The 67,880-nt window shown below is 33.0% G+C and overlaps 1 protein-coding gene across 1 annotated transcript; it reads left to right on the top strand.

Moving 5' to 3' along the window:
• Nucleotides 1-27,862: 27,862 nt before the first annotated feature.
• Nucleotides 27,863-61,187, top strand: LOC124532910 (ras-like protein family member 10B). Its single transcript, XM_047108028.1, has 3 exons — nt 27,863-28,102; nt 50,589-50,737; nt 60,238-61,187. The coding sequence occupies exons 1-3, from the start codon at nt 28,018-28,020 to the stop codon at nt 60,859-60,861; spliced, it is 858 nt and encodes a 285-aa protein (XP_046963984.1). The 5' UTR covers nt 27,863-28,017; the 3' UTR covers nt 60,862-61,187.
• Nucleotides 61,188-67,880: the final 6,693 nt, after the last annotated feature.

The raw sequence follows: 67,880 nt of genomic DNA, 5'->3' as shown, positions 1-67,880 counted from the left end.
AAAAGTAATAAAAATAATTGCGTATTCAAAATATTTATCAGTCCTCCTAAGAAAAATAAAATGAACAGCATTAGAGTACTCAAAAGTCGATTTACGATTATATTAACGTAGTTACAATTATTGTTATTGTTGTTGCTGTTATCGAGTCAGTATATTATCGTATAAAACCAAGCCAGCCAAGAGCTGACCCCGACTCCAAATATGACGACCTCCGTGGTCGGGTGGTGTCTACACCGGTTTTCATGGGTACGCCATTCCGCTTTCCCGGGTTCGATTCCCGGCCGAGTCGATGTAGATTATCATTCGTTTTCTACGTTGTCTTGGATCTGGGTGTTTGTGGTACCGTATTTACTTCTGACTTTCCATAACACAGTGCTTTAGCTACTTACATTGGGATCAGAGTAATGCATGTGATGTTGTCTCATATTTATTTATTTAATTGACCTTAGTAAAAAAACTTTGCAAAAGAGCGTATTATTATGTCGTACATCATAAGGTCACACATCATGTTGAAATGCAGCAACGAACGTAAGCACATTAAAATTTTACTAAGGACAATAACCCACCTACCGCACCCTGAAGCTGTTTAGGAGTTGCATTGATTATCATAATCGACTATGACTTGTTGTTGTTGACTTGTATTACTTGAACACGTTACGAAAGGTAACTCAAATGTCCAAATAACCCATATAAGATTCCGCCGAGTATCGCTAACGTGTTCCTCAGAATTGAAGAGTTTCGTTACTTTGGATCCCATGCTCAGAATCTAACCAAACTTTCACCCCTTAACAGATAACAGTACCCTTGAAGTATATATTTTCTACTAAAAAAAGAATCATCAAAATTGCTTGCGTGATTTTGAGTTATTTACCTATTTATCGCGCACATTCTAATGGAAATTTAAGACTTATGTGGTTTTCATATGGATACCATCATCAGAATTGGATAAAATTAAAATGGGACCACATGGGACCACAGTTTCACTGCGTGTAATGGTTTAACATCTGCGTTTTTTTGCGACTGGAAGAAATTAGTAAATTCGAGAAATAGATGTAACGAACTCATATGTAGCTCACCGCATGAACCATGTATCATATTTTTAACGACAACGTGAAATAACTCTGGATCAAGAGTTTGATCTTGAGTTTCAGCTGATATAACGTTATCAATTTGATCCGGAGTTATTTTAAGGAACTGGCAAATTAATACATTTGCATTAGGGAATCCCCTCTTTTGCTATTCAATGGAGTACATGTGGCACCTCTCCAAATATACATAATTTTACAATTAAATCTATAAGTGCTTTCAATTTTTGCCGAAAAACACGTTCTGTTATTTCATGACGATCAGTTGTCGACTGTTCTTCAAATAAATTGTTTTTAATATCATCCCACTGCGGATTATACGATTATACGATTATGTCGACCACATAAGAAATTGCGTCTTGTGCATATTCGTTCATATGCCGTGGGCAACTAATGAACGAAGATGGCAATATAGTCAATCGCCCGTTGTTATTTACATTAGCATCATTCGCTATCGCATCTTGCAAATGAATATATTCTTCGGATCTTAATTTTGCTTTGTTAACGATTAAAATTAAAACGGTCAGTTTCTATTTTGGCATACATATCAACGATGTACTGATGATATACTTTACCACATCTCGAGATATAATTTTGTGCTAGTGGACGAACCATCAATCGATACGAATAAAAATTCATGGCACTAACCTTTTTTCTGTATATTTAGACATGAAAATAAATGCACACGCTGTACGTTTAAATGTTTATTTTTTTTTTGAAAATAATAAATTGAAATTATTCGTGGATGAATGTATGAATTTTTAATTAATAATTACTTTTAATTTAATAGCACAATTCCTCGTCTGAAAAATCTCCATTAACAAAATGACCCGCCATTTATTGAATTCATTTGTTACAAAAAATGTGATAAATGTAGAACCACTTGACCGATTTTGAGTAAACTTCACATAAACCATCTACTAAATAGTCCCAACAAACCCTGAAAATTTAGTTTGGATAGTTGAGCCCGTTCTTGATTTATAAAGTGACATCGAAAAATGCCACTTATTTTTGTAGAAATATATTCGAAAAATAGACTTAGCGATGTTTTAAATAATGCAAATTCATTTTTAAATCATCAATGTTTTATTGTCTAACATCGCCAATCATAGAAAATCAATGGTAATTCTCTAATAAATTTATTTGTAAGGAAAAACAAAGATTTTTTTTTATTATATTGCTAGCATTTTTATCATACTTTCTCACCTTCTAAACCTTCCCTGGACTTCCACCAATAATTCAAGACCAAAATTAGCCAAATCGGTCCAGCCGCTCTGGAGTTTTAGCGAGACTAACGAACAGCAACTCATTTTTATATATATAGATATAAAAAAAAGCACTGATAATTTTAGAAGTTTCTAAAGTTATGTTTTAAATAATACATATTTTTGTGCTTACATTGTAAACGCTGGAAACATACGTGATAGATCACAATACTGTGAAAACATTCTATAATACATTTTGTACCAGAGTTTCACCCGTGCGAAGCGGGGGCGAGTCACTAAAATGTTATAAGTTCAATGGCCTTTAAAATATATTTCTAAGTAATTACCACTTAATAAATAAACATCGTAATGATCAACCTGCCCGTAGATGTGTCACACCTGGGCATAGACCTGATCTCCTTTTGAGTTAAAGATTTAGAGTTAGACAACGCCACGCTGCTCCAATACGGATTGGTGATACAAAAAAATTTACATATACAATCGTATACAATGTTCGCCGATTTATACATAACTTGCGACCCGCTTGGCTTCGCACGGATGCAATGCTGATACTAAATATACTATAGGTGTGTTTTTACATCACTTTCGAAACCTCTAAAATTATTAGCATTTCTCTACTATTATACATGTATTTTACAAATAAACCTTCCTTGGAGTCGAGGTGGCCCAGTGGTTAGAACGCGTGCATCTTAACCGATGATTGCGGGTTCAAACCCAGGCAAGCACCGCTGATTCATGTGCTTAATTTGTCTTTACAATTCAGCTCGTGCTCGGCGGTGAAGGAAAACATCGTGAGGAAACCTGCTTGTGACAAATTTCATAGAAGTTCTGCCACATGTGTATTTCACCAACCCGCATTGGAACAGCGTGGTGGAATATGTTCCAAACCTTCTCCTCAAAGGGAGAGGAGGCCTTTAGCCCAGCAGTGGGAATTTACATGTTGTTGTTGTTGTTGTTGTATACATAGGGACAGACAGCGGTAAGCGACTTTGATACTATGTAATGATAATGATATGATATGAGCCTCTGTACTCCGATTCAGATTCATATAAAGATTTAATTTTTTGAATAATGTTTTATGATGAAATGTAACAAGTAAAGTCACTAAGCAAATTAAAAAATATAATTTACTCCAGGCGAACACATGCCACCGAAACGTGGTGCTGTAATTAACTTTATTAATTATTTTAAATTTTCTCTCGGGAAATATGTGTGAATTTTAGTTAATCCGGAATTTTATAATGCATGCCACATTAACATACAAATTGCTTTTTCAACGGCTTAATTAAGAAAGTCTGATTACGGATTTGTTACATTTTTTTTAATACCTGGAAGCATATGGGTCAACTGATGGCATGTGGTCCCCACTTCTTTAAATTGAAGAAATGTTAATCGATCCAGATAAAAGGTTTACAGCGTGGTAACCTTTTTTCTGTTGTCTATTTGTAGCCTTCAAACCGGATCATAACAATACTAAGTATTCCTTCTCTTTTGTAGTACAGTCAGGGTAAGAAAAGGTTCGTCACCTTAAGATTTTCGTGTCCTCATTATGAGCGATAAGCAGCTTTACCGATCGAGAATATATGACACTGACAGACATGTTTTGACAATTCAGTAGAAGATATCGTATCCAATTTAAATTTGTAATGACTAATTACGACATTAAAAATATTTCATGTTGATATAAAACTAGACGCAATCCAAAGGTGTTGCACTATTTTGAACCAAGTTATCATACTATGTAAATTGAACTTTACAGGCAGTTTAGTGCTTTAGTTTCAAAAGCTACTAAGAGTTAACGACTTGGTAAAGGAATTAATTTGATAACTAATGAAGCTTTTCTCCCTCTGACTGTACATAAGTGATGGGTACATACGAGACCTACCACCATATAGGTGACAAGTTATTTTGCACTTATTCGCTTCGCATAAGTGGACACGCGCGTTCTACTGTAACGTTGTGAGTTTTTAAAACCAGTGTTTGGTTAAATATTTATGACGAACTCCGTGGTCATTGTCGTATCCGTGGTGTATTGTATACACTGGTTTTCATGGACACGTCACCCCAAGGTCCATGTAGAAAAAGTTCATTAGTTTTCTATGTTGTCTTGAGTCTAGGTGTTTGTGGTACCGTCGTTACTTCTTGTTTCCCATAACACAAGAGCTTTAGCTCCTTAAATTGGGATCTGAGTAATGTATGTGATGTTATCCAATATTTATAATTATTTAATATCATAATAATCCTGTCGGTGTTGTGAACGAAAATATTGGAGTCATTTTTATTTTTGAGTTCGCAAAACCTCTTCGTTAAATAAACATTATAAAGGTTTTGTGGATATTGTAAAATGCGGTCGAATCCTCGGACGAATTCCTTTCGCACAGAACAACCGATATCAAGAGTGAACGGGATTTACGAATGAATGAATGGCGCAGATTTATCATTCAGGTTAATGCTCAGCACTGTTGAAAACTTCTATCGTCTATAAGTTCTATCGATTTATATTTTTATACTCTGAACCCTTAGTGGTAAGGTAAATAATCCTTTGAAAGCATCCCTTTCAACCGTCAGATTATATTTATAATAGACCGAAACATGGACGATCAATCAATACCTTACGATAATACTTTGGAGTTTTCTTTTGGGTGAAATTTGTTTAATAATAGATACTTTTCGCCGTTCACCTTTGAAAATAACATTGTTAAAACATTTTTAGGATAATGCACTCAAAATATTATGTTTTTTTATATATATATGTAGGTGGTCAAGGAAATGGGCCACTGGATGGTTAGTGGTCACAACCGCCAAAGGCAGTACTCCTTCAAAATATTGGTCGTTATTTACATCGCCAATACGCAATCGACTTTGGGAAATAAGATCTTCCACCCTTTGTGTCAATACACTGGTTAAATCCCCCTTCAAATCAGAACACAAAAATATTGAGTACAGTGCAGTTTGGTGGTTGTTTATTTGATGAATGGGTATAGCTCGCGTCATGTAAAAAGAACGCTAGCAGTCAATCTGCGCACTAGACTATTTATCGGTCTATTTGGTGGTATGAGGTGCGGCGGGTCAAGCGCCGCATGCTCGCCGGTGCGCTATTGGTTCGTCAGTCGCCCTTTGCTATCCACGCTGTGTCCACGTTACGTTTGTTCTCAAAATACCATCACGCAAAAAAGTTATTATTACGAAATGGTTTTATATAGGAAAGAAAGAAATAATATTTATGACGTAAATTGTTTATTGAAGAGAGAGGATGATATTAATGCAGTTGATAATAATTTATAACAATCTATAAAATGGTGGTCCGTTTTATAGATTGGCACAAAATGGTTCGAATCTAAATATTAAAAGGTTCAAAAGATTCGGAATTTCTTACTGTCTTTCTAACTAGCGGCAAAAATAAAAGAACTGAATAAAGGCTGCCTAGGGTGTGCCTATCAATATTTAATTTGCAAACCCGCGAGCGAGGCTACTTCAAAAATAAACAAAATGCCTAGTACTTTCTTGCTCGATAGTACCCATGCGCAAGCACACCCCCTCCGCTTTGTTCCAGCGTTCTTTTTACACGACGCGGTCTATACCATGGGAACCCATACGGGCTAAATGTTAGTTTCGTTATTATATTGAGTTTTTGGAATTATTTCCGAGATTTAATTTAAGGGGTTATTTTACAATATACTAGTGTCTTACCGTGGCTTTGCCTTTTGCTTTTTTAATTGTATGTCTATTTCATATTTCAGGGCTAAACCAGAGAACCGTCTTAGACTAAATATGGTGTAAAGTCAGTTTGAAGTCCAAGTACATAAACTACATACTTATCTTTTTACTTAACACCACTTGGTTTCCCTAGAAAAACTAGAAATACTTAATATTATTTGGGAAATTGCTTGGTCTTCATATAATTTAATTATTACGTCTACTGCCATAACTAATGTCATGGCAGAAAAATAAGTTGGCGAGACCCTGAATTTATTATCGTCGCTGTCAGTTCATTTTGCTAAAACGTTCTAAAGCTAACATACCACCTCAAACCGAAAGCTATAATATACTAAAGATTTTTTTATGTAATATTTGGTTTATTGTATTGATAAAAATAATATTGGACCAAGTGGATAGAACATTAAGATTGTACTTAAAGAACGAAAGTTTCAACAGTTCGGACAACGAATGCTGATGTTTCATCTTCTATAATTTCCAAGGTCGTGGAAAACATCATTAAACCAATTACCCGCATGAAATCAGCATTTATCTGATGATAGTCTGGAATATGTGTGTGTAATCTTAGATAATACGTCACTTATGACTAAAATATATCAATAGAAGAACGTCTTACGTCCCAGAAATACCTGACCGATTCCGATCTTCGCACATTCTGCGCACACAGATTTAGCAAAATTCAGAGCGTACCAATCATTTAATCACACAGATTTAACAACATTGAACAGCTTCCATAATTGTCGACACGATACTTAGCAGTTACTAAATACTAAAGATTTTTTTTAATATAATAATTTAATTATTTTATTGACAAAAATATTACTGGTGCTAAGTTGCTATAATATTTAGATTGTAGTTAAAGAACATTAGATTAAGAAAAAGTTTCAAAGGATAGAGTCCGGTTAACAAACACTGATGTTACATCTTCTAAAATTTCCAAGGTCAGCTGTTACGGAAACCATTATGAAAGCATTCTGTCAAATGTGTACTTCCCAGAAATACCTGAACGATTCCAATCTTCTCACATTCTGCGCTCACAGGTTTAGCAAAACTAAACAGCTTAAAGTATTGTCCATACGATACTTAGCGGTTACTAGAGGTAAACTACATTGAAGTGACCTCCTCAGACACCTGAATTGATTAATAAGTTCATAATACCTAACGCTCCATAGCCTGCACTCTCTGCGTTCTTACAGGATACAATGAACGATCAATTTACTGGGCCCTCATGTAGGTTATCAAGTCGCAGCTCTCGACACCCTAATCCGAGACCCGTGTTGCTGTCAGTAAATACCAGGCTATGTGATCTTAATTGGTTCCGGCCTCGACACTGCATGATTAATTTAATTATCACCAAATATTATGAGTTAGGAAATTGTCCTGTACAAATATTTTCATCTAAAATATGTTCTAGATGCTTGATAATAATTGATTATTATTGGTACTTATCTTCATATTTATATATTATATACACCAAGTCTTGACTTATTGATTCATCATCGCCGAGCATAAACTATTAAATATAGGACCGTGAAATTTGGTGAGTAGATTCGTTTTATTGAGTGGACACCCACCAATAATGTGGTATACAAAGAGGTCTTAAATTAATGTAATATTATAAGTCAATGTAATAATATAAGTCAATAAACATATTTAGCAGGCGAGCAAAACCGCGGGCAACTGCTAGTGTTCATATTCAAATATATCAGCTAGATTTCTAATAATAATAATTATAATAACAATATTTAATTTGCTGTAAACATTATGATGACAAATTTAAGAAATGACCAAACCAAATATATTTCGTCAATAGCTGACGTCCAATAAAGTTATATTGTAATCTTTAGTTTTCGGTGTCTATAGGAAAATAAATTGATTCGACAACAATACGCTGGAAACGTTTTCAGTTTGATTTCAGCGTGAAAAAAGGTATGCCTGGAAATAGATTGATTGAGCAGCCTTCCTTTATCCTCACGGGTTTTGTTGGGTTAATCCATTTTCATTTGCTTTGTCGTTGTTGCGAGACTTTTTTTTATCGTCGCGACTAAAAATGTTTTTCTGTTGATGGCAGGTAATTTTTTCAGCTGGAACATGTGACTTTATTTTTACAACTCGACGTTTCGAACTAGTATTTATTGTTCGTGTTTCTTGTGCGGCTTCGATGTTGTTGAATTTACTGAGGATTGCTTTAACGATACAAAAACGTTAAAAGAACTGTCTTTGTTGTTACTGAGTACGTCTTGGTGCTTAGAAGTTAAAAGTTTTTTTTCTGTGAATCATGCTTCGCGTGTCTTTGATACAGAATGATTAATCCTTTAAAAAATCTTATCATTATATTAAATATGCTGATAGTTTTTATATCAAAATCATAATATACTTTAGTCGAGAAGGATTTTACAAATATATTTAAATCACCATTTTTCAAAGCTCTATTAATCGCTAAGCTAACGGTTCGAAATGTAGATTCTTCTCAGAACATCAGAAAGTAATTAATTACTCTTTTCAGACAGTTGCTAATTTTACTGTTTATGCTAAAAGCATTAAGTAGTATTTCAACTTATCTAAATTTATTTTTATATCAAAGCAAATTAATACTGAAATGATATCCATTTATCAAGAATTTTAAGAAGTCTGGATTACAACACTTAGTGTCTGTTTATGACTTAAGGACCACTTACCATCGGGCGCCTTGTCTGATTTTCTAAATAAAAAGTAAAATTAGGTTAGCAAAACTTGAGCTATGTTCAACTTGATCTTACACATTTTTTGGTAAGTCCGTTTTACCGATTTAATTCATTTGTTTGGGGATCAGCTCATTGTTACATTCTTTGGTGTTTATTGTTGAATTCTTTCAGAGAGAGGAAGTTTTATTAGGCTTTCCACTTTACTCGAGTGACCGTAAACATCAGCCACAATCTGCTGATAAAACACGCGTCGAGTATTTGGTAAATGTTTCAATTATCTCAACCGACTTTTACTTGGCTACTAATTTTTAATGTTAGAGTTATAACAACAGGCAAAAAAGTTAAAAGTTATGTGATGAATAATTAAATCAAATCGAATCAAATCAAAATAAACTTTATTCAAGTAGGCCTTCACAAGCACTTTTGAATCGTCATTTTACAATTAAGTAAAGATACCACCGGTTCGGAAAGTAGAAGTAGGCAAGGAATTCAGTAGTTACTCTTTTGTAACATTTAAAAAATACAAAGTCATGTTAGTTAAATACAATTATTTAAATTAATATATCCTGCTTGGAAGTCAACAGGTTTTAACTCCACGCTTTTTTATCATCTATAAAATCTTGTATCGAATAATATGCTTTTTCTACCAATGTATTTTTGACAAACGATTTGAATTTACTAAACGGCAAAGTTAAAAATGTCTCCGGAATTTTACTATAGAAACGGATACCCTGTCCCAAGAAGGACTTATTGACTTTGCGGAGTCGGAAACTTGGGAGTCGGAATTAGGAAAGAGAGATTTAGTACCTGGCAACAGGATGTGTAGAATGAGTTGAGAGGTATTGGTATAACAATACCACATTATTTTCAGAGGAATACTGTCGTAGTATATCTATAATGCCGTTAATCTACCTAAACTCAATTATGGGCTATCAGCAAAAAACGCTGTAAAAATGTAAAATGTAACTTATCGATAATAAGACCATAAAATTATTTCCAAAATTAATCAAGATATCAAAAAATGGCAAATATATGACGATAGATTTTTTTCTCATATTAATATGCGATCAAAATATGGCAGTTGGAAATCGAACAGATGTCAGTTAACGGCATTTTAGTTACACCACGACGGAATATCCAATTTTAGAAATTGTCATAATATAACCTCATTTTTTTTTTGTTTTTCGAACTCGTTACTTCTGCACTGTACCGCTGTGTAGCAAAACCAGTCTCTCCATCTTATGTAACAATACTAGTAGGCTTGGTTGGAAAGCGGTAGTCCAGTTGGTGTAGTGTTTTAAATAGTTTGTTTTGTGATATTTGTAAATCTTTAAAATTAGTTTTGTGTGCAGATCCCCATACTTCTATTAAATATTCAAGTGAGGGTTTAGCTAATGAGTTATAAATAATAGTTCGAACTTTATATGGAATACATCGGACACAACTGCGTAAATCTCCAGTCAGTGATGTTATTTTAGTTTGCAAATAATCTAAATGAGGTTGCCATGATAGTTTGGAATCTAAGAGTAAACCAAGATACTTTTCTGTTTCTGATTTTTTAAGTTTAATATTTATTTTATGGCTAGGAATTCATAATTAGGGATTTTTTTATTTTGAGCAGTAAAGGTTTGAGGTTTTCGTAACATTTATACTCAATAAATTGCATTGAAACCATTCATTTAGTATATTTATACTTGTGCGTTCAATATTATCTCATGTATTGAGTCTCCAAAAAAGAACAGACATGTGTCATCTGCGTATATTGACACTTCTCCGTGTAATCCTAAATTACCAATATCGTTAATGTAGATTAAGAATAATAGAGGGCCTAGGATTGGCCCCTGAGGTATACCGCAATTGATATTACATGAACTGCTTTTGAATTTTCAATTTTTACTATTTGCTGTCTGTTCGTTCAATATGACTTAAGGACGCTAAAAGCTGATCCAAATACACCTATTTTTTGCAATTTATGAAGCAAGATATTATGTGAGACGAAATTATGTGAAATATTATGTGAAACTCTTGAGAAATATGTACTGCAAGACCACCGTTGAACTGTCAGGATTGAAAGAAATCAATAAAATCTTCCCAATCCAATTATCTCGTCCAAAAACTTGTGTTATTTTAAGTCGAAAGTAAAGACAAAGTGCTCGTATATCCACGTAACACGAACTGCACTCAAAGGACATAGGAAAATTTTAACCTTTCGTAATATAAAAGGAAATCTAAAAGCGCTTTTTAAAGGCGCAGTTAAAGCTCTTTGTTCCGGTTAAGTCAATTTTCACGTTTTACTTTCAGTACAAGCAATAATAAACCTAATGCTGTAAGCATTTGGTACTGAAATCGTATATCATACTAATTCCATTGTAAGTTATACGCGATCTTTGACATGATTATAGCATTGTACTCTTTATTTTTAGTGTGAAAAGAAATAAAGTTCTTGACAATATACCGCTTATTTCATAAACACTTAGCTTTGCTGAGGTAATTGAAAAACTAATGACTGAAAAAACTATTGTTAGTACTGCGTTTAAATGTATATAGGCCTTATATTTACATCATGTATGTATGTTATTCTGCGTTAGAAATATCTAAAACGTCGTTTTTTTGGGGTTTTTTAGAAGTGAATTGAAACATATCGCTGAATTATTCAATCGGCGAGAATAATTTAAAGAAACAATAATAAAAATAGTTTATATCTAGCATAACTAAAAAGAGACAGAAGTACCACAAAATTTTCTTGAAAAATATAGTATTAAAAATCAGACGTATGTTGAAATGAACCCTTCAGCAATCACACACACCGATTTCGCAAAGAAAAAAAACTTGAGAAAGTTGGTATTTTAAAATTTTCAATACGAAAGAATATGAATTTTTAGTTACGCCGAGAATCTGCCAATCAGCTCAACTACACACGACCAAATTGAATACAACCATGGATTATAAAACTATTCTATTGAACGAGCTTTCAATCTTTTTCGAATATAGAATTTTAAATAGAACGCTGGAGCGCGAAGCGACCCGCCACGCGTCTGCGATCTCTCCTGTGCAAACATATTTTCACATATAACTCAGTGGTGGAATATGTTCCAAACCCTCTCCTTAAAGGAAGAGGCCTTATCCCAGCAGTGGGAAATTTACAGGCTGTTACTTTACTTTACTTGATTAATTTATCTTTCTTCATAATATAATTGACTACTTAAATCTACTTTTACATTTACATTTTACTTCCAAAGTTCTGATCGTTGACATCCAAAAGATAATTTTGTCGTGCTTCTTTTATTTTAATAGCGTAGGCCGATTTTTGTCCCAGTGATTATGGGGGATAGCTGCACATAAAAACAACAATGGCCTCATTTTGAAAAGTTCAAGCAAATGTATAAAAATAAAGATGATCTTGATTCTGATTTAACAAAGGTTAAATATTAGAGAGCGGAAAAAGTTGCTTACGGTTTGAAGCTATTACTAAAAACTTAAAAATTAAAGAAAAATGTTATAAAAGAATTGAAGAGTATTCTTCAATTCTTTTGAATATCCACTAGTTCATAATGAATGTCATAGATTATTTGAGCTCTCAACCAATGAACTTATTGCGTCTATTCGATATGAAATAAAATTTGTGTAACTTTATTCCTATTGTGGCTGGAAAGGATCATACAAAAGATACATCAATTTAATTAACATTTTATATTTTAATGCAGTGTAGCATGCCTCTTTAGTAGTAGGCACAGGAGTAACAGGTTTCGAGCACAGCTGATTCAATGGACATTATCAATGAATAAAAGTAGAAAAGCGACAATTGTTTTGGTTATTATTTATATGGAAATTGATGCAATAATGACTATTATACATTCATTTTCCCTTTCAAATTAAAATTATGTCATTTGAATTATACCATTTATATGTTTGTTCGATTATGTTTTGGATTCAACCCATATTCAGTTTGCATGATAATATTGCTGGAGTCCAATATAAAAATAGGGGAACAGGCTTTTGAGAAAACCTGACGATAAAACTCTAAAACGAGATTGTAAGTCATCCTCTTTATATTGTTCATTTGTAAATGAATAACATGTTAGTGTAACCATAACGCGCATATTTTCTGAATAAAAGAATAATAAACTTAAATACTTATAAAAACTTCCTATGACAATTTCCGGCTACCGTACTTTCAAAGTTTTTAATACTTGCTTTAAAACAATAAGGAATTCTTAGATTTTTTTTATGTTTTTAAATATGACTTTGAATTTGACGACCTCCGTGGTCAAGTGGTGTGTACACCAGTTTTCATGGATGCGCCCCTCCGAGGTCCCGGGTTCGATTCCCGGCTGAGTCGATGTAGATTATCATTAGTTTTCTATATTGTCTTGGGTCTGGATGTTGGTAACGTCGTAACTTCTGATTTTCCATAACACAACTGCTTTAGCTACTTACATTGGGATCAGAATAATACATGTGATGTTGTCTCATATTTAAAAAAAATGGTTGTGGATTGAGGAAATATACTGATAACTTGAGCACTGGATGTGTGAGCAGTAATGGGCATTTTCATTTTAGAATATTTGAACAAAAATTATTATTATTTATTTTATTTCAGTCAATGGTCAATGTGTGTAATAATAAAAGGAAAAGTGATAACACAGGAAAAAATATTTATGTTTGGTTTTCATACGACGCTACCCTGCAAAATCAACAAAATCGAAAAGAGAAACGGGCGGTGTTTTCACAATAAAAGGCTATTGACCTATTAATTTGGTTTCTGTTCAATAGATTTCGTCTTTGTGCCATTCATCCATAGAAATTGGAGGTTTTCTTTTGACACATAAATCGATTACCTCGTCTTTGAAATAAAAAAAAACTTTCAATAAGTCGACAACTCTAACTAAATAACTCAATAGGTCAGTATATATATACTTGGTGGTAGGGCTTAGTGTACGCCCGTCTGGGTAGTTTAGGTTTTCCATTCATTGGATATTCTACCGCTAAACAACACAGTACTTAGCGTTGTTTTGTTCCGGTTTGAACGGTGAGTGTGCCAGTGTAACTACAGTCACAAAGGACATAACACCTTGGTTCCCAAGGTTGGTGGCGCATTGGCGATGTGAAGAATGGTTAATGTTTCTTATAGCGCAATTGTCTATGGGTAGTGGTGACCACTTCCTATCAGATGATCGATATGCTCGTCCACCAACCTATAGCATAAAAAAACACGAGAACGTCCGTGCAGACAATTGGCTGAAATACCAGTATTTGAGTTAGAAGTCCGCTGCAGAGATAAATTACGTTATATAATCTAATCAAACTATTAAAACATACAGCGCTGGATCGCTTATAGAGAATAGTTTGCTCGTGATCATTACATCCTCAGCGCCGGTAATTGTTAATGTTCCTTAACTTTCCGATCAACATAATATCTTTGAACATTTGTTCCTATTTTGATATTACAATAGTATTGACTAGGCATTTAAAATAAATTAAACCACCCTAATTTTAGGTAGCAGTGTGCAGTTCAGTTCAGCTGAGGAGGTTGTTTATTGGGAATGTCATATTTAGTAAACATATTTATTATATTGTAAGGAGCATTAGTGTGACTTTCCGAACGTTATACGTTAAGCTATCAAATGTTTTTTATATTCACTTTTTTTTGGTGGGACGCAGCGCTAAATACGGTCAGGTCAGAAATTGATTGAAGTAGTTTTTTTATGAATGATTATTATTTAATATTATTGTGATAACTTTAGAAGTAATTTTGTTTTGTAATAATATGGTAAGCAAGTAAGTATAAAATAATCTTTATTAGGTAGTCGTGGAAAGTCTGAAATGTTAGTAAGAAATATTTATTCACTGACTTCAAAACTTTTTAAATTGTGTAGGCAAAGATAAGGTTTCTTCATTGCGGTTGAAGATTCTGTAGTAAAGTAATATCTTGTGCAGGAAATGCTTTAGTTGCGGAGCGAGAGAGATAGTTAATATAAATAACTACTAGTTAGACTGGGATGGATTGATAATTCGATAAAAATCGTTCCTAGCTTACAGAAATTCATCAGATAAAATACTTAAATCTCAAAAGCTCTTGACTGAGGTGTCTTGATACTTGATTCGATAACCTCTTAACATGAGAGCTTATTATATTCATAATCCACCTCTAGAAACATGGGAGAGATGTTTTTGTCCAAGGTAGATAAAGGTTGGTTAAAGCCGAGATGGCCCAGTGGTTAGAACGCGTGCATCTTAACCGATCATTACGGTTTCAAACCCAGGCATGTAACACTGAATATTCATGTGCTTAATTTGTGTTTATAATTCATCTCGTGCTCACCGTTGAAGAAAAATTCAGACAAATGTGCATTTCACCAACCCGCATTGGAACATATTCCAAACCTTCTATACAAAGGGCAAAATTTATAGCCTGCTGTGGTCGTTGTTAGATAAAGGCTGTATCGACATTGACTATTAAAGTTTGGACCTTATTAGGTATTATTCAGCTAAGATACTCTGTATGCGTAAATGAATTTCAAATGTAATCAATTTACGGCTTCGAGGCGTTGCCGAGAACATATTTTTCAGACGCGTTCAATAATTAATCCCTTCAACAATATTAATTAATACATGTCTGTCGACCGATCTATCAGTCTCTCGTACAGACATTAGCCACATTCCGAATCATTTGTTTCATTAACAAAATAACATTTCGAATTATTCTGTACAACCTTAAATATAAGCTGTAGAGCTTGAAACAGAATCAAATAATCTGTTTCAAGTATTGTTTTGCTGTTTTGGAATTATTCTGTATTGTTATTGTGATTTTGGAGGTGAAATACTCGGTTACACTTAAAATGTAAGCAGGTCGAGATGTCGGAGTTTTTCTTAAGTTTTTTCCTAAGCAGCTTGGATTAAGAAAAAACTAAGATTCCTTTACGCATCACTACATAGTATAAAACAAAGTAGCTTTCTCTGTCCCTATGTCCCTTTGTATGCTTAAATCTTTAAAACTACGTAACGGATTTTGATGCGGTTTTTTTAATAGATAGAGTGATTCGAGAGGAAGGTTTTTGTATATATTATATGGACAATATAGTAAAGAAACACTAATAACTTTAGATGTTTATACTGTAATGTCGTAAATAAACAAATTCGGTAGTATATTTAGTATGAGTATTGCACCCGTGCGAAGCCGGTGCGGATCGCTTGTTTGTATATATTGTATAGTCTGTGTTGAAAGGGTTAATAAATAACAAGAACTAAAAGCTTGATAGCATAAAACGGCTTTCATTTCGAATTTAAAATAAAGATTTGTATACAGTCCGTAGCCTTATTTATAAGCTTCCTTTAAATCAGTGTAATTCATCCCTCTCAAATTTTGTTGTCCCCTGCCAAAAACGTTTAATAACTTCGGTTTATAAGTCCTTCGTTAGTTGGAGACGTATTGGACCCGTGCCAAGATGGAAGGTGTCTGGAGGCGACTCGGAAATTTTGTTTCGTCCAATTTCGCCGATTCCATTGTATATTTTCTTAATAAATTTCACAAGCAAATTCATTACGAAACGGTCCATTGTGAAGGATAGTAATTGAATATGAATGGCCTTAATGAATTTGTGCAGATACTCCAAGATTACAATAATTATTCTAATATTTATTTGATAAATATTAATCGACTCTATAAGACTTTAGTTACATAACAAAGTAAAATAATCAGTCTTCGCTTCTATTGACTTTGGTAACTATGCTCGAAAGATCTAACGATTGTTGTATTGTCGCGTTTCGGTTTAAAGGGCGAAAGGGTCAGTCTAACTACAGGCAAAAGGGACATACCTACTTAGTTTCCAAGACATTGATTACTTTGATAGAAATGGTATTAATCATTGTATGTATATGATAAGTAATGATAAGCTTTGCTGAAACGGAAACTTTGCATTACAGCAGCCAATAAATATTTCCTCGTAATTCCACAAATATTTTTAAGTTTGCCTATTCATAAATTCAGTAGGATTCATGGTCATTGGTATTTCTGACAAGATATCTAAATTAGCCAAAAGTTTAAAATTTGTCAATTTTTGCCATCCCATGCATCAATAGATTAGCTATTTTTCTTGCACCTGACTCTTTCTACAACGATAGAGTACCTGTGTTTGAACAAATCAATCAGAATAATATAATGTATTCATCATGACTCTAGGACATTCCGCTGAAACTCTGAATTTGTAGTTTCTTATTAATAACGTGAAGATAGAACTGTTAAACGTTCTCTTTGCATTTCCGAGCGCGGTATCAAAAATTCAACCAACTAGTTCTGTGTTTTGATAAAGTTTGCCGCTCAACTTATGTCGTGAAGTTTATCTCTCGTCGTGATGAATTTCAACATGCTATTTTTAAGTGAGGAGTTATGAATTTATAATGCGCTGTTATGCATGTATGAGTAGCATATGTAATGAATGCTCACCAAGATTATTAACTATGTATCAGAATTACAAAATGCCTGCATTTATTCTCATATATTGATAGTGTATGCCGATTTTTATCCCAGTGATTGTGGGACGATAGCTTTACATAGATTTTCAAAATAATAAAATTATTTATTGCGTTTTACTAAATTGTTATGATTAATGAATATTAAAGAGCGGGAAAGTTACTGATTAGAGAGCGGTACTATAGCCGTATAAGAAAGAAATGGAAAAACGTAAAAATGAAAGAATTTTTTTATCGACAAACTCCAATTCTTTTGAATAAACGCGAAGTTTTGCGGGATAACCAATAGTCCATAATGAATGTCATACATTACTCAAGCTCTCCACCGATGCTATCAATTTGATGTCAAATATTGTGTATGTATCTGAATTTCTCTTGAAGCTGGAACAGATTAGCAGATATATCGATTTAAGCAACATTTGAAATTTTAATGCAGTGTAATATGCCCCTTTAGCAGTAGTATCTTGGCGGTAGGGCCACCCAGACGGGCCCTACCAATCACTCATCAGTTATTCTACCGCCAAACAGCAGTACTCGGTATTGTTGTGTTCCGGTTTGAAGATTGAGTGAGCCAGTGTAACGACGTGTACAAGGGACATAACATAGTTAACATACAAAAAACTAAGATAACATCTTTGTTCCCAAGGTTGGTAACGCATGTCTAGTTAATATTGCTTAGACCGTCTTTGTCTATGGGTGATGGTGACCCTGGGTGGGATGCGAGTAGCCGAAGATCGATCACAGTGGCGTGCTATTGGAGAGGCGTATGTCGAGCAGTGGACGAAAAAAGGCTGTTGTTGATAATGATGATGGTGACCACTTACCATCAAGTAGCCCATGCTTGTTCGCCAACCGATACAATAAAAAAGGCACTTTTTACCGTTACGAATTTACAGGTTACGAGCACAGATTTAAATTTCATTAGCACTAAATTTTTAAATACTTGTTCTTTACTTATAAAAAAAAAATACAAAACATATTCTACAGGTCACGATTTTGCCTTTAAATCGGCGATTCATACTTTCCAAAGGTGCTTTATTGTGTATTTCTTGCACAATCATCAACAAAGCTACACCTTATTACTAGAATAGAAAAGCGAAAAATAGAGATTTTATTTGCAATTTGCGTAATCTTCGTTTGAGATTTACTTGTTAATCTCTCTTCAGACGGTTAAAATTTTAATTAATCCGTTAAACGACTCAAATCGATCGGTGTGAACTGGCTTTAATAAATTCAAATGTCGAGATGAAATAACGGAACTAAGTAAATTGATTATAAATAGATCTAAGGATAAACGAATCAACATAAAGGATTATTACACTAGGATTGAGTGGCTCAAATGTCTAGTCACATGGCCAATATTACCAACTATTGGATCAAATTGTTTTTTTTTTGTTTCATGGATTCCATTATATCGAAGAATAAACGAATCCACATAATGTATTGTTAAAGTTTACTATTGGCTAAAATATCTAGTCACATGGCCAATATTACCAACTATTGGATCAAATTGATTTTTTGTGTCATTGTTTCAATTAGATCGAAGAATAAACGAATCCAACTAATGTACTGTTATATTCTAGGATTGGGTCAAATGTCTAGTCACATGGCCAATATTACCAACTATTGGATCAAATTGATTTTTTGTGTCATTGTTTCAATTAGATCGAAGAATAAACGAATCCAAATAATGTACTGTTATATTCTAGGATTGGCTCAAATGTCTAGTCACATGGCCAATGTTACCAACTATTGGTTCAATTTCTTTTTCTATTTTTGTTTCAATTAGATCGAAGAATAAACTAATCAATATAATGTACTGTCAAGGATTGGTTCAAATGTCTAGTCGCATGGCCAATATTACGAACTATTGGATCAAATTCCTTTTATATTTTTTAACATTGTTACACTTTTTTTATCGTAATCATATTTGTTATTTCGGTATGTTGTTGAGTGAAATACAAAACCGTGCATGATTTATGCTACGTCATACTTCATTAAATGAAGGTTGTTTTTTTGGGATATTTTCATAAGCGTCGAATGAAAATTGATGAATGTTTCTGTATTGTACATTTTTGTTTGCACTTTTATTTTATTTTTAATTGTATATTTGTTGATTAATCTTATCCATCGGAACGGGGTTTATTATTTACGAAAAAATCGCTGATACTACAATTTGTCTTTAACATTCCATCTAGACACATATATACATTTGTCTTTTTGACAAAAAATATATATATTTTAGATCAATGTAATAATAACCTCACAACTTTATTTTCGTTTATAATTGGTGGTAGGGCTTTGTGCAAGCCCGTCTGGGTAGGTACCAACCACTCATCAGTTATTCTACCGCCAAATAACAGTACTCAGTATTGTTGTGTTCCGGTTTGAAGGGTGAGTGAGCCAGTGTAACTACAGGCACAAGGAACATAACATCTTAGTTCCCAAGGTAGTTCGCACATTGAGGATGTAAGGAATAGTTAATATTTCTTAAAGCATCAATGTCTATGGGTGTTGGTGACCACTTAACATTAGGTGGCCCATATGCTCTTCCGCCAACCTTTACTATAAAAAAAGTTTGTCATTGGTGTTTAAACTTTAGATATATTTAGAAGTATACAGATAATGTAATAATGAACAATAAAACCAACGGTATCTTTCTTTTTTATATAGAGATATAGATAAAAGGAAGACAGATTCAAACAGAAATAAATCGTAATAACAGAGATGTAATCTCGATCCTCATAAAGCCTTTTATATTAATCCCCAACGGCCTCTCGAAAGGCTCATAATCACAGAAAGAAGAAACTACGTAGACAAAGATAAAAGAAATATTCCAAGGACGCCATTAATATTATTTTTTCGTTATTTTTGACAAGCAAACCATAAATACACGAATTTTCTCGGATAAATTTTTGTGTAACAATTGGCCTGATTACAGAAGAAGTAGATTTTGGTGACAATTATGATTAAATTGTTTTTAACTATGGACTTAATTTTGGACTAGTTATGTATAAATACACTAGTCAGCAAATCTTCTTCTTAGCAGCGTTATTCCAGAAGTTATTTTCAATAAGATTTGTGGATAGACGTGTCATTATTTTATCATTTATGGTGATTTATTCACCTGTTCTCCGGCGTAGCACGAAGTGAATTGGAATCACAAATTACACCTGAAAAATTCAGTGCAAGCGTCTGAGACGGTGACTTGCTCTAGTTCTGGTGCTTGTACCCAGCATTAAATATATTTAATTACTGTATTAAATTACTAGTGCTTTTAGCATTTTTAAATCGTCTAAAAGTGAAGCTTGCTTGACTTTGAATCCGAAGAACGCCTATTCAGTCATCATGTACTGCTGAATATAAATATTTATGTCATAATCAAAAAACGCCTGTATGTTAGCTGCGCTTCTTAACAGTTTCCGGTTGCCTCTTTGGGCGAATTAGCAAAAAACGCCTATAAGTTAACTGCGCTTCTTAATACTTTCCGGTTGTATCTTTAGGCGAAGCAAGTTTGACATAACCTATTCTTTTCTCTCTTCTTCTCTGTATCTTTGGTATTTGTGCGGTTTCATGATGACTGGTTTGGTCTTCGTATCAAAAAAATAAACCCATTTTCGCACTTATAATATTAGCTACGATATCAATAACTTACTGCCTTATTCATCTCTAACCTCCAGTCAGGTTAATGACAGTTTTTGAATTTCAAAATTCAACCAATCTCGAGTTCTCTCACAACGCTATGCACGCAAAACGAGTCAATACTGGATAAATCTTCAGTCATGTCGCGAGACAGTAGAGAGTACTCTCTCTACGTTGGTTTGCGTAATATTTAAGTGCAAACGTATGTATTGTTTGCACTTGAATATTTGCTACGAAGGGTTGGCTTTGAAGTTGGATTCCGTGGCCTAAATTAGGACAGGAAGGAAATAATAGGAAATAATGAATTATCGCGTTAGTAAATTGAGCAAAAACATCATTTGATCGTCATCTCTTTTACGGTTATTGCACGGATGCAATACATATACTAAATATTCTACAGGATATGTTTATATACGAAATCACATTAGAAACTTAAAATTATCAGTGTTTCATTACTTTATTATCCATGTATTATATACAAAAACCTTCCTCTCGAATAACTCTATTAATAAAAAATGGATTAGAATTTTGCGTCATTTTAAAGATCTAAGCATACATAGATAGCAGGAAGCGACTTTGTTTTATACTATGTCATGATGATGTATTATAACTATCTGTTATTTAAAACACACACACACACAAACACTCACAGTCGTCTTTTTTAAGAAATAAGTAACTATTTTGGTTATTTTCAATATATGTCTATATTTTTTCCTTTTTTGGCGCGTGTCCAATAAATATTGTTATGAAAATTCACGCGATGCTCCGGTAATTATATGTCAGGTTTTTTAAAGCGAATGACAGGTGAGATGGGCGATATTTATTGTGGCGAATTTCGTGTAGTAAATATTACGAACGGGTTTTCGAAAAGTGAAATTATTATTTTTGAGCAATTTTATTTTATTTATATAGAACACGATAGTGAATTAATGAAGTAAAGTGTAAATAATAATAATAGTTCAAAATCAAAATGACGTTCGACTTTAGTCAGTTTGAACATTTCACATGTCAGATACAAATTGAATCGTTACAGAACACTGACTGACAGCAATACGACGCAGACGTATAGAACGACACAACTTAGATGTAGCGTCGGCAGTAATCGATTTTATTGAATTATAAAATCGATTACTGCCGATTTACACAACCAATGGAAACAGCTCTCTATCGCGCCATTCGACGCTATTCGTCGCTATAGATTCTCGCGTCAGTTCAAGTGCAAGTAAATCGACGTGTCAAATTGACGAGTATATTAGTTCATATGATATTAGTTCATATGTTATTACGTTTGCGTAAATATCATATTCACATAAGAAATAAATATTGAAGATTTGGGATAGCGTACTTAATTCGGATGTGATCGGTTTTACGAATTTTGCCGATGCTACATCTGAGTTGTGTCGTACATACCTAATTCAATGGCAGGAGGAGTAAGGATACCCAACCTCAGATCTACAAGTGCACATATTCCTAACGATTTCTAACTAGCTCTGTCATATTACGCACTAAAAATAGTTCTTAATAATAAATATTGGATAACACCACCTACATTACTCTGATCACAATGTAAGCAGCTAAAGTATGTGTGTTATGGAAAATAACGATGGTACCACAAACATCCAGACCCTAGACAACATAGAAAACTAATGAGCTTTCTATATTGACTCAGCTGGAGATAGAGCCTGGAACCTCGGAGTGGCGTACCCATGAAATCCGTTGTACACACTAGTCGAGGTCATCTGAATTGATAATTAATAATATATATATATATATCTTTATTTATAATACAATACTATTCTAATGGATTGCTTTATGTGTACCAGATTTCCCTTGGAAATTTCATTGAAATCCAAAACATTTATTTCACGAACCCATAGTGAATACGATAGTTATTTTAGATCGTTAACAATTTCTAGTTAAATCAAGGCTGTGTTTCATAAATTTAATAATAATAATAATGCCATTTTCAAAATATATACATAGTAACAGTAACAGCCTGTAAATTTACCACTGCTGGGTTAAGGCCTCGTCTCTTTTTGAGGAAAAGGTTTGGAATATATTCGACCATATCAAGTTGGATACATATGTGAAAGAATTTCTTTAAATTTTGACACATGCAGGTTTTACCATGATGTTTTCCTTCACCGTTGAGTACGAGATGAATCATAAACACAAATTAAGCACATGAAAATTCAGTGGTGCTTGCCTGGGTTTGAATCCGCAGTCATCAGTTATAATGCAAGCGTTCTAACTATTGGACCATCTCTGCTCCATTTCAATAAAATGTCACATTCAACTATATCTATATTTTGGACGCCATGTTCTAAATAAAGATATAATTAAATTTGGCCTTATTTATCTGCGATGCTAATACTACCTGCCCTAATTACATTTAATATTTCCATAAACGAGTTTGTAGTTCAAAATTAACTACTAAAATAGCTGAAATATGCAAAGCACTTAATTAGTTACCGCGATTTATATTAGACGAACCACCGGTTTAAATATGTTGCCTTTGAAATGTGGCAAACGGATTTCGAAACTTAAATTAGTGTTAATAATTTCCTAATGAACATTTTTTTTCAATAAAATGTTAAATTAAACTATATCTATATTTTGGACGCCATGTTCTAAATAAAGATATAATTAAATTCGGCCTTATATATTGCGATGCTAATACTACCTGCCCTAATTACATTTAATATTTCCATAAACGAGTTCGCAGTTCAAAATTAACTACTAAAATAGCTGAAATATGCAAAGCACTTATTTAGTTACCGCGATTTATATTAGACGAACCACCGGTTTAAATATGTTGCCTTTGAAATGTGGCAAACGGATTTCGAAACTTAAATTAGTGTTAATAATTTCCTAATGAACATTTTTTTTTTGTTTACAATGAATTGCAGTTTTTAATTTGGCGCCAAATGATGAAACCTAATTTTAAAAAACTTTTTTTAATTTCAAATAGTAGGTGTACTAGTTCAGTTAAAATTGGAGTTTTTCGAAAATGTTTTGCTTTAATGAATTGTGACTATTGTACTTATTTTATCTAAAATTAATTATTTGTTAGTTTCTAATGTTTTTTTTTTACATTTTAGGTTGGCGGACGAACATATGGGCCACCTGATAGTAAGTGGTCACCATCACCCATAGACAATGAAGCTGTAAGAAATATTAACTATTCCTTACGTCGACAATGTGCCACCTACCTTGGGAACTAAGATGTTATGTCCCTTGTGCCTGTAGTTACACTGGCTCACTCACCCTTCAAACCGGAACACAACAATACTGAGTATTATTATTTGGCGGTAGAATATTGCTATATAAGGACTCTTTTCTATCAAATATTTAAAAATTAAAAATGTCTGATGCTGATAAAATATCAGTACTAAAACAATACAAATATTGTATAATATAATGTAAAGTATTTTTCTCGTTAAATTTTTGTATGTTTTTGGTTTTTTAACATTAATTACCAACGTTATTCCAAAGTATGTTGAGTATGTGAAAAATGGATTTGAGAAATTTAATATTTATCGCGTAACTATGGTAAAGTAACTGTTGTTCATTAATACTCAATTAAATTATAGGACAATAAATTTGAATTGAATAGTTATTGCATAATAATTACCTTTTGTATCATATGGAAACTATAAATAAACAAACGCATGCATGCATGTCGCATTGATTTAAATATTAATGTACAGTGACCATACCGACGCCATGATGTATGAAACTTTTAGAACAACAGCCTGTAAATTTCCCACTGCTGGGTTAATGCCACCTCTACTTTTTAAGGAAAAAATTCGGAACATATTCCACCACGCTGTTCCTAAGCGGGTTGCATATGTGGCAGAATTTCTATGAATTTAGACGATGGTTTCCTCACGATGTTTTTAAGATGTACGCGATCTGACCACTAGGCCATCACGAAATAAAACTTTTATATATTTCAATTATTTTTAAAGAATTTGTGTTTACGAATACGACTCTAGAAGAGGTCACCTGTGCGAGCTGAAACACGGTCCAGTATACGCTGGGGACGTGCTTAGTTTGAAATACTGAAAGGTTAGACGAGATATCTCTCAACGGAGTATGTTCCGACGTGGAAGGTCGTAGCCCTCTTTTTATGTGACCTTAAAGTTAAAGAAGAAATCCGCCGAGCGGTAACAGGTTGAATCGTCGGAAATAATGTATACGTCGACTCAGTCCTTTCAGAATCTTGACGCCCGGGTTTTAAAAAACAGAGATTAACTCGTAGGGTTATATCCTATTGCAGATGGCTCTCAGGAAGATAGAGCTAGGATTCTGTTGTAGCATCGTAGGTACTAGCGAGTGTAGGGAGTTAGGTCACCCTCATCCTTAGAGAAGAGCTAACAACAACAAGAACAGCCTGTAAATTCCCACTGCTGAAGGCTTCCTCTCCCTTTGAGGAGAAGGTTTGGAACATATTCCACCACACTGTTCCAATGCGGATTTGTGGATTACACATATGGCACAATTTCTATGAATTTAAATAAAACTAGTTATACAGGATTTGAATCGCGTATATTAATTATTTTTGGCATCCCGACGTTTCGAGCACTTTACAGCGTTCGTGGTCACGGGTAGACTAAGGTGGCATTTGTCTGTTTGAGGAACAAAGAAATATTATTTACAACTACGGCTTCTGCGTTGCTGGCGAGGCACGGGCAGCTTGTTTTGGTGGAGTGCAAGCTTGACCTGACGTAGCTCGTCCTCTAGGTGTTCAGCATCGCAGAGATGGTGGGCTCTCTGAAACAAAGATTTGCCAACGGTAGCTAACTGACTAGGGTGGTGGTGCGAGTCACCATTGAGGTATTTGTTGGTGTGTGTGGGTTTCCTATAAACTGTGTGACTTAATGTATTGTCAGGATTCTTGATAATAAGGATGTCAAGGAAAGCTAAAGAATTATTTGCCTCTAATTCCATAGTAAATTGAATGTTTTTATTTATAGAATTAAGATGTACTAAAAATGCAGATGATGCAAGACCTAAAGATACAGTCAGTGCCTTCTGCGTGCAACCGGAACGTTATTCAAGATACCAATTGAGAAATCGTTGGCGGTAGTTGTAAATAATATTTCTTTGTTCCTCAAATAGACAAATGCCACCTTAGTCTACCCGTGACCACGAACGCTGTAAAGTGCTCGAAACGTCGGGATGCCAAAAATAATTAATATACGCGATTCAAATCCGGTATAACTAGTTTTATTTAAATGTGTAATAATCGCGAAAATTTAAGACAACACTAATTTCTATGAAATTTGTCACATGCAGGTTTCATCACGATGTTTTCCTTATGATTAAGTACATGAATCAGCGGTGCTCGCCGGGGTTTGAACCCGCAATAATCAGTTAAGATGCACGCGTTCTAACCAGTGGGCCATCTCGACTCAAGAAGTTCAAGAAGTGACTCGAGAAGAGCTAAGCTGAGTCACAATTGATTCATAGCACAGTAGAGGTTGAGGATGCATTACATCAACACGATTCCGCAGCCGCTCCGATCCATTCCAGTGGTCAATAATTCCTTATAAACACGTGTTAATTTTCTTTCTGCCCAAATCACAAATTTAACGCATATTTCGTGTAATAATACCAATGTATTTATTAAATAGACATATTTATGCCTCGAAATCAATGTTTTCTTCGAAAGCCAAATCTATTTCCAATTAAAAGCAAATATCAAGTACTTGTTAGGTTTTTTCTTGAATAAGTTTTTAATAAATAATTCATATCATGATATCTAATTAGTATTCCTATTTAATATTTAAAATATTTTATTACATTACTTTTTAAGTATGGATTACTTTAAATGGTTATTTATATTTCATTTTATGTTTTGTCAGTTTAGGAAGAAGATTGACAAATTTTAAATACGATTTAGAACTATTAGAAGACATAGTTATTGCTGATGTTTATCAATTCCAAATAATTTTGTGGTACCATATTGAAATTATTTATAGTATTACTATTATTTTGTTAGTTGGGTACAAGTAACAAATACTAAATCCAAGTTTTTCATCAGTTAATAAGATTTATTCGTATTTTGCTTGTATCATGAAGTAAACACATTACGTACATAATGGATAGGTTGCGTATTTCTTTCCTATGGACTCATGAAATCACCAAAAAGCTCAGAATTTATGTTTCTTTATAATTCGTTATGTATGTGTGTTGACTCGTGTAACATTATATCTAAGATCAGACGAAAATCTACACACTTTTATGCACGATTAAGTAAATAGAAACCATTTTATGTTCATATAAGGCAAAATGAATCTGAACAAAACGCCCATGAAACTAATTTTGAAAAACTACCACGTAATCTTACATAAGTAACTTGACACTGATACATTTTCTCCAAGAAAGATTAAAAAAAAACGTGTTTCTTTTAATCATTAAACTAAGTGTACGTAGATACTAATAATACCCTAGACATATTATTATAACCTAAATAAATTGTTTTATATTATTTTAGTAATTAAATTTTGTTTATAAGAATATTATTAAAATATATACAAGAAAAAAATTGATCGCTTTTCTATATTAATAAAGTAGCAAATTGATAAATTTCTTTCATATTTGAAGTTTAATCAAAAAGAACAAAAAATATGTACTTGATATTATCACCCTGCGTATAAAATATAGTATTCTATACGCTTCTACAATCCGCAATATAAGTGGAAGATAGATTGCTCCCACCTCAATGTATATATCTTAATACGTATGCCATAAAGGCGAATATCGAATGTAATATTTATACCGAACTTCCCTTATCCCGTGAGATGTCCAATTTGGTACAGGCACGTTAGTAGATGAACTCTTCTCTCAGAGGACGGACGTAGTTTCCACGATGAAATTTGCCGCCAAATTTACGTGAACAAATGTAAAATATTTTAATAATTTAAGTGCGATTTTGATATAACTCAAGTGTGATACCAGCTTTGTTGTTTAATATAAATAATCATTAATAAAAAAAAAAACGATACACAGTGGTATTTCGAAAAAAAAAAACATGCAAGTACTATATCTGGAAATTATTCATATGGATTACAGTGTTAAAGGATTTGGATTAAATTTATGAATTAATGATAAACGAAACGTAAATCATTAATTAATTATGTTTATTTATAAATACGTGTGTAGTGAAGATTTATCGGATCTCTTGAAATGAATAAATTGGAAAGTTCGTCGAAGCAAGATAAAGATGACGACACTGTTCGGGGGAATTGCACGAAACAAAATAAAGTACTGGGTATGTTATTTACGCATTATAAAATTACCTATAAAATAAAACCAACGCCATCCAAATCTCTACAGTAAAATTTAAGGAGTATATGACCATTACATTATCTTCTACTAGTGACCCGTCTCGGCTTCGCACGGGTACAATACTGACAGTATATATACTACAGAATGTTAAGACATTATGCCTATATTATTAACCTCTCCTCTCCAATCACTCCATCTAATAAAAAAAACTAATTTTAAAGATCTAATATACATAGGGACAGACAGAGAGCAACTTTTGTTTTACTGTAATCATGTTACGAGGCGAAATTAAAATAGACAGTACTATTTCTCTTCTGTTTGTCAACTAGTAGATTACACGGGATTAGTGTTACCGATAAAAAATAATAATTGAAAATAAAATTTCATTAAATAAAATAAAATAAACTATGAATAATTATGTTCGCATTTCAAGTACTGGGCGTCACTTCTACTTTTCGCCTAGATTTATTATGTGCCAATACAAATTTCTTCTGGGTGAAATAAAATTTACTTCCCAGTCGCACCACTATACATCAGATCCAACTAAAACTTCAAAGAGACTTAAGTACACCCAAAAAATCAATGAAATCCTTTCAAACGTTTGAGCATTAAAGACAGCAAAAACGGTATTTATAATGCTAGTTAGAAGACAATACAAAATAAAATGATGTTGTAAGCATAAAATGAATAAATAAAGTTCAGTTACATAAACACATACTAGAGATTGATATATTTTTTTATACATTTATATACATATATAAAAATCAAAATAAACTTTATTCAAGTGAGTTTTTACAAGCACTTTTGAATCGTCAATTAACAATTAAGTGAAGCTACCACCGGTTCGGAAAGTAGATTCTACCGAGAAGAACGGCCAAGAAACTCAGTAGTTACTCTTTTTCAACATTTAAAAAATACAGAGTCATGTCAGATAATACAATTATTTAAATTAATATATCCTGACTGGAAGTCGACAGGTATTAATTCCGCGCTTTTTGATCATCTACAAAATCTTGTATCGAATAATACGCCTTTTTTTACCAATGTATTTTTTATAAACGATTTGAATTTACGAAACGGCAAAGTTAAAAATGTTTATGCGTATGTTTATGTTTATATATATATAAGTACATATTAATCCATACGTACTTATATATGTGTACGTACTAGTAGTAGTAGCCCGCGGATTCTTTCATGTTTAAGGGGGTTGGTTGTCAAGCAAAAAACATAGCCTATATTCTTCCTTGGAGTTCAAGTGTTTTTCTCAAATATTTTCATCGAATTCGGTTCATTGGTTTGCTTGTGAAAGAACAAAAGACAGACAAACAGACAGAGCTACTTTCACATTTATAATATTGGTATATATAATGTATAGGCGGATAATGTGCAGTTTTGACGCTCTTTAGGAGAGATCTTAAGCGTTTGAGTATAAACTTCTAAATTGACTCTGGGTTACCCTTGAAAAGTTTTCAATTAAATAACTTTGTATTGACCTGACCTGAGTCTTGAACTCAGGACCTCGAGATCTGCAGCCATATATCTACGGCTATATGTAAGTGCGATCGAATTTATTGATTCCGGGTTATCAAACGAAATAATATATATAAATACTCCGGCCTCACCTACCCTTTTAACGAGGTACGCTCGATGTGCTCAGGTAAATGTTATAACCAAATCAAATTAAAATTTGTACAAGCACTTTTGAATCGTTTACATATTACAATTAAATTAATGCAAATTTTTGGAAGTCCGGAATGTAGAACTGACGAGAGTAATTACTCTTTCATTCACATATTTGTATATTTAATTTAAGTAAAGCCTAATCATCATTACATAGTATTAAACAAATTCACTTACCTGTGTGTGTCTATGTATGCTTAGATATTTAAAATATGAACGGATTTTGATGCGGTTATTTTTTAAATATATAGAGTGGTTCGAGAAGAAGGTTTTTGTATATAATACAAGGACAATATTGTAAATAAAGACTGATAATTTTTGAAGTGTCAATGTTGTGTCGTAATTAAACAAATTCTGTTCTATATTTAGTATCAGCATTGCACCCGTGGGAAGTCGGGTACTAAATATAGTCGCTAGTAATTTAATAATTCATATGTTGGTAAATATATAAATACTAACCAGTGGTTAGAACGCGTGCATCTTAACCGATGATTGCGGGTTCAAGCCCAGGCAAGCACCGCTGATTCATGTGCTTAATTTGTCTTTAAAATTCATCTCGTGCTCAGCGATGAAGGAAAACATCGAGAGGAAATCTGCATGTGAAAAATTTGAAATTGTGCCACATGTGTATTCCACCAACTCGCATTGGAACACAGGCTGTTGTTGTAATTAGTATAATACATGATGATAAATTTATAAAGCCGAGATATGTTTATTAGGTAGCATATAAGACCATCAGCCTATTTATATTATTAAAAAAAAAACCGTATTATCGGTTCTTCTCAGTAAGTATATGCAAAACACTGTAAAGATAATTATATGACTTTTATGGAAAAGGCTTTAATTATTTATATATCAAAATAGATTCTCATAGCGAAGAACGCGTTGTACATTGCATACACGCACACTAGTACAGTACTATGACATTTTTGTCGATGTGTTAAGCGTAGCTGTCACGCACACTAACATAATAAAGATAGCTATTGTGATTTTGTCTTTTGTAGTGTTACAATCAATGATAATACGAACTCAATAATTATTATCTCTTTTTTAATAATAAGATAATGTATTAGAAAACCTCTGTGGCCGAGTGGGTGGTACACCGGTTTTCATGGGTATGCCACTTCGAAGTTCGCGCGTATGTTTCCCAGCCGAGTCGATGTCGAAAAGTTCATTAGTTTTCTATGTTGTCTTGAATCTGGTGTTTGGGGTACCGTCATTACTTCTGATTATCCATAACACAAGTGCTTTAGCTACTTACATTGGGATCAGAGTAATGTATGTTATGTTGTCCAATATTTATTTATTTATGATTATATTTATATTTATGGTCAATTTTGGTTTGTAAATAATATAATTTCGTCATCGTTCGGAATCATTCGATTTTGTGTTTATGACACCTGACAAGTCCACCAGTCTGCCATTGGGAAATCATGTCAAATTATTATTGAATGAAAAATTACAGTTCCCTGGGGAATGTCACGTAGTGACTCAATTTATTTAAGTATTGCAGCGTCAATTCTGTACTAAATATCAATGATTCGATTTTATTGGTATACCAGTTTATGCCTAGTTTTAGAGTCAAGGATTTTTGTACTGTAATTGTAAGCTTAGGTGTTCAATGAGATATGAAAAATAAATTAAATTGTTATAATTATGATTAAATTCTTATCAATTACACTATAAACAACAAAATTTATTAGATATTAATATCAGAAATGGCTTTTTTCATTATGATTAGATACAGGTTATAAACTACACTCGAAAATTCAACTCGATCAAGCTGTCCGCCATTTTGTGTTACGTATCATAGACTACACAACCGATTCATATTTCCCGCCAAAATATGACGTTTGAACTCGAGGACTATCCTCGACTCTGAATGGTCATCACAAGTGATGCAATAATGTTTGTTACTTTGAATGTACAGTCAGATTAAGAAAACCTTCGTCAGTTTTCAAATTCATTCATTTATCAAGCCCCCAACTCTTAGTACCTTTTGAATCTAAACATCAAATCATTGCGACGCAATATGTCACTCTCTATCGATAAAGCAGATTATCGCTCACACTGAGCACACGAAAATAGATCTTAAGGTGACGAACCTTTTCTTACTCTGACTGTACTTATTAGTAAGATTTAACTTGTTTTGTATTTAAAATGTGGAAAATTAAGTATTCATACAAATGACATCATGACATCTCATTTTTAAAAAAGATTCTTAGCTTTCAAACCGTTTGAAAAGCTATCGAAAAATAATCGGCATATACATCATTTTTTTTTCATAAAGGTTTTTTACACTATCAATTTTATTGCAATACATCACTAAATTGCATGTCAGCAAACTTTTATAACTTTCAACCGATCGTTTTTACGATTGGTGTATAATTTAAAGCAGCTTAAATCGTAGCAATCGAATTTATGTACGTTTTTTTTAAATTGATAAAAAATATATATTTAAAATTTATATCTATGCTATTCTGTTAAAACTATGCTATCAAAACAAATCAAATCAATTTTATTCAAGTATTATATAATTCACAATGAATAATTTTTCAACCGTCAATATTTTAACAATACCACTAAACACTAACTATCACTATTATTTTAAAAGTACTCGTAAGTAAGTAGGTAAGTAGTAAGTAGTTCAGCTAGATAAATAACACAGCAGAGGGGACATCAGTATAGATAGGTAATTACATAACACAAAATAGTTAGAAATTGTAAAATGCAAAATAATCGCAAGTAATATAACAACAACAACAACATCCTGTAAATTCCCACTGCTGGGCTAAAGGCCTCCTCTCTCTTTGAGGAGAAGGTTTGGAACATATTCCACCACGCTGTTCCAATGCGGGTTGGTGGAATACACATGTGGCAGAATTTCTATGCAATTTGTCACATGCAGGTTTCCTCACGATGTTTTCCTTCACCGCTGAGCACGAGATGAATTATAAAGACAAATTAAACACATGAATCAGCGGTGCTTGCCTGGGTTTAAACCCGCAATCATCGGTTAAGATGCGCGCGTTCTTACCACTGGGCCATCTCACAGTAATATAGCAGCTAACGTATTGTGTTCTATTTTATTTTCACGTCTGCTGTCTGTGCAATATGTGTTAACATTTTATAATCACAAAAGTACCGCTAACGAGACTCAAGGCAGTAAGTAATCAGAAAACTGACGCCAAAAATTGCAACTTCTTCAAATAATAATCTAGAAGCTATACTGAACCTACGAACAAAGAATGGTTCTCCAACAAAAAACCCCAATATTTTGGGACCTACCCGAGCTTTAACCCAAAATCTAGGAGCTATGCTCTGATATTAAGCTACTAGACCAAATATATATCATATTAATAATTATCATTGACTAGTAATTCGCACGCGAAACTTCGCGTTTAGTCAACTGACTATTACAAATTTCGAATTGACACTTTTTTTTAATTTAATTGTAAACTGACGATGACTATTCGCTCGTTGTTCATTTTTTTATGTACAGCCATAGCTGCTCTCTACCATACCCCTAATCTTTTATCTATTTTTAAAAATAATTATTTATCAAGTAAAAATTAAGTAAATTACAAATAAAAATCGTCTTTAATTTTCTGCACATCTAAGACTTCAAAATGAGACCATAACCGATCTTGTAGCTATCGTCAGATAATCACTGGGACAAAATAGCTTTCCCTATAAATATACAAGATGTGCCTTTAAAAATGTCTGTTGTACTAAATATTGATTACACTTTGTTCGTTCTAATTTCATTGGTCAATGTTTTTATTTAATAAACGTGACGAAACTCACAATTGTGTTAAACTTTTTTTTCTTGATGTCTATATCAGGATTATTATTAGCTTTATTGATAATCTCGACGTCTTATCGCTTTCATGCTGTAATCTAATTACTAACGGGGACCTACGTAAGTGCTTTTTAACGTACCCTAGAGTAGGGCCATTTAAGGCATCATAATTAGCATTAGGCCATCATGTGTATATGTTCTTCTCTGTATACAAGATAGCACTTAAAATAATAACACTTGATTTTATATTGTTTTTTTTTTATTGTAACCGAAAGCAATTAATTTATATTTTTTAATTGATTATTTTTATTTGTTGTCAATACGGTTTGCATCCAGTCAATTCTGACGCAGAACTTCTTACAAATAACATGAATAAATTGGAATTCATATTAAGTATGTACTCATGTTTTGTATTATTGAATTCGTATAAATGTATATTTTGTATTATCATGTATTATGAAATATCTGAAAATATAGACATTGAAACTCACATAACCCGAACGTTACACAAACAGGATATATAGTAAGTATTCTTTACAAAATAGCGCTGCAATGCGTGTTCTATTATATACCTATATTATGTTAATTTATGTTAATTCAAACTGGAATAAAAATGTTACTACTGTTTCTTGCCGGTACTTCTCGGTAGAATTTGCGTTTCAAACCGGTGGTAGCTTCATTTAATATAGTTGTTAAATGACGATTCAAAAGTGTTTGTAAAAGCTTAATTGAATAAAGTATATTTTTGAAGAAATCAGATGGAGGTAAGAGTTAAATAAACTCACATCCAAAATTGCAACTTCCAATAACCTTACAATTCTTACAATCTTCCAATATTTACTTGGTGGTAGGGCTTTGTGCAAGCCCGCCCTGGTATGTACCACCCACTAATCATATATTCTACCGCTAAAGAACAGTACGCAGTATGGTTGTGTTCCGGTTTGAAGGGTGAATGAGCCAATTTACTACAGGCACAAGGGACATAGCATCTTAGTTCCCAAGGCTGGTGACGCATTGACGATGTAGGGAATAGTTAATATTTCTTACAGCATCATTGTCTATTGGTGATGGTGATCATTTACCATCAGGTGGCCCATATGCGCATCTGCTAACCTATTCCATAAAAAATAAATAATAATATTCAATCCTGAAGGTATACTCAACCTTCGAAACAACAACCATTAACATTGACAAATAACCATTAACATTGCTTAATACATAAAAAACTTAAATTCGAAATACACACATACATATATATTACCAACACACAGACGGATTGAGATTTCGAATGAAAACAAACGGCAGTAAGCTTACATATTTTCCCGATAACAGACGCCTGTCAATTGTTCTTTTCGAGTTTCATGAATATTTTATTTAACTCAAAAATTTCATAAGCAGTACATTCGCTTGTGATGAGTTTCTGTTGATTATGATTAAAGCTGTCAATCCCTAAATAATACGTATTTTGTGAAAAACCTCAAGCTGTTTGCACTAAGGATTCATTTTGAGACACGTCGAGAGGCATAAGCGGCCTCTGAAGACCTCTGAAGACTGTCTGAAATGGCGGTAATCTTCATGTGTACTAAAAGATGCCATAAATACATATTGTTTCGAAAGGAATTGTCATTTTATTCGCTGAATCGAACGAACGAATCACTGAATGCGAACGTGTTTTTTTTTTGTTTATCTGTTATATTTTCTCGTTTTAATTTCTCAACTGATAATCATGATATTTGCCATACGACGTATCAGGGTATAGAAAAGAATGGCACCGTTTATCGGACAGAACCGTGAGAGAAAGCTAGTTTAATATAGTTATATAACACAAATAATGTGGCTTTATATAGAGTCAATTTGATGACCCATAAGGAAGTTTGTAGTCGAGTAATGTGTGCACTGTTTTTCATGGGATACCAGTCCGAGGTCCCGGGCTTTATTCCCGGCCGAGTCAAAGTAGAAAAAGTTCATTAGTTTTCTATGTTGTCTAGGGTGTGGCTGTTTGTGGTTACTTCTGATTTCAAACCCAAGTGCTTAGTTTCATTTATTTATTATTTAATATACATCTAATTTATAATATATATAGTGTTGGAGATTCGTCAAGTTAAGAGTGGGATTATGGTGACGACTGCTACATAAGCGGCTGAATACCAGCGCCTTTTTCTATTCGGTTTGCATCTGTCGGGCGAGATAGACGTGTGTTGTAATTTATGTTTTGTCATATCTTTATCAATTGTTATTTCTTTTAATTTAAAAAAAAATGTCTCATTTAAATTCTAAATAATTGTTTGTATTGTAATTAAAAATTTTAGTTTTTAGATAATAAATATATCCAACAAATATTAAGTATTTTTTTTTATTTAAACCGCTTCTGATTTCTGATAATAGTATATACATATACATATATCTATATGTTAAATAACAGGTACGTATATGATCAATGATATAGATTTATAATACTCCCGGGGCAATGTTTTCATTTTAATAAAAAACCCCCGAGCGCTGTGATAAATTTGTTGGTTGAGCATAAAATGATATCAATTTTGTACCTGCGTATATTTACAGTCACGGTGTTGTGTTACACACAGCCTAAGGGATAACAATATTTTACGTAGTGCGATTTTGAGCTCGACCCTTCGGGATGTTTCTAATAGAAAGGGTTTAGTATCCTTCACGATGTTTACAACAGTGTATACAACATTGATATATATTCACTGTAATATATATCTTATCTGGAGGAGGCTTTCACATAAAGGGGTACTTACAAATAAAAAATATATAATGCTAAATACAAGTTTTTATATTACTACTGTAAATAAATTATAGATTAAAATAAGAAATTCTAATTTAAAATCCACTGTAATAATATAAAGTAAAGAAACAACCTGTAAACTTCCCACTGCTGGGCTAAGGCCTCCTCTCCCATTAAGGAAAGTGTTTGGAACATATTCCACCTTGCTGTTCCAATGCGGGTTGATGGAATGCTCATGTGGCAGAATATCAACGAAATTAGAAACATGCAGGTTTCCTCACTATGTTTTCCTACACTGCCGAGCACGAGATAAGTTATAAATAGAAATTAAGCACAGATAAGTATTAGTGGTGTTTGCCTAGCTTTAAACCCAAAATCATCGGTTAAGATGCACGTGTTCAAACCACCGGGCCATCTCCGCTCAATGCATCGGTGGTTCAGTGTAATAATATAATTAATAAAGTTTATTTAAATTAATATAATTTAATAATATAAAGATTAATTCATTTCATTTAATTAATTGTTAAATATATATAATTTATTGACTTGGTGAAAAAAAGGCTTTTTATTTTTTGTTTTTATTGTGTTATAGATCTTTTTGAAATGGTGACAATCATTGTATACATACGAGGAAAGGTAAGAATAGTTACCTAGTTTCCAAATTATTTTCAGCGCACGTCAAAAAATATCGATACATAAAGCATTGCTATATAAGATTATATTAATGATAAAAATGCTTGGATTTAATATTTGTTGGATATACGTAAATGTCGAAGCATCAAAAAGTTTAATTAGGATTTATTTATGTTTTTATCGTATATGACGTAAATATGACGTAGAACACAGGACAGCCAAAAAGTCATTAACGTTTAGATTTATATTTTGAATATCATCATGTCTGATAACGAGTTGATTCCTAACTCCTCGTGATATATATAAATATAATTGTAGTTTATTGACATAGTCTATAACTATGACGAGTGTAACGAGAAAATTCTTTTTACGGTATAGGTTGGCGGATGAGCATATGGGCTACCTGATGGTAAGTGGTCACCATCACCCATAGACAATGACGCTGTAAGAAATATTAACTATTCTTTACATCGTCAATGTGCCACCAATCTTGGGAACTAAGATGTTATGTCCCTTGTGCCTGTTGCTACACTGGCTCACTCACCCTTCAAACCGGAACACAACAATACTGAGCACTGTTGTTTGGAGGTAGAATTACTGATGATTGGGTGGTACCTACCCAGACGGGCTTGCACAAAGCCCTACTACCAAGTAAAGATGTTAAGAAATAAGCAGTTTTCTATATAATTTACGATATACGTTCCTTTTTTTAATAAGTACACTTGCAAATGAGCCATTTAATCTAATGTTGGCATCACTTTGCAGACATCGGTGCTGTAAAAAATAATAACTCGTACAGTGAAACCTGGTGAAGCGAGACGTCAAGGTACCTGCAATGTTATTTCACTTATAGAGTATTCCATTTACCCCGTGTCTCAGGCTACCCAGATATAAATAAATATCTGTCTCAGTTAAAGAGGCACGATCATTAAATAATAAATTCTGGGTTGGCTAGCAGAAAATGCTGTAATAGCGTTGAATCCGCCCTTTGTACATGTTTGATCTGTGCAATAAAGAATAATAAAAAAAAAAAAATAATGTTAGTTTTGAAATATATATTAAGAAAAGTAATAAGTTCGTAATCTCAGTTACAGTGGTTTATACATATAAAAATCACTTGATGGCTCATTTATAGAAGTGACCGTGGTCAACAAAATAACTAATTTTAAATAAAACTAATTATAACGGATGAATCGCGTATATTAATTATTTTTAAACATCCCGACGTTTCAAGCACTTTGCAGTGTTCGTGGTCACGGGTAGACTAAGGTGACATTTGTCTATTTGAAGAACAAAGGAAATATTATTAAACACTGAACTTGCTCTGAACTGAACTGAACTGAACATGCTCTGGATTAACCTAACCATTTTATCCGATTTGATAAACCACAGATCCTCGCTAGAGAACACAGATTCATTCCTAGAATGATACGCGAGGCTATTGAAATTCAAAAACATCCGAACTTCAATAGAGAAGATGGTTGGAGACTTTCTAACACCTGGGATCCACTTATTAAAAATTTAAAATCCCAAATCCAACAGACTGCAAGACCTAAAGATACAGTTAGTGCCTTCTGCGTGCAACCGGAACGTTACTCAAGATATCAATTGAGAAATCGTTGGCGGTAGTTGTTAATAATATTTCCTTTGTTCTTCAAATAGACAAATGTCACCTTAGTCTACCCGTGACCACGAACACTGCAAAGTGCTCGAAACGTCGGGATGTTTAAAAATAATTAATATACGCGATTCATCAGTTATAATTAGTTTTATTAAAAAGGTGTAATAATCGCGAAAATTTAAGACAACATTAAAATAACTAATTCCAGTTATAGAGGTTTGCTTCGTCCACTAGCAGAGGTGGTTTAACGTCGAAGTAATGGGACCGCAGCATGAGTTCCAGTTGTGGAGATTGGAAGTATTTCACTTATTCAGATCCCACTTAACTAAATTTCACTGTATTTACATCGCCACCACCTCTTACTTAGGAACTAAGATGTCTCTTGTAACTATTATATACAGGATTCCCTTACCAACCAGAACAACAATACTAAGTTCTCCTGTTTAAACCACAGAATATCCTATGAGACTACACAAAGGCTACGAAATAAAAGTCAAAGCTTAATTAAAATTTTTAGTTCATTCAACCCAGACGATTAACGCGGTACAAATTTTAACTAGAGATAGTTCCCAAGACTCTTAAGAGCGGAGTTCCTTTACAAATTTAATTACACAGGATGCTTAAAACCAGGGATTTGATAAAAAGGACGTTTAAAATTAAAGTAAGCCTGTAAATTTCCCACTGCTGGCCTAAGGCCTCTTCCATTAAGGACACGGTTTGGAACATATTCGACCACGCTGTTCCAATGCGGATTGATGGAATGCACATGTGGCAGAATTTCGATGAAATTAGGCACATGCAGGTTTCCCCGCGATGTTTTCCTTCACTGCCGAGTACGAGATGACAAACACAAAATATATATAGTCGTGCTTACCTGAGCTTGAACCCGAAATCATCGGTTAAAATGCACGCATTCTAACCACTGGACCATCTCGGCTCAGATAGAAGAAGACGTTTGATGACCCTGAATTGATTCACATATTAATTGCAAATATATATTTCATTGATGTATATTAATAATTATTATCATAGATATAGTTATAATAAAAAATGATTTCTATAAGTATTATAACTGCGAAAGTAAATTGCTTAAATTGCTTAACCGATTAAGACCTTGGTTTTGATCTTCTTTTTCACCTTTGGAGGTAAAATTGGTGTGAAAGTTTATAAAAGTAGTACATATGTCTTCAGTGTGACAGCGCTTAACAGATAAACTAATCTATGAAGTAGAGCAACACAGTCTAAAAATATCCTCTAAGAGAAAGTGGAACAAAGTGTCAAGCAAAGTGGCAGAATTTAATGTCATGCAACATTGATCTCGGGAACAGAAACGAAGTCAGTCATGTCTGACCGTAATCTGTAATCTTCTTCTAAGATTCGCTCTTTTTTTCCCTCAGCGCATGCGAAGCTCTTTTTGTTCTTATTGCAAACATATATTACTATTATTATGAGTAATTTACTTTCGACTTTGATTCAAAGCTACTACAATACTCACTCACAAATGAAAACAATGAAAATGAAATTTGCAATGAAATAGACTATGTTAAAGAAGAAAAGGTGTGAAGTCTACTTCGAGCGACTTGACACTTAATAGGCAGGTTAACGAACGACTTACCGAGTAGTTTTCATTTCAAACGGTACACCCACATCATAATCAACGACCTCCATGGCCGAGTAGTGTGTACACCGGTTTTCATGGTTACGCCACTCCTAGATCCCGGGTTCGATTCCCGAGACAATGTAGAAAAACTTCATAGGTTTTCTATGTTGTCTTGGGTCTGGGTGTTGGTGGTATCGTCGTCATTTCTTATTACATAACACAAGTGCTTTTGCTACTTACATTGGGTTCCGAGTAATGTGATGTTGTCTAAAATTAATTTATTAAAAATTCACATTCGGCATTTTTAATAACACGCCTAAAGGAAGCATTTGAACGCATGCCAGTCATTAGTTCTAATAAATTATAGTCATATAAAACTTTAGTCGTTAATTGTTATATTTTCATGGTTAAATTGAAACTTTAATATACATACTTGGCAAGTCTCTGGCCGTTACGGGATTGGATGTCGTGACGGCCATTCCTTGCAGACATTTATACGTGTCATCTATCAAACGGATTTTTCATCAATTGATTTAAAGACAAAATACTCAATGTCATTTCAACATTGAATTTCGAAATATTTAAAATTATTTAGGTATTATTATAGTTTAAATACATTATTAAACGGGATAAAAATTACGAATGAATTATAGTAGCAAAAATAAAATTTAACGTAACTAAATTGAAAGCAAAACTTTTTTTCGTGTAATTAAAATATTTCAAAACTAACATTATTTTTAATAACAATGTGAGACTAGGCTTGATACTCATTACAACATTAAGCTAATTATAAGTAAAGTCTTTGTAAATAGGTCAAAAATACATAGTATTTGTTCTAGCCTTTTCGATGTGGTCAGGTCCCGAGGGATTCCAGACTTATTGAGTACGCATTGCTGCGGGCTACCTTTGTTTATGTGTAATAGACGCCCATAGGGGCTATTAACTTTATTTAAAAAATCCCAAAAATCATAATAATGTAATCATTACACCATCATCCTCTGCACTGAATGAAATCCTAAGGCAAGACCGAAACTCGCAAGAAACATACAACATAGTCTAAGCCGTTATATATAAACCTTTTTTTTATCGCTGGAAAAACGCTTTACGCGCTTCCCCCACGTGATGGAAGGTGGGGGGACATGTGGGACTCCACGATTTCCACCACCCGATGTGTCCACCGGGTTTACCCACTAAAAAACCAGCGGTACCCTCTCCGTCCTTCGGCGGGTGCCACGGGATCGCTTACGCATGCTACCGTGACACCCTGACGGTCGGCCCGCCTATACGGGCCTACAACACCTAGGGGGAATTCCCGGGGTACTGGGACCCCCCTGGTCCTTACGGCGCCTATTGAGGCGGGGGGAGAAGGTGCGCGTAGCGCTGTTATATATAAACCTACCTTGATCCTGACTAGGTTATGTTATGTATAAATCCTCATAAAAATAGTGCGTTGATTCTCATTACTTCCAACCTACTTTAGTCATTCGAATATTTCATAATAATATAATATTCGGTTCAATAGTTCAGATTTGACGTTTGCATTTATAACAGTAGTGATTTAACTGGATCTCCCAAAAAAATGAGACCAATTTTACGATCGCTGCCAATAAAGGAAAGAATTCTACGTCTGTCTACGTTCTATTAGGAAAGGAAATTACTATTCCAATGAATTTCTCCTTGCTTAACTTAGAAATATATTTATGCAACAAAAACCACAGTCTTAATGGGCTCATCAGGTATTCTACCGCCAAGAGCAAAACTTAGAATTGTTGTATTCCAGCTTAAAATATGAGTGGCCCAGTATAACTACAGGCACAATGGACATAACATCTTAGCTGCCAAGGTTGCTGGAGCATTGGTGTGATGTAAGGTATTTCTTGCAGCGAAATTTTCTATAAGTGACCACTTATCATAAGGTGGTCAATTTGCCTGACCGCCTAGCTATTACATAAAATAGAATAAGGATATATATAAATTACTGTACATAGAGATACAATTCTCATAGACCGATATGGAAGCTACCCAAATTTTCTTTTTGGAAAACATTTTTCGACGTTTTATGAGTATTGTTTATAGTTATTGCAATAATATGGTTGGGAGCGGAATTGGCCAGTTCGTTCGAATAATAAATAATTTAATGAAGATCGACGATAAGAACCATTCGATTTATACAACTTGGTGGTAGGGCTTTGTGCTAGCCCGCGTGGGTATACCCACTCATCAGATATTCTACCGTTAAACAACACTACGCAGTATTGTTGTGTTCCGGTTTGAAGGGTGAGTGAAACAGTGTAACTACAGGCACAAGGGATATAGCATCTTAGTTCCCAAAGTTGGTGGCGCATTGACGATGTAAGGAATAGTTAATATTTCTTACATTTTATATAATTTTCATTACACATAAATTATAATAACAGTATTATCAGGAGGTTTACAAACACACCAAACCGTACTTAATATCAATTAAAATTCACGTTGACGGACTGACATACGTTTCGACTTAATGGACGAAAAGCGTGAATTATATGATTATAATTATATTATTACATAATATGTCTCTTCGATTTATTTTTCAAAATCACAATCAAAATAAACTTTATTCAAGTGGGCTTTTACAAGCACTTTTGAATTCATTTAACAATTAAGTGAAGCTACCACCGGTTCGGAAAGTAAATTCTACCGAGGAGAACCGGCAAGAAACTCAGTAGTTACTCTTTTTCAACATTTAAAAATAAATACAGTCACGCTTTTATATCACCTACAAAATCTTGTATCGAGTGATACGCCTTTTTTACCGATGTATTTTTTATAAACGATTTGAATTTACTACAACAACAGTCTGTAAACTTCCCACTGCTGGGCTAAGGCCCCATCTCCCTTCGAGAAGAAGATTTGGGACATATTCCATTTCGGATTGCATTGTTTATCATAAATAATTGTTGAATAAGAAAATTGGAAGCTGGCAGGTCATTTCACTTAATATTAACTCCCTTTGGGATATGCCTGAGGGATTGGAATTTTGTAATTATATTTTAAGTCACTCCCTGATGAGTTAAGGACTTGAAACTTGTAAGATATTCCATGATTGAAATACAATATTTAAATCTTACTTAAATATATATATGACGTGGAGCTTCAAGATTGATTGGTTCGGAGTCTTGGGCATACATTACGTATTCGCAAAATAATACAACAAATCAATAGGTGTTTTAAAATAATTGTATATATATGTGCTTGATTTACTTTACTTTTTACTTATTTGATGGTAGGATGACAATGGTAGGGCTTTGTGCAAGCCCGTCTGGGTAGGTACCACCCACTTATCCGTTATTCTACCTCCAAATAACGGTACTCAGTATTGTTGTGTTCCGGTTTGAAGGGTGAGTAAGCCAATGTAACTACAGGCACAAGGGACGTAACATCTTAGTTCCCAAAGTTGGTGGCACATTGACGATGTTAGGAATAGTTAAGATTACTTACAGCGTGATGGTAACCGCTTACCATCAGATGACATATCTTATTAATTCATATTTTATTAAAATACTTTAGAAAGAAGCCTTCAAAGTTATCGAATAAAAAAAACTTATTATTCACTTAAATATTCCAAGCGGAAAAACGTTATAAAAAACAACTGCTAATTTATATATAAAACTTTCCTTACCGTCTGAAGAGATATATTTCTTCCTGTTTGTTGTGTGCCAAAACAAGTCGATAAATTACAGATTTAGTGATGTGAGAGTGTTTTTGTTTTGTTTTCGACCCAAATACGTTTCCTTTACGTTCGTGCTTTCGTTAAGATGTAGCATCGGCAAAATTCGTAAAACTGATAATATCAGAATTAAGTACCCTATTTATCAATATTGATTTCTTATGTGAATATGATCTTTACACGAAAATAAAATTGTAATGTCATATGACCTAATATATTCGTCAATTTGACACGTCGATTTACATGCACTTGCTTTCTCTTACGCGAGAATCTATAGCGACGAATAGCGTCGGATGGAGAGGTAGAAAGCTAGTTCTATTGGTTGTGTGAGTCGGCAGTAATCAGTTTTACTGGATTTGCCGATGCTACGTCTAAGTTGTGTCGTACTACGTCGTATATAAAGTAATATTAAGAATTACCAAACATACATTTTATTCAACAGTGTAACCTGATTCTTTTATGAGCCTATTTGAATATAGAATATTTTTATTTGATATGTAAACATCTAAAGCGATCAATTATATAAAGTACAAACAAATTTGTCTGAATATAATAAAATACTTATTTTAAGTGCCTTTCAGAAATGTAGATATTTATGATTTTGAAAATATTTCACACAGCAGAAATTTATAACGAAGCGTAGTTCGATCACATACCTTATCAGTAACATATTTAAGTTACTTTTTCTTTTTTATATTGCCTAATTAGCTTTAATATATCTCGTGGTACTTTACGGTACGGTATTTTATACTTGTGTATGTCTTTATTTCAATGATTACAAAATTTAGGTAAAATTTTAAACTGTTTTTGGTAATCTTATGTGATACGACATATATAATGCTGAGTGTACTTCGACTCTCATTAGACTAGTGGCCACAGTACTCATGTTCCCGGTTTCGAAAGTCTGGGAACAATTTTGCTCCTTCTTTGAATTAGGTATAGAGGCGATCAGGAACAATTTTAAGCGTAGTAGCAATAATTCCTCCCGTGAGTCAGAACGTAAAGCCATCGTTCCTCTACCTGGAATCTTTCCAGTTGTGTCGGACGTGGAATTCAAGTGAATTATAAGAACTAGACAATGTATTGTGTTTGTGTAAACACTTGTGTTCTATATTTGCGTAGTTGCTACAGTTGCATACACAACTGAATTTTCATGTGTTTAATTTGTATTTATAATTCATTTCGTGCTCGGTGGTGTTGTTATCGCCAACTACACATTATATGTCTTTGTCCTAAATATTATTATTGATAATATATTCATAAAAGGAAAAAAAAACATATATAATAACAAATAAATAAATCTATAATTTTTCTGATATAAAATGGAATGTGTTTAAATATCTCTGGGCCTAAAATTATTATTGAAACCACAAATATAAATTACTTTTTTACTGAATACTATGGCAATTAAAATGTATATAATTATGCAAATATATATAAGTATAATTAACGTATATCATGATAAAAGATTTGAGTTGAAGCAGCCAGCACTTATGGAACAACTTCCAAAACCCCATATCCTCCTATGGATATGGGGCTTCGGTTTACAATTGAATATTTAGAGGCAGCTTCGTTATCGTATAAATCAATATTCATTTATACTTCAATCGACTTCGATTGGAAAGTTATCGTATGAACGGATCAAATAACGACCAAGGTATTCCGAACTACCGCTAAAATTAAATAAAAAAAACAACATCAAAATATATTTTATTCAGATAGGCTTTTATAAGCACTTTTGAAGAGGCAATTTAACAAACTATATCAATTGAACCACCAGTTCGAAAAGTAGATTCTTTGATCCGGCAGGGAACTAGTAGTTACTACTGACTACTTTCCCAACATTTTAATTACAGAGAATTAAAGTAAGTAAAAAAGTAAAGCAACAGCCTGTAAATTTTCCACTGCTGGGATGAAGCCTCCTCTTCTATTAAGGAGAGGGTTAGGAACGTATTCCACCACGCTGTTCCAATGCAGGTTGTTGGAATGCACATGTGGCAGAATTTCTTATGAAATTTTTTTTTTTTTTAATTTCAGATGAAATTAGACATATACAGGTTTCCTCACAATGTTTTCTTTCACCGCCGAGCACGGGATGAATTATAAACACAAATTAAGCACATATATATAGTGGTGCTTGCCTGGGTTTGAACTCGCAATCATCGGTTAAGATGCACGCGTTTTAACCATTGGGCCATCTCAGCTCTAATTACAGAGAATCAATAAAGTCCAATGAGATTTATATAATATCCTATTTAGAAATCAACGTAGCGTACGTACTCTTTCCTTAAAGACCTGCAACGCACTTGCAAGTCCCCCGGTATTGCAGATGTCCATGGGCAGTGGTCACCTTCCATCAAGGGAGTCACCTCTTCCTTTGCCACCTATCACATGAAAAAAAAATTATAAGGATCTAACTACAGGCACAAAGGACATAAAATCTTAGTTCCCAAGGTTGTTGGCCTATTGGCGATATTTAGCAGTGATGACTGCATCAAGTTGCCCATTTATCGTAAAATATAACAAATGAAGCCTAGATTATTTGTACGCAAGGAGCACGATGAATTTTGGTGGCTTATTAAAGTTACTATTATTTCTCTTGTTAGCGTATTAAAAAATTGCACGTCCAATGCCAAGTTTTATTCATCATTTGAAAACTGTAAACAACAACAACAACAGCCTGTAAATTCGTACTGCTGGGCTAAAGGCCTCCTCTCCCTTTGAGGAGAAGATTTGGAACATATTCCACCACGCTGTTCCAATGCGGGTTGGTTGAATACACACGTGGCAGAATTTCTAAGAAATTTGTCACATGCAGGTTTCCTCACGATGTTTTCCTTCACCGCTGAGCACAAGATGAATATAAAGACAAATTAAGCACATGAATCAGTGGTGCTTGCCTGGGTTTGAACCCGAAATCAATGCACGCGTTCTAACCACCGGGCCATCTCGACTCATACTCATACAAAACTGTAAAGAACCACTTTAACCTCAAATAATAACGTTATTCAAAAATAGTTTCATAACACCGAAGGAGCGGCATCGTTAAGCTAATTGCTTTCAATTATCACCTCTGTAGGTTCTAGGCTAATGATACAGATATCTCATTTCTTTTAATCGTCTAAATGACGACCTTCTATACAAACTTTCATTCACTTAAGCGATTAATATTCCAAAAAGATTTGATATTGACAGCTTTGGTCGACCTTCATGGTCGAGTGGTGTGTTCACTGGTTTTCATGGATACGCCACTCTGAGGTCCTGGGTTCTTTTCCCGGCCGAGTCGATGTAGATTCCATTAGTTTTCTATGTTGTCTTGGGTCTGGGTTTTTGTGGTACCGTCGTTACTTCTGATTTCCATAACACAAGTGCTTCAGCTACTTACATTGGGATCAGAGTAATGTATGTGATGTTGTCTCATATTTATATATTTAACTCATTAGCATAATGCTCAAAACCATTACCGAATTTCTAAGACCAGCAATAATTAATTCATTTCTAATTAAAAAAAAATCTCCATTTCAATCACATCAGAAGTCGTATACGGAAGGATACTTTCCCAGTGTTAAATTACGTTCCGTAGCAAACTTCAGTGCAAATTTTTAACCTATCAATCCAGGTAAGGCTGTATAGTACATCAGTCGATATTTAAAAATGTTTATCAATGATATGTCATCAAATTTCTTTTTAAAAATGGAATATAAAAAGAATCGATTCGAAATTTAAAACACCAGACATTGGTAATATTGAAAAAAGTTATTTTAAATATTGTAACTCAAGTCTAGTGAAGCCACATAAATAGCTAGTTATCGTTATATTGAAAACTGTTAGTATAACATAATATGGCATTAATTTCGCTCCACTGGAGTTTTACGAGTTCTGTAATATTAATTAATATTAGAAATTTAGGTCACGTTGGATTCATTTCAGATGAACATTAATTATTTGTTATAATATCGCCATTAAGGTTATCAATGTCGTAGATAATTAATAAAAAAATAATAATTTTATTTAATATAAAAAATTACGTTGTGTTATTAATGTTGGTACCTCACTAATATCAGTTAATGTGCTCCAAAATATAGGGTTGGCAACTAAGTGCTTGCTGATTTTGTGGATAGGTGGACTTTAAGCTTTCTTTTGTTTTGTGAAAGTGGGCAATGCACCTAACCTATATATTTTTCTAAGAATTTAGACTTCTCACGTTTATTTAGTAAAAAATATGTATCGATTAGTGCCTTAGTTTTTATGCCAATTAAGAAATAAAAGAACAGGACGTGCACTTCAAACATATTTTATTGTATTACTTCCGATAAGACAAGAATGCCTTGCAAGCACAAAGTTAGCAACATAGTTAGTTGTTTTGCAAGAATAAACTAACTCTTTTATTCGATTTGTAGTCATTTAAATTATTCAATAATTTATTTTTTATTTTTATGGAATTTTGTTAAACTACATTCAATACATACATATATAATTTTTTTTTTACTAGTAGTATGTAGTTAAAGTACATACGCACCGGTGAATTGCTGAACTCTTACTTATATAGCAATCTATCGTCGTAGAGCGTCCATAAAATACTCACGCGGATGCTCGTGAGTCTGTGTAAAAGAAAAAAAATAGTAAAATATGTAATGTTCCACTTGTGCGAGCCGAGATGGCCCAGTGGTTAGAACACGTGCATCTTAACCGATGATTTCGGGTTCAAATCCAGGCAGGCACCATCATATATATGTGCTTAATTTGTGTTTATAATTCATCTCGTACTCGGCGGTGAAGAAAACCATCGTGAGGAAGCCTGCATGTTTCTAATTTCATTGAAACTGAAAACAGACAGAAATAAATATGATAAGCATAGATTATTGAAACTACAAAGACCTTCACTATACCAAAAAAAAAACAGAATTAATAATTTTTGAAATTCGAATAACGTAATAAAAATACTTTTGAATCGTCATTTTACAGTGTTGACATAAATGTAAAACTACCAACGGCTCGGAAAGTAGATTCTTCGAGATGATCCAGCAAGAATCTTATGAATAAAGATGATTCTACTGAAGTATTAAAACCACATTTGAGCCTCTCAATTTCCCACTGATGGGTAAAGGCTAATGTACCAACAACCTTGAGAACTACGATGTTATGTCCTTTGTGCCTGTAGTTACACTGGCCCAATCACCCTTCAAACCGGAACACAACAATACTGAGTACTGTTATTTGGCGGTAGAATCCTCTTCTCCTTTTAAGGAAAAATTTGGGATCATATTCCACCACGCTGCTCCAATGCTATTTGTTAGATTCACATGTGGCAGAATTTCGTTGATATTATACACAAGCAGGTTTCTTTACGATGTTTTCCTTCACCATCGACCTCGAGATGAATTATAAATACAAATTAAGCTCATGAAAATTCATTGACCTGGGTTTGAGCCCCCATTTATCCGTTAAGACGTACGCGTTCTATTCACTGGTCCATAACGGGTCTACTACTCATTAAACTTTGATAAATTATTATTTTCAATAGTGATTAAAATAAATGTTCCAACCTTAGTTTGCGATGGTACGATAGTCATTACACTGTCAGTAATGAATATCGTATCGACTAAGCTATTAATAATGCTTTCGGGAAATATGGGGGGATAAAAGTGAGGGAAATAGGTCACAGGGCAGATCAATCATATTTGTTGATTATTTACTAACAATATACTGACATTTATAAATATATCTTAGAATATAACCAATATACATGTCGATAGTGTCAACAATATGGGAGTTAATTTGACCACCTCATCTAACATATAGAATGACCAGAAATCTCAATAGATATAAAAATGTTTGGGAAAACGCGTTTATAAACAGACTTGTATCAAAAATATCTGAGACATACAGCAGGCTGGTGTGAGGCTGTTATTACTATAAGGGAGTTCCACCAAACGGCGTACGGTATAGGATAGAATGCTACTATAAAAAATGGTACTCTAAAATTTCTTACGACGAGAATGCATATCGGCAGTGGCTTGACTGCTTACCATCAAGAGGCCCATTTACCAATTAAACTACTTGTGCTATAAAATTCGACATATTGAATATTTTAGACGGTCTTTTATACGCGTTCAAAATTACAAATTATTCATAAGCTCGGAAAGGTAATAATTAAATTGCAATTTAATTGAATTTACAAATGATATAAACTGCAATATCAATGTTGATGAAATATATAGTTCGATTTAATTTAATTTAAATTAGCTTTGTTAAACTTAAAATTTTAATTAACTATTAATAATCATTATTTGCATTTATACTGTAACTGTAAAAATTGTATGAATTATTTAACATATGAAACAATTTAGGTTTATGTAATACTTTTTGTGTTAAATTTTTATGTATTCAATAGTTACTGTATGTTTCCAAAATAAATAAATAACATTCTGTAAATTAATTTAATTGTTTTTAATTAAATCCATTGTAATATTAATTGGATATATAGGTAATATTATGTCGTTGTCAACTACAAAAACACTTGTGGCCGTAAATAAAATGTAATTAAGCATACCTAAAACTAACCAAACAATTGACAAGTATCCTTGTGTAACATTTTCTATTTTATATCAAGCGGGATAAGGTATATTTTTGTATTGTCATGTACTTTATTAACTTTAATGTTTTTTCCCCTAGAATTGGACCTGGATTACTTGGAGCGTGGTGGCGTTGGCAACCTGACGGTGAGTGGTGCGCCCAGCGTGGAGCCAAGTCCAGATAGCTTGGACCTCATTAAAGTGGTCCTGTTGGGCGCGCCAGCCGTCGGCAAGACTAGTATTATACAGGTAAATAATAATTGAATGTGTAAACATTTCATATCAACACACAAATGCGTATCACTGAAGCAATTATTAATTACTTATTGTGCAATTAACGCTATGTGAATCCGATGTTTATTGATTCGGTATATCTATTTATTTGTTATAGTTAGTTAACCCTCAATCGGACAGAAACAATAAATCTGTTTTTCATAGCATAAGTATATGTTCTTGGGTCATGATTGAGATGACATTTGACTTCTGACTTTTGATTCTGAAATTTGACATTTCAATGTGTATCTGTATAATAATTCTGTTTTTATCTTAGATAATATAACTAACCCAATATTTTTTGTATTATTGACACAAAAATATTGTGTCAATAATACAAAAAATATTGGGTTTTTACCTACATTGGGTGAGTGGGAAAATAGTTCCCTGTGCCCTAATAGGGTTAAAATATATCGATATAACATCATATCTCCGACATCCAAAAGGAGGAGGTTATCAATTCGTCTGTTTTTTCTTTTTTTTTTTTTTTTATGTTTGTTACCTCATAACTTTTCACTGGGTGGACCGATTTTGATAATTTTTTTTTTTGTTTGAAAGGTAGTGCTTCCTGTGGGGTCCCATTTTTTCTGATGATGGTATCCATATGAAAACGACATAAGTCTTAAATTTGCATTATGTATATGCGCGACAAATAGGTGAATAACTGAAAATCACGTTAACCAATTTTGATAATTCTTTTTTTATTATAAAATATATACTTCAAGGGTAATTTGGTGAAAGTTTGGTAAGGTTCTGAGCACAGGGTCCATGACAAAGTAACGGAACGGAAGGGAACGGAACAATTCTGAGGAGCACGTTAGCGATACTCAGTCGAATCTTTTATTTATAGGTTATTTGGATATTTGAGTCACCTTCCGTAATGTGGTTATGTTTATGTAATTATCGTTGTCGAATATTATAATCAACTAGCTACCCACCCCGGCTTCGCACGGGTGCAATACTGATACTAAATATACTACAGAATTTGTTTATTTACGACATCACATCGCAAACTTCTAAAATTATCAGTGTTTATTTACTATATTGTTCATGTATTATATACACAAACCTTCCCCTTGAATCACACTATCTTTTAAAAAAAACCGCATCAAAATCCGTTGCGTAGATTTAAAGATATAGGGACAGAGAAAGCGACTTTGTTTTATACTATGTAGTGATGGAACTCCTATACGGCTCGCAGTTAGGGTGCGATATGGGGCAGAATTTCTTACTATCTTTAATCAAATTTTGTGTATGTGATGTGATGTCATATGATGTACGAAATATAGTTGGTCTTTTTCAAAGTTTTTTTGCTGAGTTCGATTACAGCTCTTTCGAGGGATCCTTGTAGTTTACGCCGCGTGACGTATTAAATCCGCATTTTCGAAAGTCTATTTTTGCTTTATTCGCAAGTTTCCTTTGAAATTGTCCTCGAAGTAGTTTCTGACTCATATAAACGGAACGCTTAATCTATCCATATTAAAAAAAATTAGTTAGTCAACATCAGCTTCACTTAAAATCAAAAAATAAATAAAAATTTTAACAAAAAGAAAAACCGACTTCAAACAAAACACTATTTTAAAACAAATGAATATGCATGCGGCTCCAAATATACCAATAATTATAAGTACATGATATAATCGTTAATCGACTTTTATGTAGTCTAATATTTTTCATTTCATTTAACTTAGGAAGACTAAAAAATATGTTGAATACGCAATTATTTTTATTACTTTTTCGTGCATATTCATTTGTTTTAAAATAGTGTTTTGTTTGAAGTCGGTTTTTCTTTTTGTTAAAATTATTTTTTATATATGGATAATTTTATGTAACATCAAATCAAAATATACTTTATTAAAGTAGTCTCTTACGAGCACTTTAAGATCAGGATTAATGTATCTAAAGTTGCCATTAGTTCGAAAGGTAAATCTTATAGCAAATAATTTACAAGGAACGAAAATAAATTACACGGGTAATTAAAAACAATTAGATTTTAATATTTATCAAAAATATAAATGCTTTCTTTTTATATATATTTTAATAAACATGATTTTAAACTAAATAATTAATCTAATATATAACAAACGTAAGTATATTAATCGGGAGCTGTCTGACCTCTAAGAAACGTACTAGTTTCAGAGTACCCGTTCTCTATGACCTATTATTATGCAAATAAAATAATTCAACGCTTTTTAAGTATATCTACTTGGTGGTAGGGCTTTGTGCAAGCCCGCCTGGGTAGGTGCTACCCACTCATCAGATATTCTACCGCTAAACAACAGTACGCAGTATTGTTGTGTTCCGGTTTGAAGGGTGAGTGAGCCAGTGTAACTACAGGCACAAGGGATATAGCATGTTAATTCCCAAGGTTGGTGGCGAATTAACGATGTACGGAATAATTATTATTTCTTATGTTTCTTATATATATGGGTGATGGTGACCACTTACCATCGGGTGCCCCATATGCTCGCCGCCAATCTATTCCATAAAAAAATGTTTTAATATATATTGATATTTTAATAATGCGTAATGGTATACTTTACTTTTAAAAAGGTGATTTCAAGCTTCAACCTGTGTGCGTTAGTAGATATGTGCAATAGATCTACATGTGACGTCATTAGAGCCATGTAGATTTCCTCGCAACATTTTCACCCCAGCGTAGTACGACAGGATTATTAACACAAATGAATCACGCGAAAACTGCTCGGTGCTGGATTTTATCTCGCGAATTTAACTCTTATTTAATTTGCGTTAAGGATGAAATTAAGTTGATTGTTAAGTATGTACAAAAATTATGCGCATTCAAAAAGGAACTGACAATAAGAGACCGGAAAATTAGTTTTGCATAAACTGAAAAACCACTTTAGTAATGTAGTCGAAGTTTATTTTTCCTTCACTACGCATGAAATTCTAATTTTTAGAGAGCTTTCAGCCCAGAATTTTTTATGAAGGACTAAGAACTCCTCGGAATGAGGTCCATTTTATTTAAAATTAAAATTGCTTTCTGAAAATTTAACTAGCTGGATATGCTGCTAATTTTTTGCTCTTTTATGGAAGTCTCAGTTTAAATGTCAATATGTTTGTATAATTCTCTTCTTTTTTCAAGTGTTTGATTGCCTCATATAACAGAGAAGAGAGAGGGTATAGAGATATAAATATGATAATGGGTTTACATATACTTGAAAAATGTTGTAAAGACATATCTATTTAATTTAGTATGTAATTGATGGTAGATCATTGTATCAACCTCTGAGTTAGAATAGCCCACTTATTAGATATTCTTCCGCAAAACCGTGAACAAACCAGTGAATCTTGGCACAAGACACATGACATCTTAGCTTCCAAGATTAGTGCCGCATTACCGATGTAAGGATTCATTAATAATATATCATGGTCGCCAATGTTCATGGGTGTTCACCACTTACCATCATGACGGTCTTTCGACCAGACCAAATACAATACATTAAATATATATATACATATAATATAGTTGACTGTGAAAATTCATATACTCTTAGCAAGAGAATTGTTGCGCTTAGGGAACTGTAAACCTAGAACAAAATGTAGCCTAGATTATGTCCAAACGCCAGCGGGAAGCGTTAATACCGAACGCTGTGGAGAAATTCTTTCCCTTGGAGAAATTATTGATTAAAAATGCATACAGCTGTTAGCATTCTAAGCTCGGGAATAATAAATTCCTAATTCATCCTCCTTATTGAGATTCCATTCAATGCTATATTTATCCAATTACTGGTCAATATTGGCATGATTTATAATTTGCTCAGAGTATTGATGTAGAATAGAGAACTAGTGATTCAACAGAAAAGTTTTTTAATATCCACCGTTTAAAATAAGTTAAAATGCTTAATTAATTTCCCGCTAAAAATAAAATAATTATGTAAATATGAAAGACAAAGTGTAGTTTACTCACTACTATAACCAGATGGAATTGAAAAATTGATCGACCGAAAAGAGTTCCGGGGCGGACCCCTCACTTATATATACACTATACGTACTTTGCGAGGCAAGGGAGTGTACTACCAAATTCTAGACTTGTGGGTTAGTACCACACGTCTAGACTCTGAGTTGCTAGTTTACTCTACTCTGAGAGTTATTTGACAGAAAAACTCAATAACTTGTCAATGCATTGAAAACCTAAATATAGAATAAGTACCCATAAGGATATTTATGACAAGAGGTCACGCTCCATGTCAATCATTATTAAACGAAGTCACAGAGAAAGTAGAGACAGCAAAACGAAACGAAATACTATTTATATATCCAAGATTGGTTCCAAAGTATCTTTCAATTTTGGAATTTTTCGTCAAAATTATTTTCTATTTGCAAACAGACATGACGTGAATCGATATGGCTCAGTGGTTAGAATTTAATGATGATTTCAAGTTCAAACAAGCACCAATAAATTTTCATGTGTTTTATATGTGATCATACTTCATCTCGAGTTCGTCGGTGATGTGTCTTATTTCAATGAAATTTTGAAACACGTTAATTCACCCACCCGCATGGTGGTGTGTTCGCCTATCGTTCTCCTCAAACGGAGAGGTGGTATTTGCACAAGAGTGGGAAAACTACAGACTGTTACTATTTATCTATAGACTGCCGAAAAGACCATCTGATGGGAACTACTAATAATCACAAATGGACACATGCGCCATAAGCCTAGGGAGCTAAGATATTTTGCCAGTATTCACCCTCACTCAGCCTTCAAACCGGAAAGCAATAATACTAAGAATTGCTCTTTGGCAGTATCTGATAAGTGGATGGTACATAACCAGTTCACAAAGCCCAAGTACCAAATAAAAGTCTGCAATAGTTTACTAATATATGCAATCATACTATTGGAAAATAAGATCACAAAAACACAAAACCTAAATGAATTCCATCAAAGAGTTCAAGCTCCAATTACCATTTGGAAAGTCCAAAAAAAAAAAACTACGAAATTAAATTTATGAAATTGGCTTGATTTATTAGTATTTTATGAAGCATAAACAAAGTTCGCTTTGACGAGTGCTATTATAAATGGAAATCATACACTCGTAATATTATTGATTTCGTGAGCACGACAAATATTTTTGAAACGACGACTTTCATCGTAATTGTTTGATATTTAAATTGAGTTGGACTAAAATTAAAACGAGCTTTTTGATTCTACGTTTAGTAACAAATAGCTATTTCTGATTGTTAACGTAATGATGAATATGAAGTATTAAACAGTTTTACATTTAAAAGACTAAATATTGACAGCACAAAAGTTTTGGACCTAATTCCAACATGCTGCTCAAATGCAGTTTGCTGAATGTATTTCATTTAAATTAGGAATCAAGAGGAGTGTTTCTCCCACCAGTGAAATACAGACTTTCCCCAACTGGATTTACTATTGGTAGAAAGCTACAAAATATATGGAGATTACAAGCTACGATAAAGCTCATAAAATATGCAATGAATGTATTAAACGCAGCTGAGGTTTACCATCTATTACCATAACACGAGTAACTGTAATGCTTAATAATCACTAAGTTTCACCTATTATAAAGACCAGGAGTATTCAAGTAACCTATTGTAACTTCAACGAAAAAATCCGATTTCAATTTCCAAATTTTGAAACTGTACCGAACTAAAATGATCAATACTATCAGTACGTACCCAAAAATTTATACACACGAAATGATAATATTTTCCTTTCTAAGAGTCATTTAGATAATAATTTTTTACAACATGTTTTAATGTAATTTATAAAAAAAAGGAAAAAGGAACTACATGTTGATTTTCGTGGTTATGCTTATGTTGAATTATGGTATCATTTCTTTCTTTTACTTTCATTCATGTTAGCTGCTTCGCTAAATTTGTCTTTTTTTATATAGTCTGAGATATCATATATAATATTAGATCAACGTGAATCTGTATAAATATTCATTCCGTTTTACGTATTTATACTCCTCATTTTGTTATAGCTCGCTTCGCAGCATATTGACTTCTGCATCGTTAAACGGATTACAACGATAATCGGTATATATATGGCCAATGTGCCCCACGTTTTCCATTATCATTATAAAATTATGGCTTACAAATGTGGAATAAGGTTGAGGTCGGAATACAAATCTATTATTTTTTATCGTGGAATATTTTTCAGCCCTGCTTGAGTAATTGGGAGTCATTTAGAATACTTTCTTTCTGACGCTCCCCGCCAGCCTAATAGCGACTATGAAACTGTACCTTACTTGAATAATAAAACAGGAACGCAATCTCTGACGTTCATTGAATGAGAGATTTTATGGGAGATTGGAAGCCGTACTAAAAGACTGAATAGTACACGTATAAATGACTCGCCTTGCTTTGATTGGCAAAGACTTCAAAGGCAAATAATTTTATAAATTGGACCATTTTGTGCATTTAAAATATTTTGACCCTGAGACCTGCTTATATAGTTGGATTTTAAAAGAAAAAATCCGGCGATTTTTTATTTTCTTATTATATTTTTACGCTTTCACAGCATAACTGATTATGAAATTTCTTATATTTATATATTCAGGGAGTAGTAGAAGTAGTATTAATACAGTAGTTTTTTTTAATTGAAAAATGTTGGTATTGTAGTGTCTTAACTTAGCATATTAATTACAATTTATGTCTTCACCAACTTTTAGCTGTCTCGATCTCCTTAGATCTAATTTCTTGAAAAATTTGTTTTGTCTGAAAGAAATTCTACGAGGTTTTCTTTATACCTTTTTTTGCTTTCAAGAGTTCTATTTACAAAACAAATATTTGTATTTCTATTTAATATAATATAAAGGCAATTGCTTAATTGTATTCCAAGGCGTTTTATCATCTAATCGTCTAAAGTTTCTTAAAAATCTTCTTGAATTATGTAATTAATTAGATTCAACGTTTTTAGTGTTCTTTTCTTAAGTAACATGGTTCTTTAAAATGATAATAATTAATCCTGTGCAGTCGCTTTATTGTGATTATTAATAGATCTTTTGTGAATGTTTGGAAGCTTTAATTGGAGCGTGAAGGGTAATATAAAACTCGTTTCTGAATGTACACGGTTAGTTTCCCTCGGACCCTTATTTATCCTGTTATTTACCTTTTGTTATGGAACTTCTACATCCTTAGCCATTATTCAAATTGTACCTTTATTTATTAGCTCAGCTTCAGAGTAAACAATAACAGCGAATTGTTCTATTTCAATAAAATTGTACGAATAACACATTATATTTTAATTTATAAGCGCTCTGTATCAAAATATTCCTTAAAATTTACAATTATAATACTGTCAGCTAATTTATATCTCTCTTGGAAATAAATGTAAAAAAGAAATATTTTTTTCTTTATTTTAATATGGCACAAGTAACTAACTGAAATCCTGGACAATTTAAATGAACATTTAAAATATTTATATTAAGATACTTTTGTGAATACATAAACTATGTAAAATATTTACAATTCAATTAATTGTTTTTGGAGTCAATTACGTATTAGTCAATCGAAATAAACTAAGATGTATATGAATTAATCACGCAGTATAACATCTATATATGTATAGCTTACTTATTTAAAATATATATACTACTATACTTTTGTATTAAATCTTTTGCTTTAATTATAATTCTTATTTCTTGTGCAAAGAGTCGACATTCGTCTATTGCTATGAGGAAATCCCTAAAAATGAAAACGTACTAATCTCCCTTGGAATTCTAATCACATCAAAATATTTCCATATCTGCGAACAATTTCGACCATAGTAGATACATCAACGCGTTCGCACGCCCCATTTATATGCATGACAGCCCCATTCTGAATATGATATAACTCGTAAATGTTCAAAATTATACATAATAACGTCCCCTTACAAAGACCAACATTTGGTCCAATATTGTTCTTTCGTCTCATCTTGGAAAATATTTTGTGACCAAGGCCATCTCGTTTAAATATACAAGAACCAATATGACAAAGTTGGATCCAATTTATGTGTAATACGACTTCCATTATCAAAGGGAACACTCAAGTATTACAAATAAAAGGGGGTCGGGGCGGTCTTTGCTTTGCTTATATTTGATGATATAGGGTACCGGGTGTACGGTGATTAAGTCAGCACTATTCATAAATCCCTTACTTGAAGTATATTATTTACTGCTGCATCATTACACAGTATGAAACAAAGTCGCTTACCGCTATCTGTCCCTATGTATGCTTAGATCTTTCAAATTAAACCACGGATCTTGATGCGGTTTTTTTAATAGATAAAGTGAATCGAGAGGAAGTTTATTGTATATAATATAAATATATGTAGTACATGGACTATATAGTAATGAAATACTGAAAACTTTAGAAGTTTCTAATGTGATGTCGCATAAACAAATTCTGTAGTATATTTAGTATCAGCATTGCACCCGTGTGAAGCCGGGGCGGGTCGCTAGTAATCAATAAAAACATCTCAGTAAATAGTTTAAAAATATATGTACATATGCGTTAGAAGGGTTAGTAAAACTTTTGCTTAATTTAGCTGATGGGGGGAGAGTCGGGTTAAATACTACCAAAATTCTGCTTACGTAATACTTGAATGGTTCCAAAGGGCACGTAGTCATTAGGCAATAAGATTCGTATTTATGTTTCGTTATTACGATACGTGACTTCGGATAAAGATAAATCTATTTTTATATCACATACTAAATTGAAGACGTATGTCTATACGTCCTTGGATATCTTCCTTATACAAAGTAATTTGGCTCAGCTTTAGCCAATTAATAAGAAATTACATTTTAAATGAACCTTTCTAAATATCTTAATAATCCTTATTAAGTATTCATAACTGTAATATTTTTTGCCCGGAGGATCGAAATTGTGATTCAACGAGGAAATGCTTCCAGCATTCTTGTCACCATTCCACGCATTAACGTTGATAATTTTTATGTGAACAATTTAAAAAATCTTCCCGATTATTCTATGGAGGTTCTACGAACTATTTGAGGCCTATTTCGAAACAATGGTAACATCATATTTAATCTTGTAAGATAAAGATTTCCTATCTTTACCTAAAATCTAAATCTAAATCTAAAAATTGAATAATTACCATAATCTTGCTTACTTTGGTTGGTATTGGTTCCAATAATTTGGGATTGGTGCATAACGTTTTTATCACAGCATAAAATACTATTTGATAATAATAATAAAAAATAATAATAATCGAATGTTGTATACATTTAACTCCACATGAAGATTTTTGGTTATAATTACGTCGCTATGAAGGTGGAGAATCTAAATCCTCGATAGAATTGATGGAAGTGCTTAGAAAATATTTCCAATGTTGCATTTTAGGATATCTAAAAATTAAGAGGGACCATTCAATAGTGGTTTAGTAGTTATATAAAAATGTATGTTTCTACATTGTTGATAGATATAGATATGTTTAAAAACGTGACAATAAAATAAACATTATTAATATATATCTTTCTTTACAGCAATTCGTCTGGAGCGACTTTTCGGAGGAATATGTGCCAACGGACCGCAAACACACATTCTATCCTTCGGTGATTATCAACGAACATTTGTATGAAGTTAAAATAACCGACGTTCCAGTGATACCTTACTTTCCAATTAACTCATACTACGAATGGGCTCATTACAGATTTTATGGATTACGAAATGCCACCGCCTATATCCTGGTATTCGATCTGTCGAACGTGGAAACATTTCAGTATATTCGAACGTTAAGAGACCAAATGGTAGAAAGTAGAGATATGAGGAATGTACCAGTTCTGGTAGTCGGAAACAAACAGGACCTCCTGTGCAGCACTACACCTTCAGCGGCGAGTGGTCTTCAGCAATTGGCGATGGCTGAAAGTGCGTGTGGTGACTCTAGAGAAAAGAGAAGGAACATCGTGAATCTTGTTCGCAAACATTGGAAGTGTGGCTATGTTGAGTGCTCTGCTAAATATAATTGGCGCGTGATCGCTGTGTTCAAAGAACTGATGGAAATGATAGATGCCCTCGAATGGAGCGGAGGTGGTAGAAGTTCAGAACCACTCCCAGATTCTTCAGCTGGTGGTGGCTCATCAAACGAAAACCGATGCACTGTTGCTTAGCGGTTCTGATTTATTAAGCTTATTTTCAAAACATTTGGTTTCCAAAATTGTTAGAAAACACGAGGAAAATTTAGGTTAAGCCTTGTTTTTAAGTTCCGGACAATATATTAGCAATTTGCAATACTGTTTAATTAGTCGTTATGCTTTGTACATTGTTGCAGAATATTTTTGTAATATGTTTGAAATTTAAAAAAAAATGTAAGTATGTGTTCTAATTTTTAAATTTATGGAATCTTACTGCGTACACTAACATTTAAGAAGTTCATACCTCAATAAATTAACTGATTATGCCGTTTAGAACATAAGTAAGTTTTATCTTTTATTTCTCTGAGATTTGTTTATCATTTAAGTAACTATTATACATATTACTATTATCAAAAAGTAATGTGTATGAAAAATACATTTTATTTTTTCATAAAAAAATACCATCAATTTCAATTGTGTACAGGAAAAGGAAAGCAAAATGAAATGAAAGAAATCCACTTCGGAATTCTTGGAATATTAAAAAAAAAACAATTCCTTGGGGAAAATAAAATTTCAGACAAGACTTATGGCTTTTACTTTCATTGTTTTGGTGTAAGTTACTTTATAATAGTAATGATAATAAATGAAATAGAACAAATAATAAATGAAATAGAACAAATACATTTAGCAAATTACTGTACATATTCCATTATACACTGATCAATTAAATCAATATAATTCGATACATCCAATCAATAATTATTGTTAATAAAAGTTATATTATTTTTAAAATAAGATGTTTTGAAAAAGTCATTTAAATTATGAAAGTAATATGTTAAAGTTTATTTCAAAATGTTTTATTAATGTTAAAAATGTTCTTTAAATAATTTTGCAATAAAATTAAATCCATCATCTATGACTCTCAATGAAAATATATTGAAATGAATTGTTTATTGATATGATTAAATTATTTTTGTATAATTGTAAATGTATACATACAATAGTCTGTTAGTTATTTGAAATTATTTTTATCAAGTTGATTTTAAATTTTAGGTATGTATCGTATTTTTTTTAAATTCGTACTTTGCAAAGAACTTTGCAGTAATCCGCTTAACATACATATACCTAATTCAAATTGTTATTGGAAAATAATTTAGTTAAAAATCAGATTTATATTTATGAAGGCAAATGTCCTCTTTGACTGATTAAGGCACAACGCACAAATAGAGAGACACAAATATGAGAAGACTTCATGTAACATAAAAATTAAATTGCAAAATTTCGATTAAGTATGACGTAGCACGTCATTTAAAAATTCATCCAGAAATTTCATTGCAAACTATTTTCATTGATAGCACACAAATATCAAGACTTCTCTATTTGAATTTCACTATAAAAGTACTAAAAATTAATGCTAAACATTATTATGGGTTTAATGATTTGAGCTTCACAGAATGGATATTAATAATACATACCAAGTAAAAAAGTCATAATGATTTTTATAATTTATAATATTTTCAAGGCATTAGTACCAATTAACCAAGTGAAGCCGTATAAGTAATACCATATAAAATGTGAAATACTAACTATGGTTACTGAAATGCTATCTTCCTTACGTCTTTAGACTGGTCCTTTATGCTGATTCAGAGAATGGCCAGATTTACTTTTGATATCGACAATAACTCTCATATTACACGGTATCCCTTCTGGGAATTGAGCTTGTTAACATTAATTTGCATGATATAGTCTGTTGAACCATTAGTGTTTCAAAGTTCTTACGTTTCTGTCAATTATGAAGTTCTAACATTAATTTGTGGACGACACTTCGGGGTACACAATTCCAACTTTCCGAAGATATTTTGTTATTGAGCAATCACAGGAATGTAATAAATCACTGTCACTTCATTATTATTGGACTTTAATGGGTCATTAGTATTTTCTGATTATTATAAATTACAAAATGAAAAACATTCTAAATATTTTTTTCTTTTTGTTTTTACAGTAAGAGCATGTATATTTTATCTGCTGGGTAAAGCCATTATTTCCTTTGAGGATAAGGTGTGAAGCTTACTCCATCACACTGCTCCAATTCGATATCTGAGGCAGACTTTCCTCTGCCACGCGCTGGTATCCTCAAGATATTTTCCTTTTCTCGCTCGATGACGTGACGATTTTGGTTATATATATCGTTATTGATTTTAATCAAATTTATTTGAAGACAGATCTTTGGCAAGCCCTACAGCCAAACCGCAATCCTAAGAATTGTTGTGTTCCAGTTTTAAGGGTGAGTGAGCCAATGTAACTATATGTACATGGGGCAATATAACACCTCAAATTTTAAGGTCAGTGGACCATTGGTGTTGTATGGATTCTATTTCAAGCAGCGCCAATCTTTATGGGTAGTGGTGACCAATTATTATCAGTTCATTCATTGGTCCGTCCGACTACCAATGTCATCAAGAAAATTATTTCTGGATAATATTTGAAAATTCATAGTCTAATAAATAAAACAAGAAGAACAGTCAGAGTAAGAAAAACTTCGTCAGTTTTCAAATTCATTCCTTTATCAAGTCTTAAACTCTTAGTACCTTTTGAATCTAAACATTAAATCATTGCGACGCAATATGTCATTCTAGATCGGTAAAGCAGATTATCGCTATTAAGGTGTCGAACCATTTCTTATCTCAACTGTACATAAGTAAGATCAGTTATTTTCTGAATATATCTGATTGCTGATTGGAGGTCACATTTAAATTTGGCTCAATTAGTGTTTGGTCAATATTTCATTACGAGATTGTACGTTTGCCAAATCGATTTGAATTCGTTTTTTTTATGCGACTTTTGTTTTCATTCAACCAACCTAAAATACAGTATCAACTAATTGTACATTTTAGTTGTTTTGCATTTAACTAATCATCCTAAACTTAATTTTAATTGTGGTTGTAAATTATGCAAATTATCCTTCATAATTTGCATTAGTGTTCTGAGATATGGCCTCTAGTCTATTGGCTATAACTACCAATCGGTCTAATACCCGGTAGTAGGATATTTTTCAAGCACGTCTGGGTAGATATCACTCATCTAATATTCTAATGCCAAATACCAAAACTTAGTGGTCAAATTTAAAGTGACTGACCCAGTTTAACTACAGGCACAAGGGTCATAACACCTTCGTTACCAATATTGGTGCATTGTTGACAACATATTACAAGGAATGGCTTGTACTTCTAACAGAACCAGTGATGTTATTCTCAAGTCCTTTGAGTAGGTACTCGTAAAACTTATCAAATGTATTTCACAGTGAAGCTAATAATACGGTATGTGTCGTATATTTATTGTATAACACGACAAGATATAATATATACTACTACTATACTATAATTGATACTACCTTGACTACTTGTAATAATAGCATAAACTATTCCTTGCTGTGTCAATCTAAATTGGCGATATATCGCCCTTTTGTCTGCCTGCCTTCCTATTATTAAAGATGCTTGGCTACGATTTTAATGAAATATTTTCGTCAACGTCCTGAAATAAGCAAATTGATAATGATCCTCGTACCACGTAAACACAGATGTTTGACGTTTAGTAATCGGTTTTAAGAATTTTGCTGATGCTACATTTAAGTTGTGTCGTACTACTACTATACATTGATTGAGTCACATCGCATCATATTTATACTTTAACAATTACGAACATTCGGCTTGTTTTAAAAATAGAAGCTTGATAAAAATTAAAAAGTTTTAAAGCATATAAAAACTTTTTAATTTAAAAAGTCCTAATCGCTATTTAAAGTCCCCGAAAAATAAAGTTTTAGGTTAAAGAGAGGCATTTCATTCAGGGTACTTTTACACTTTTCTACTTCTTAACTTCCAGATTAGAATCTATGAACACAGTAAACTGTTTGAGAGAGAAATCGACCGTCACGATTTTCATATTTATATTTGTAAATATTAAAATACATTAGATATGTACAGCGAAGTCTTGCATCAATTGTTTTAATTGTAAATTAATTAATTAAAATCATTACTATTACTGATATTTATCGGTAAGACTGCGATGATTCGTTATTTAGGAGAAACCAGAATTGTTAATAATAGTTAATGACATACAATAGTAACGCTTAACTTTAGTAAGTATTATTAAACATCAATCATATTAAAATTTAAATAAGCAATTGGCGCAAATGGATAATATAGAGTTGATTGCAATATTACATATAATAATATTTTTTTAGAATCTTGGACATTATCACTGATATTAATGACAGGAGAGTAATATCTTAAATATGCTGTAATCAAAATATACTTAAACATTTGAGGAAATTTGTTTTGAATATTTCATCAAATTTAAAATTTTCATTATTCTTATTCTGCCCTCCTTTTCGATAGAGTATCCAAATTGTGTTTTAAAAGTATTTTTAGGATCGTTAAGATTTTTTCTTGCCTTTTTTACTTAGGTACTTGCTCATATCGCGGTAGCACGAACTGATCAATGAGAAAAGCATATAACTATTGTGAATATAAACCCGTTAATAGGTTTTTTTCAACAATAGTAACATACATAAATACTGATAATTTATGAATATTACTATTACAATAACACACGTGTTCTATATTGTCTTTATAAAGTGTTTTGTATACTATAAATCCACTCCAATCGGTCGTAAATACGATTTTCCGTATGATATATCACCGTATATTAAGAGTGAATGCGCGTGCGGAACGATGTTATGCGCCTTTTTATTTTCGAAAGCAAACTAACATCGGGCAAATAATTTATCGTATCAATCATACAACTGTTTCAGTGAAACTTGAATTTTAAAAGAATAAATATATTTCGAGCTTGTAACAGCTCTATGTAATTGAGCTTAGGTAATCTAGTACTACCTAATCCAAACACCCATGATATTTAAACAAGAACTATGAAATACTGATAACAGATAAAATTGAAGTATTATCATGGCTAGCTTTGCAAATTGTTTTATAAATAGATTCGAAAAAAATAAATGAAATATATATTTGAACAGGTTTTTTTATTAATTAATTTCCAAAATTAAGCTGCGGGAGGGCTGAGAGAAAGCCTTCATCGTCTCCAACTATCCCCTTTCGAAATCCGTTATTTTTTTCTGGACCATGAAGGTTTTACAGGAAGAACGCCTCTCTTGGTCTCTCTTCAACTCCAACTCATGGGTGTTGCTCCGCCGATTCCCTGCGAAGCATCGCTGACATAATTGGTCGCCGGACGAGAGGTCACGTCCAACATCGCGGACCAGGATCTCTACGTCTTCCTTGCGATATACTCCTCTTGATTATGCTGGGTTGTGACCCGATCCGCGCTTTAGTAGTGAATTCCCAGTCTTCATTTCATATCCGGTCTTACACAGATATTCTTCAAAACAACCGTGACCTGTCTTTAAGTCTGCTTAAGTTGGAAGATGACTCATCGCTTTCCTTACCCAGCCTTCGAAGGCCTGAAGCTATTCATCATTCATCTATCCAATATTCCTTCTTGTCTATCCAATATTCTCTGTTCAAAAATGGAGTGCAATATTCTGAAGGTTACTAATGTGAGATTCTTTATTTCACCGTAACTTTTAAATGCCTTGCCCGTTTAGGGTCTCATCAGAATCCAAACATTGATCTGAATCATACAGGCTTATTACGACTTATTTATAACTAACGATATTAATGATACCTATTTTAAAGTACTGACTCTTCCATATCATTTTTCTATGATCAGCTTCAGAGGTGTTCTTTTAAATAATAACCGAAAGAAAGTGCATAGGTGTATTGTGTGTTTTTAATAGTGTATATAATATTGTACAAAGTCTATCTATCGCTTTAGGAAATGTGAAACTGCCAACACTACGCGTAATTTATTGCTCTTATGAATGTTGACTAATCCTATCGCTACTGTTTTTCTACTTTAAGCGTTTCGCTTATAAGATTTATTTTCAAATTTGAATTAAGAATAGTTACGACTGAAGCCGTTTCATCAAAAGGGGAATAACCTCTTCTAAAAATAGGTTTTAAATATGTATTACGATCGCTTATATTTTTCGTCAAATACAGATGAAAAATATAAAATTTTCCTTGTGTGTTATAATGGAAAATCGAGATTTGCGCAGATTTTAATTAGCGATTTCGAGTTTCCGCTTGCTTAAATGCGTTGCTTGCTTTAATTCATAATTGGCAGTTCGCGCGAAGTACCGATAATGCTCGTTCAGACGTAGTAGAGCACACTTCTTGCGGCTGTCCAGTCGTCACTCTTGACAACTGGTGTTGTAAATATTTCAAAAAATTAATATTAATCTTGTTACTTATCAATACTGTTATCACACTCAAAGATGCTTCATTTTATCTCAAATTTTTTTTCAAAAAATTTACTCGTTCGAAAGTTTGATTTTCGAACGTGAAATTTTTTTAAAAAATCTATACTTACCCACCCAAATTGACACACATACATACATAGCTGTTTTTATATATACATATTTATTAGAAACATATAAGAATGCCATTTTATGCCCTACTCTATTGTGTGTTAATGACGCTAATGTGAAATAATAATGGGGTTTAGTCATGATTATTTTTCCAATGGAACTCCGAAAGCGTCCCTTTCACGCCCTAGTGCTTCCCTAGATGTACATAGTTATAATAATAATAATAAAGCTACTATCCATCACAATTATAATTGCTGGTATGTAAATGCAAATAGTAAGTGTTATTAATAATTAAGTATTGTTTTAACTGTTTAGGATATTAAGAAGTAAGTAATAAATTATGATTTGTACTTAATTTTGTAATTTCCTTTTTAATATAAAACAGAATCAAATTATAATTGTAAAGACAGTATAGTTTTAGTTAATAAGAGACATTATTGTTATCTATTAGTGGGCTTACAAATCCATCGATTTATTAGTTGCCCACAAATCAAACATCGCTGTAGATCTTGTTATCTCAGATGCTATTGTACAATGAGATAACAATATCTGCGTTTGAACCCGCAATCAACGGTTAGGATGCACGCGTTATAACCACTGGGCCATCTCG

Source organism: Vanessa cardui, chromosome 10 (genome assembly GCF_905220365.1).
Source record: "Vanessa cardui chromosome 10, ilVanCard2.1, whole genome shotgun sequence".
NCBI classification, from domain to species: Eukaryota; Metazoa; Arthropoda; class Insecta; order Lepidoptera; family Nymphalidae; genus Vanessa; species Vanessa cardui.
Note: the sequence above shows the minus strand (reverse complement) of the source record. Positions and strands in the feature narration are given on the sequence as shown.

What these genes read in the sequence shown, in the direction of transcription:
- LOC124532910 (XM_047108028.1), top strand. Translation starts at nt 28,018, where the DNA reads ATGAATAAATTGGAAAGTTCGTCGAAGCAAGATAAAGATGACGACACT. An exon ending in GAAACAAAATAAAGTACTGG is followed by an intron (nt 28,103 to 50,588) that starts GTATGTTATTTA and finishes TTTTTCCCCTAG; the next exon opens with AATTGGACCTGGATTACTTG. An exon ending in GCAAGACTAGTATTATACAG is followed by an intron (nt 50,738 to 60,237) that starts GTAAATAATAAT and finishes CTTTCTTTACAG; the next exon opens with CAATTCGTCTGGAGCGACTT.